The sequence below is a fragment of the Carettochelys insculpta genome, chromosome 6, assembly GCF_033958435.1.
Source record: "Carettochelys insculpta isolate YL-2023 chromosome 6, ASM3395843v1, whole genome shotgun sequence".
Taxonomy (NCBI): domain Eukaryota; kingdom Metazoa; phylum Chordata; order Testudines; family Carettochelyidae; genus Carettochelys; species Carettochelys insculpta.
Window position 1 is genome coordinate 126006309 of NC_134142.1, and position 65261 is coordinate 126071569.

The 65261-nt window shown below is 68.0% G+C and overlaps 5 protein-coding genes across 8 annotated transcripts; 2 read left to right on the forward strand and 3 right to left on the reverse strand.

Moving 5' to 3' along the window:
* Positions 1-6391: 6391 nt before the first annotated feature.
* THOC6 (THO complex subunit 6) lies at positions 6392-14297 on the reverse strand. 3 transcript variants are annotated; one of them, XM_074998425.1, is made up of 13 exons: positions 14211-14297; positions 12804-12919; positions 12624-12688; positions 12320-12423; positions 11341-11378; positions 10734-10782; positions 10574-10645; positions 10278-10380; positions 10087-10136; positions 9371-9433; positions 9012-9122; positions 8368-8496; positions 6392-7803 (listed from the first exon to the last, which is right to left on the reverse strand). In XM_074998425.1, exons 2-13 carry the CDS (start codon positions 12917-12919, stop codon positions 7720-7722), a joined length of 984 nt encoding a protein of 327 aa, XP_074854526.1. In that variant the 5' UTR covers positions 14211-14297; the 3' UTR covers positions 6392-7719. The 3 variants fall into 3 exon arrangements, with proteins under 3 accessions (XP_074854526.1, XP_074854525.1, XP_074854527.1); XM_074998424.1 differs by lacking the exon at positions 14211-14297 and adding an exon at positions 13819-13976; XM_074998426.1 differs by lacking the exon at positions 14211-14297 and adding an exon at positions 13675-13809.
* HCFC1R1 (host cell factor C1 regulator 1) lies at positions 13901-16530 on the forward strand. The gene is made up of 6 exons (XM_074998633.1): positions 13901-14008; positions 14117-14202; positions 15033-15092; positions 15549-15701; positions 15797-15946; positions 16039-16530. Exons 1-6 carry the CDS (start codon positions 13901-13903, stop codon positions 16187-16189), a joined length of 708 nt encoding a protein of 235 aa, XP_074854734.1. The 3' UTR covers positions 16190-16530.
* Positions 16531-16704: 174 nt separating this feature from the next.
* LOC142015060 (ras-related protein Rab-35-like) lies at positions 16705-23109 on the reverse strand. Its single transcript, XM_074998457.1, has 6 exons — positions 22802-23109; positions 21787-21837; positions 21480-21603; positions 18840-18964; positions 18433-18557; positions 16705-17637 (listed from the first exon to the last, which is right to left on the reverse strand). Exons 1-6 carry the CDS (start codon positions 22854-22856, stop codon positions 17512-17514), a joined length of 606 nt encoding a protein of 201 aa, XP_074854558.1. The 5' UTR covers positions 22857-23109; the 3' UTR covers positions 16705-17511.
* A 2886-nt stretch (positions 23110-25995) lies between these two features.
* On the reverse strand, positions 25996-31760 carry BICDL2 (BICD family like cargo adaptor 2). The gene is made up of 9 exons (XM_074998414.1): positions 31576-31760; positions 30144-30359; positions 29697-29813; positions 29364-29510; positions 29099-29281; positions 28605-28772; positions 27648-27778; positions 27129-27249; positions 25996-26837 (listed from the first exon to the last, which is right to left on the reverse strand). Exons 1-9 carry the CDS (start codon positions 31648-31650, stop codon positions 26658-26660), a joined length of 1338 nt encoding a protein of 445 aa, XP_074854515.1. The 5' UTR covers positions 31651-31760; the 3' UTR covers positions 25996-26657.
* A 2676-nt stretch (positions 31761-34436) lies between these two features.
* MMP25 (matrix metallopeptidase 25) lies at positions 34437-49143 on the forward strand. Of its 2 annotated transcripts, none has more exons than XR_012646083.1 (10): positions 34437-34565; positions 36873-37005; positions 41899-42034; positions 42946-43235; positions 43548-43721; positions 43919-44015; positions 44106-44188; positions 45054-45211; positions 47945-48205; positions 48732-48869. XR_012646083.1 is itself a non-coding variant. In XM_074998402.1 (10 exons), the coding sequence occupies exons 1-10, from the start codon at positions 34464-34466 to the stop codon at positions 48980-48982; spliced, it is 1680 nt and encodes a 559-aa protein (XP_074854503.1). In that variant the 5' UTR covers positions 34437-34463; the 3' UTR covers positions 48983-49143. The 2 variants fall into 2 exon arrangements, 1 of the variants encoding a protein (XP_074854503.1); XM_074998402.1 differs by having other exon boundaries at positions 45054-45206; positions 48732-49143.
* The last annotated feature ends 16118 nt before the right edge of the window (positions 49144-65261 follow it).

The window sequence follows — 65261 nt, forward strand, 5'->3', positions numbered from 1 at the left end:
CTACATCAATGTCATCATGTCACATGGCTCTTTCCAAACATTCAGTGCATGGTACAATTCTACAGCTTTTGGGAGCAGCACCCCTTGGTTACAGCAGTCAGCGTGAGTAACAGAACAAACCCATTGCAACTGCACATTTACGTTGCTCTTTGGTAGACCACAACTTTTGTGTAACCTCCTTGAGAATCTGGTATTTTGGGGATAAATGGCTGAGGCCTTTCTTAGCACCATCAAGTTCTAATCTTCTCTCTTGCCCCCTGGGGTGGAAATTTGATCTCTCTGGCTGTGCCCTCCCTTCTAACAAGAGCTGGGCCATTGATGATCTCAGGGAGACGGCCCCCTCCCAGCCAGTCTGGAAATTTGCAAACCAAACTGCTTTCTGAGAGTTGTTTTGTGAGTCGCAGACGCAGAATCCACATGAAGGAATCCCTGTTTATCCCTTACTGGCCCACCAGGCCCACAGCTCCTTTGTCCTTCCCCCTCCAACTACTGCCTCCCCATGGAATCAGAAGTTGAATCCAGTATGAGAATATAAGTGTTTCCACCATCTGGAGATGGGGAATTGCTGGTGCTCTCCTGCATCCTACAGAGATTGGCTGTGCTGCTGTTTTACTTGGTTCTCACAGGGCTGCTCACATTCCGATAGTTTTTACTTTACTTGCACCAGCTTCCAATTCCTGAGAAACTTTTACCCTGCCTGCTTTGGACCCTTCCAGAGCACAGCCAGTGGTTTCATACTCAGGCAGGTCCTGGCCATCAGGAGCTGAAACAAACTTCTCCCCAGGCAAAGGGCTGCTCTGGCTCTTACAGACATGCACCTTTCCTGTTCACTCTCCTTCACCTCACTCCCATTTTCTGCAGTCCCCACAGACGGGTCAGGAAAAGTTTCAGGGAAATTCTCTTCCTCAAGAGCTCCCCCAAACAATAACTCACCCCTGTCTGCCTCCACGGGGGCACTGCTCCCTTGAGCCACAACCAGCTCCTGGGGTTCACCTACACCCAGGATCACTTCTGGCCCATCAGGCAGATTCCCATGTAATCCCCCTCCAGGCAGACAGCCAGTACCACCGGACAGAAGGTCAGGGTCCCTTTCGTCCCTTCTGCTACCAGCTCCTTTATCTTCATCAGTCAGCGTAACTCCATTGCCCATCTGTTCTTGTGTCCTGGCTAGAGGATGACTCTGGTAGGACAGAGTCCTCTCACCCCTCCCAGTAACACCTCAGCATCAGGCAAAGAACAAGTACCAGAATCGTCTGGTCTCTGGGATTCCCTGATGATCCTAACTGGATTAGACCAAGTTAAAGCATCATCCCCCCTGAGAGACACAGAGGCAGGCCCACTTCCCATCTGGGCTTCAGCTGCCCTCAGATCCAGCTCTGGGATCTTGGCTCCATCTTGAGCCCCCACAGGCTCAGGCAAAGGATTCACTTCCCCAGAAGCAGAAGCACTTTTCTTGCACCAAGGACCAGTGTCCTTAGCAGGGACACCACTGCCCATCCCAGAGCCATTCCCTCTGCTCCAGCCCCCATGGCTGGATTCAGAGACACACCTGGAATGCTCTTTCCTGGTGGATCCTTCTCCAGCCACCCTAGGCTGAGGAATCCTCCTCAGACAATGGGCTAGTTTCCTCATTGGCACCTTTTCCAAACGCAGGCTCTGCTCTCTCCCCAGGCTGCTGCTGCTGTTCAACACAGACAGACAATGGGAGACACTCTCTCCTTTGTCCCAGCCCCCCGGCTGGTCTCCACACACACACAGAAGGTGAAGCAGCTTCTCTCACAGACAACTTGCCATTCCCAGTGGATCAGCTGCTTTCCTGCACAGACACACAGGCACCTTCCTTGGCCCAGGCCTGGAAAACTCTTCACAGGTCTGTCTTGGCCACTAGTAGATGATGGGTTGGAATCGCTCCTTCCCTCCTTGAGCTGTGGCAGGCCACTCGGTTCAGAGCTCCATGCAGTCCAGGGTTCCCTGCCCCGATCCGGGCTCACCTTTGCAGGATTTTTCTTAACCCTCAGCTCTGCCACTGCACATCCGCGCTGCCTTGTCCAGCTTCTTTAATCTCGATTCGGTTTCCAGATGCTGCCACTTCACAGCGGAGTTGCTCAGCGTGGTTGCAGGCTCTCAGGCTGATGCCCTCTGCACCCCACGCTTCCTGGAAGAATCCCTTCAGTGTGCCAGGCTCCTTGCGGGTCACAAGCTGCCCGGGGTTAGGCCGTAGGCCCCTCTGCCCTCTGGGACCGACTCCAACAGACTCCCAGCGGAACCCCTTCTTCAGTGTGACACCCGCTCTCAGGGACCATGAGCACCCTGTCTTGGGAAGAACTCATTCAGCGTCAGCCTCCTCAGGGGTCACTTGTTCCTGGGGGTTGGGCTCTCGGCCCCTCCACCTTCTGGGACCGACTCCAACTGACTCCCAGGAGTAACCCCTCCTCGGGTGTGACACCCCCTCTCGAGGACCACAACCGCAGTTGCTTGGGTTCGGCCGCAGGCCCCTCCGCCTTGGGGAGCTGCACCTCACTGCCTGTCAGCACACCAGGGTCTCGCAGGCCCCACTCCTTCCGGGGCCCCGGTCACTTACTGCTGGATGCTCCATCCTCGGGGTGCAGAACATCCCACTCCTGACACCAGTGTGATGGGGTTCTGGGGTCCCCCAAGCTCTGCACCCCGTCCGCAGGCAGGAGAGTCTCTCACTCAGCAGGAAAACAGCAGGTTTATTAGCCGACAGGACACAGCATCGTACAGAGGAGTCAGTACAGCCGGCAGAGACAGCCAGTCCCATCCATGTTGGGGAGAGGAGGCCCCGAGGGGCCCCCAGAGCTGGGGCCTGGCCCCCTCCTTTGTCTCTCTCTCTCTCCCAGCCCAGACTAACTGCTTCCAACTCCCAGTTCCAATTCAAACCCCTCAGGCTCCACCTCCTCCTTTGTCTGCAGTACAAAGGTGTTACCTGGTCATCAGGGTTACCCTCAGCAGGAGCCCCACACCCTCTGTGAGCCCCACACACACACAGGTATCCCCCACTCCATCACAGCTCTGCCGCGCTCCCGCTTCAAGCCGCATTTGCCGCTCCCCAGTGTTTGCAGCCGCGGGCCCGGGCGGCCTGGGGGTGATCAGGTCCCTCCGCGGGCACCGGAGAGCTCAGCCCGCGCCTGGCGGCCAAAGGAGCGAGCGGAGCCGGGGGCACCGTCGGCCGGGCTGGCTCAGAGCGGAGCGAGTCCAGCGGTGGTGGGGACGTGCCGCGGCCGGGCGAACCCCCGCTCCCGGCCGGCCGTAACTCGCGGGGAAGCGCCTGTGCCCGGGGCCCCGCCTGGCGGTCTCCGCTGAGCAGAGGGAGGCCGCTGGGCCTGGGCTGGCCTGGCTCGCCCGTTGCCGGCTGGGTCGAGGCAGACGCCGCGGAGCCCCTGTCGGCTACTGCGTGTCCGGATGGCGGGGAGCCGCGGGCGGGGCCAGCCTTGTGCCCTCCCTGGCAGCACTAGACGGTGCCTGGGGCCGGGGCTGGGCCGGGGCCGGGGTCGGGGCTGGGCCGGAGCTTGGCCGGCGCCGGCCTTCGGCATGTCTAGAGCTGGCGCGTTACAGGAGCATCCTCCGCGTCCGGGCACCTGCGTTCACCCGGGGCTCAGCTACCGACGCCCCGGTTCGCCCCAGGCTGGTTCCCGGCCGGCTGCCCGGGCTGCGGAGGGACCTGACCTGACCTGGCCGCTGCGGTGCTGGTGGGGCGAGGCCCGTCTCTCGCAGCGCAGCGCAGCGCAGGGCCGGCCCGGGCGGGGCAGGCGTGCGCGGGGGCAGAGGGCTCGGGCCGCCCCAGGGCTCCGGCTGTCGCTGCCTGTGCCCGTCGCACCGGCGGGAGGCGCAGCCCGGAGCGGTACCGCCGGCTCCGCTCCGCTCCGGCCTGGCCGCGCCCCAGGGCCCGGCAGACGTCCTGCGGCAGGCGCGGGAGCGGCCCCGGGAAGGCCCCGCGGAGGGAGGGAGGGCGCCGGCCTGGGCCGAGGCCCGCGTCTGCTTTGCCCGCCCGCGGCACCTGCCTGCGCTTGCACGTGCGTCCCACTGGGGCCGGGCCGGGCCGGGCCGGGCCACGCCGCCCACCTGGCCCCGGCGCCGGGGCAGCGAAGCAGCCGCCGTCCCCCAGCGCCGGACGCGGAGCCTGGAAGTCAGAGCGGAGGGATGAGCTGGCCCGGCCCGGCCCCTCCGCGCCCCAGGCCCTGAGCGGCAGCCGGAGGGAGCCGCTGGGGTCAGCGCCCAGCTGGGAGGCGCTGGGGGGCTGGGAGCCGCACGCCTGGGCTCTCTCCTGGCTTGCGGGGCCGGGGCCTGCCCCGAGGCAGAGGACTTGCTGCCTGGCAGCCTGGAGCCGTTCCCAGCCCCTGCGGCAGCCCTGGGCCGGCTCCCTCCCCAGGTGGGTCCCCGAGCGGCACAGGCTGAACAGCCGCTGGGCGAGCGCAGAGCCGACCCGTCCCCACTCGCCAGGCAGGACCGCAGCTCGGCCGGCCCCGCGGCAGCACCTGGCCTTGGGGCCTGGTCAGCTACGGAGAGGAGCCCCCGGCCGGGTCCCGATCCTGCCCCCAGCTGCTTGCTCGGCCTTGCCTGAGGCTGCAGGGCCCAGCGACGGGCGCCCCGCGACGAAGGGCTCACGGGAGGGTCTGAGTGCCCCGGTTTCGGCTGCGCGTTTCCTACTGTCCGGCACTTCACCCACCAGCCTGGTGTCCTCGGGGAGCCGGAGCGCGACGCGGGCAGCCCTGTGCTCGGGGGGGCGGGCGGTGACACTCGGGACACAGATCCCCGGCCCAGGCCTCTGCCGGAATTCGAGGCACAGCTCCGAAACCGGCCGGGCTGGCACAGCTCACCCGGCCCAGCGCCTGCCGGAGCAGCTGCTCCAACTCTGGGACACCCCAGCCAGAGCAGCGCTGCCTGACGGAAGCCTCTGCTCCAGGTGCCAACGACCCCAGGCCTGGTCATTACCCCAAGTCTGGTCCTGGACCCGACTGACACCCAAAGTCCTGAACCTGCCGAGCTGCACCGTGAGCTCCGCCACAAGGTCACCCAGAGCTGGGCATGAGCGGGCTCCTGTCTCACCCCTTCGAGGCCCATCATCCAGCCCAGAGCTCGTCCCCACCCACCGGCCTGTCTCCACAGACCGCCAGCCCGGCTCTGGAAACTGCTGTGAACTCTCCATCCCTCAGCGCAGCCCTCACCCGCTCCCGCCTGGTCCTGCCGGGGGCTCTGCTTGTCTCCTGCCCTCTGGACCCCTGGCTGCCATCACCATGTGGGACCCGCGACCACCGCACGCCCCAGGGACGGATGAGATCTCGCTCTAGGCAAGGCCTCCTGCCCCGCCTTATGTAACTGGGTCCCTGGTTTGCTCGCCCTGACATCTGTGAGCAGCTGATTTACTACTGTAACTGTGACACAGACATTCACCGCCCGGAAATAAGTAACTTCCAGGGGGATGCTGGTGGTTTCTCTCCGGCTCACTCGCTCTCAGGGGCGTTGCTTTGGCTTCCCCGTTCACTCTGCCACGTGGCTCCCGGTAGCTAAGCTAAAAGCTCCGTGTGGTGCTCAGAACTCCTGTGGGGTTTGCCCTCGAGTGGGTCACGCGGAGACGGTCGTGCTGTGACAGTGGGGATGGGGGGGTGCTGGACCAGGGGGCAGCTCGGAGCGCTGTTAACCCCGCCAGGGAGCCCAGGGGCACACAAGGGCCCAGCTCGCACTGCTGTGCAACCACCCACTGAGTGCCTCCATCTCCCCAGGCACAGCACCAGTGGGGGGGGCAGTTTCAGGTGATGACGCCTCACCCATAGGCAATGCCCCTCCTGGCCCTTTGTCACCTACCCAGGCCCCCAGATGCCACCTTCCCCCTTGGGAACCAGCCCAGGGGCGGGCGAGGAGCCTGGCTGGGGAGCAGGGGGGGTCTGGTCCAGCTGGAGAGGGAGGCAGGAGGCTCAGGGCCCGGCGCGGGGGCCCCTCTCCCCAGGATGGATGGCGACTGGCTCCTTTGCTGACAAGTCTGTTCCACCATGTCCCTGGCGCCTGATCCTCCAGCCGTGCTCCCTGCCGAGCGATGGTCACGTCTGCCTGCGGGTGGGGGGGCCCCTGCTCCAGGACAGCCCCAGGGCCAGGAAGTGACCCCTCTGCTCCCAGCCAGACCCCTGCTGCCCCCCACCCCCGCCAGTGCCAGCTCCGGCGTCGCCCTCTGGGCCCGGGCACAGCTCATCAGCCACCCAGAGATCGTCCCAGGTCAGGCGCCCTGGCCCCAGGGCAGCCCCTACGAGGCAAACCCACAGGGGCTGTGGGTCGCAAGCAAGGGGCAGTGGTAGGGCTGGGCTGGGCTAGCAGGGGATGTGGGTTGGCAGTGAGGGGCACTGACAGGGCGGAGCTGGCAGGGGCGTTGGGTCCAGCGACTGGGGCACTGGGGGGTGTCCCCTGGGTTTTATTAAAAAACAGAATAGAAAACAACAAAAGAAAGTAGGGAGGTGGGGGGTGGAGGTCAGAGCTCCAAGCAAAGCAGAGTGAGAACGCTCAGCAGCTGAAGAGACGTGGGGGGCGGGAGCCGGGGGTCAGGCTCTAGGCGAAGCAGAGTGAGAACGCTCGGCGGCTGAAGAGACGTGGGGGCGGGAGCCAGGGGTCAGGCTCTAGGCGAAGCAGAGTGAGAACGCTCGGCGGCTGAAGAGACGTGGGGGCAGGAGCCGGGGGTCAGGCTTTACGCGAAGCAGAGTGAGAACGCTCGGCAGCTGAAGAGACGTGGGGGGCGGGAGCCGGGGGTCGGGCTCTAGGCGAAGCAGAGTGAGAACGCTCGGCGGCTGAAGAGACATGGGGGCGGGAGCCAGGGGTCAGGCTCTAGGCGAAGCAGAGTGAGAACGCTCGGTGGCTGAAGAGACGTGGGGGCAGGAGCCGGGGGTCAGGCTCTACGCGAAGCAGAGGGAGAATGCTCGGCAGCTGAAGAGACGTGGGGGGCGGGAGCCGGGGGTCAGGCTCTAGGCGAAGAGAGGGAGAACGTTCGGCGGCTGAAGAGACATGGGGGCGGGAGCCGGGGGTCAGGCTCTAGGCGAAGCAGAGTGAGAATGCTCGGCAGCTGAAGAGACGTGGGGGCGGGAGCCGGGGGTCAGGCTCTAGGCGAAGCAGAGTGAGAACGCTCGGCGGCTGAAGAGACGTGGGGGGCGGGAGCCGGGGGGCGGGCTCTAGGCGAAGCAGAGTGAGAACGCTCGGCGGCTGAAGAGACGTGGGGGGCGGGAGCCAGGGGTCAGGCTCTACGCGAAGCAAAGGGAGAACGCTCGGCGGCTGAAGAGACGTGGGGGGCGGGAGCCGGGGGTCGGGCTCTAGGCAAAGAGAGGGAGAACGCTCGGCGGCTGAAGAGACGTGGGGGCGGGAGCAGGGGGTCGGGCTCTAGGCGAAGCAGAGTGAGAACGCTTGGCGGCTGAAGAGACGTGGGGGGCGGGAGCCGGGGGTCAGGCTCTAGGCGAAGCAGAGTGAGAACGCTCGGCGGCTGAAGAGACGTGGGGGGCGGGAGCCGGGGGTCAGGCTCTAGGCGAAGCAGAGGGAGAACGCTCGGCGGCTGAAGAGACGTGGGGGGCGGGAGCCGGGGGTCAGGCTCTAGGCGAAGCAGAGGGAGAACGCTCGGCGGCTGAAGAGACGTGGGGGGCGGGAGCCGGGGGTCAGGCTCTAGGCGAAGCAGAGGGAGAACGCTCGGCGGCTGAAGAGACGTGGGGGGCGGGAGCCGGGGGTCAGGCTCTAGGCGAAGCAGAGGGAGAACGCTCGGTAGCTGAAGTTGGTGAAGACGTCGACCTTGTGGCTGCTGCCGGCAGCTGTCAGCACCTGGGGGTCACAGCGAATGGGGTCAGTGGAGTGGGTCCCCTGGGCCCTCTTGGGGCTGGGTCAGCTAAATCTGAGCCCCTGCCCCGAGGTCCCCAATCCCCTGAGCAAATACCAGAGTCCAGCCCCCCTCGCCGCCAGCCCACTTGCCAGCCCCCCAGCCAGCCCCGCCCAGCCCCCCTCACCGCCAGCCCACTTGCCAGCCCCCCAGCCAGCCCCACCCAGCCCCCCTCACCGCCAGGCCCCCAGCCAGCCCCACCCAGCCCTCCTCATCGCCAGCCCACTTGCCAGCCCCTCAGCCAGCTCCAGCCAGCCCTCCTCGCCACCAGCCCACTTGCCAGCCCCCCAGCCAGCCCCGCCCAGCCCCCCTCGCCGCCAGCCCACTTGCCAGCGCCTCAGCCGGCTCCAGCCAGCCGCCCTCGCCACCAGCCCACTTGCCAGCCCCCCAGCCAGCCCCACCCAGCCCCCCTCGCCGCCAGCTCCCTCGCCAGCCCCCCACCCAGCCCCACCCAGCCCCCTCGCCAGGCCCCCAGCCAGCCCCTGCCAGCCCCACCCGGGGCGCCCCACCTTGTGCTCGGGGGAGCGCTCGTTGACGCACAGCGAGTGGACGGAGCGGGGAGTGCAGGGGATCTGGGCCCGGAGCTCCCCACTGATCTGCAGGTGGTTGATGGCTGGGCTGTGCCCCGCTGAGAGGATCTGGGGGCAGAGAGGGGCCGGGGTGAGCGTGACAGGACGGGCCGTGGGGAGAGCCAAGGGGCACTGGGCGCCCAGCAGCACAGCGGCAGGAAGGAGCCGGGCAATCACCAGAGAGAAGAGCCACGAGGGCGACAGGGATGACCTGGCAGAGAGCGAAGGAAAGAAAGAAAAGGGGACAGGGACGGAACGACCCAGACCGACCACCGGGCGGGGACAGTGAGGGCGGGGGGGCCGAGGGGCACAGGGGGAGAAGGGGGATGGGGAGGGCAGCGGGGCTGGTGCAGGCCGAGGGGTCCAGGGGGTGAAAGGGGATGGGGAGAGCTGGGGGTGCTGGCGCAGGCCGAGGGGTCCAGGGGGTGAAAGGGGATGGGGAGAGCTGGGGGTGCTGGCGCAGGCCGAGGGGTCCAGGGGGTGAAAGGGGATGGGGAGAGCGGGGGGTGCTGGCGCAGGCCAAGGGGTCCAGAGGATGAGGGGTATGGGGGGGTGAGGGGGGCTGGCACCAGGGGGACACTCACCAGGTCCTGGTAGAACATGACATGCTGCTGGCAGTGGGGCAGGGGGAAGATGGTGGTGGGGGTCACGGAACGCAGGTGCCAGAGGGTGAGCGCCGGACCCCCCCCGCACACCTGGGGAGAGACAGGGTCAGACTCCGCAGGGCCCCACAGCACAGCCCCCCACCCCTTTGGCTCAGCGCAGACAGCTGTCTCCTGGGACCCCCCGACCCACGGCGGCTGAGCCCAGTCCCACGCCCAGTGCAACCCCAGACCCCTGCAGAACCCCCAACCCCACACCCGGGGGCTGGTCTCTTGGCAGCTCCAGGCTGGGCGGGGGCACCCCAAAGCCGAGCCGCCAGCACCCCCTGCTGGGAACTCACCATCCAGTCACAGTCCGTGGCCAGGCAACGAACCCACTTCCCGTTCTGCGGCCGGCTGCACTCCTGGGGGGGCAGAGCCGTTATGGGGGAGCAATGAGGGTGGGGCGCTTCTGTCCCTGGCGGGGTAGCCTGGACTCCAGGGATCGCTCCCAGCTCTGGCGGCGGAATGGGGCCTAGTGGTTGGGGGAAGGGGGCCGGGAGCCAGTGTAACCCACATTCCCCAGTGTAGCTCACTGGCCTGTGCAGCGGCACCGGACCACTTCCATGGGGAACAGAATCGCCCCCTCCATGGCCTGAGCTGGGCACCAGCAGCCGCTGGCTCCGACGGTCACGGCCCCGGCGCTGGGCTCCCGGCTCCCGCCCACCTGTGCCACGTACGCACCCCCAGCGGCCGCCAGCTCCGACGGTCACGGCCCCGGCGCTGGGCTCCCGGCTCCCGCCCGCCTGTGCCACATACGCACCCCCAGCGGCCGCTGGCTCCAACGGTCACAGCCCCGGCGCTGGGCTCCCGGCTCCCGCCCGCCTGTGCCACGTACGCACCCCCAGCGGCCGCTGGCTCCGACTGTAGCAACTCCCGCGCTGGGCTCCAGAGGGCCCAGGCTCGAGTCTTGCTGTGGGCCGTTACACCAGGACTCCTGGGTTCTATCCCTGGCGCTAGGAGGGGAGCGGAGCCCAGTGGTCAGAGCTGGGTCAGCTGGGGGCGGGGTAACCTTTACCTCATATTTGTGCACTTCGATGACCTGGACCTGCGCCCCAGTGCGTAGATCTGCGACACAGAGAGGGGGTGTGAGGGCGGGGCCCCCCGCTGCAGCCGGACAGGCCTGGCCCCTCCCGGGCCAGCCCCACCCTGGAGCACGCAGAGGGAGCCAGGCTCAGCCCCCCAGTGGCTCGGGGGTGGGGGCCTCACCCCACATGCGCACGGTGCCATCCTCGCCGCCCGAGAGGCACTCCTGGGCCTGGTCCCGCAGTGCCAGGCAATGCACGTAGTCGCTGTGGCCCCGCAGCTCGTGCTGCCGAGAGAGAGCAGAGTGGGTGCGGGGCCGGGCAGACGGCCGGCGACCGGACAGGAAAGAGGCTCGGCCGGCCGGACGACGTCACCCTCCCGGGCCCCGGCTGCAGGCGAGGGGCTCCCTCAGGGGCCGTCCGCATGCCTGGGGCCTCACCCGGCCCCCTCCCCTCCCGGCCTGCAGGGCCCCCACTCACGGTGAAGGTGCCGGACTCCAGGTCCATGACATGCACAGCGCAGTCGCCCCCAGCCAGCAGCAGGCTGTTGTCCTGCAGGGAAAGGGTGGAGTGGAGCCAGCAGGTGAAGGATATCGGGGGGACTGAGGGACCCCCCTTCCCACAATGCACGGTGGCTCACCTTGGGGTTCAGCTGCAGGCTGTTGATCTCAGGCACCTCCAGGCTGCTCCTGCCACAGGAGAGAGACAGGGAGTGTGAGTGAAAGGGGCAGGCCAGGTCGCGCCAACCCTGGGGGCTCCCACGATGCACCGGGCCAGGTCGCGCCAACCCCGGGGGCTCCCAGGATGCACCAGGCCAGGTCGCGCCAACCCCGGGGGCTCCCAGGATGCACTGGGACAGGTCGCGCCAACCCCGGGGGCTCCCAGGATGCACCGGGACAGGTCGCGCCAACCCCGGGGGCTCCCAGGATGCACCGGGACAGGTCGCGCCAACCCCGGGGGCTCCCAGGATGCACCGGGACAGGTCGCGCCAACCCCGGGGGCTCCCAGGATGCACCGGGACAGGTCGCGCCAACCCTGGGGGCTCCCAGAATGCACCGGGACAGGTCGCTCCAACCCCAGAGGCTCCCAGGATGCACCGGGACAGGTCGCTCCAATCCCGGGGGCTCCCACAATGCACTGGGCCAGCTCGTGCCAACCCTGGGGGCTCCCATGATGCACTGGGACAGGTTGCACCAATCCCAGGGGCTCTGGGGATCTCCCATGATGCACCGGGCTGGGTCTCTCACCTGTAAGGGGGTCGGCGGCTCCAGGCTTCCTTGCAGCCCTATAAGGGAGAGACAATCATAGAATCACAGAATCCCAGCGCTGGAAGGGACCTCAGGAGGTCATCGAGTCCAGCCCCCTGCCCAAAGCAGGATCAGCCCCAAGTAAATTATCCCAGCCAGGACTACGTCAAGCTGGGATTTAAAACCCTCTAGGGATGGAGATTCCACCACCTCTCTTGTTAACGCATCCCAGTGCTTCACCACCCGCCTGGGGAAGGAGTTTTTCCTAATATCCAACCTCCACCTCCCCCTCTGCAGCTTCAGCCCATTGCTCCTTGTTCTGCCATCTGACACCACTGGGAGCAGTTTCTCTCCCTCCTCGTTAGAGCTCCCCTGCAGGAAGCTGAAGGCTGCTATTAAATCACCCCTCAGAGTCTTCTCTTCTGTCAACTAAACAACCCCAAATCCCTCAGCCTCTCCTCATAGGTCTTGTGCTCCAGCCCCCTAAGCAGTGTCGTTGCCCTCCACAAGACCCTCTCCAATGGGTGAACATCCTTTCTGTATCGGAGGGCCCAGAACTGGACACAATGCTCCAGATGGGGCCTCACCAGCGCCGAGTAGAGGGGAACAACCACTTCTCTAGACCTGCTGGAAATGCTCCTCCTAATGCACCACAATACACTGTTACCCTTCTTGGCTACAAGGGCGCACTGGGTACTCAGATCCAGCCTTGCACCCACCATAACCCCCAGGTCCTTTCCGCCGCGCTGCTGCTGAGCCAGTCGGTCCCCAGCCTGTAACAGCGCTTGGGATTCTTCCGCCCCAGGTGCAGGACTCTGCACTTCTCCTTGGTGAACCCAGCGGAGATGTGATCAGGAGGGACCCAGGAGCCTGGGGCATGAGAGGAGGCGCTGGGAGGAAAGACTCAGGAGCCTGGACAGGGGCAGTGAGAAAGACCCAGAAGTCCAGGTGAGGCAGGGAGGGCAGTGGCCCAGCTCACCTTTTTGATGATGTCGGCCCAGTTCCAAGCTCTGACCTCGCCGCTGCCGGCGCTCAGCAGCTGCCGCTCGGTGGAGACCATGGCGTAGACTGGGCTGTCGTGGGCTGCAGAGGGGAGCAGCACAGCGTCAGTGCTGGGGGACAGAAGCAGCCTGGGAGCTCCCCAGCTGCACTCGGTACATGACTACCCGCGGTGCATTCTGGGAGCCACCCAGCTGGGTGCAATGCATCTTGGGACCCCCTGGCCTGGCAAGCAATGCATGCTGGGAATCTCCCACATTTTCTCTGGCCCCGAGAGCACCCACCTGTGAAGGACACCACTGGCTTCTTGCTGTCCTCCTTGGCTTCAGAGCTGAGCGCCGCCGAGAGGCTGCAGGGAGCAGAGGGGTAAGCAGGGGGAGCAGCCCCGGGGGTACCACAATGGGAGCAGAGGGGTGTGGGGGGTAAGAAGAGCAGCCCAAAGGGGGTGATGGGGGCAGGGTTACCTGAACACAGCAATCTCCCCATAGTTGTTCCCAGCTGCCAGGTACTTGCCACAGGGCGAGATACTCTGGGAGAAGACGGTCATATGTAGCAGCTCCAGCGCACGCTGGATGTCCATCTGGGGAGGCCAGGGGCACAGGTGAGGGGGCAGGTACCAGGTAGGCTCCCACAATGCATCAGGCCAGGTTACTCCAACCCTGGGAGCTCCCACAATGCATCAAGCCAGGTCACGCCAACCCCAGAGGCTCCCACAATGCACCAGATTGGGTCGCGCCAACCCCAGGGGCTCCCATAATGCAATGGGCCAAGTTACACCAACTCCAATGGCTCCCACCTTGCACCAGGCCAGGTCGCGCCAACCCTGGAAGCTCCACAATGAACTGGACCAGGTCGCGCCAACCCCAATGGCTCCCACAATGCACCGGGTTGGGTCGCACCAACCCCCATGGCTCCCAGAATGCACCGGGTTGGGTCGCGCCAACCCCCATGGCTCCCACAATGCACCGGGTTGGGTCGCGCCAACCCCCATGGCTCCCAAAATGCACTGGACCAGGTCGTTCCAACGCCAATGGCTCCCCCAATGCACCGGGTTGGGTCGCGCCAACCCCCATGGCCCCCACAATGCATCGGGTTGGGTCGCGCCAACCCCCATGGCCCCCACAATGCACCGGGTTGGACCGCACCAACCCCAGTAGCCCCCACAATGCACCAGGTTGGGTCGCGCCAACCCCAATGGCCCCCACAATGCACCGGGTTGGGTCGCGCCAAGCCCCATGGCCCCCACAATGTACCGGGTTGGATTGCACCAACCCCCAGGGCTCCCACAACGCACCCGGTTGGGTCGCGCCAACCCCCAGGGCTCCCACAACGCACCTGGTTGGGTCGCGCCAACCCTCAGAGGGTTCCCAGAATGCACTTGGTTTTGGACCAGCCTGGTGCATGGCGGGAAACTCTTCCATTCCCCCTGCGCAGTGCATGCCGGGAGCCCCCGCCCCGTGCGGCCGCTGCCCTGTTTACCTGCCCGGGTGCCATGAGGGCGCTCCACTCAACGCGCCTCTGCGGCGCGCTCCTGTGACGTCAGGCACGCGCCAGGCGGCCCATGGACTACAGCTCCCAGGAGGCCGCGCGGCCCCGCCTGCTCTGGCTGCAACAGCAGCACGCGCGGGGCCCGATGGGAAGTGGAGGCCGTACGCGCCACCCTGGGCCGGCAAAGCACCTACGACTACACTTCCCGGCAGGCGCCGCGGCACAGGCCCCCACACACACACACACACACCACGTGACGGCCGAGCCAGCGCGCGCTCCCGGCAGCTAGGCCGCGGCGGCAAAGCCGCAGAACGCTGCAGTGGGGGAAGGGGCGCACGAAAAAGGATCCCGGTACGTGCGAAAAGTCTCCCGCAGGTCCGTACCGCGCATGCGTCGAGCCCTGGCTAGCTCCAACCCAGGCGCGAGCCCCACGGCGCAGCCCGCGCCCAGGTGCGAACGGCCGCGACCTGCCCCGTTCGCTGTGCGCATGCGCGCGGCCCGACCCGTGCCTTCCAACCTCAGCCCCGCCCCCTCCTTATAGCCACGCCCCTTTCTCAGGCCACGCCCCCTCTGTGCCGGGTGTTGCGTCTGTGTGCAAGGCATGCTGGGAGCCCCTGTGTCTTGGCATGACTTGTCCCAGTGCATGCTGGGAGCCTATCATCTAAACAGGGCCTGCCCCAGTGCATGCTGGGAGCCCCCCACCTTAGCAGGCCTGCCCCAGTGCATGCTGGGAGCCCCCCGCTCAGCACGTCGGGCCCCAGTGCAGCACACAGCTGAGCGAGAGCCGACTGTGGGCACCTTGGGTGTGGCGCAGGGCAGACGGGCCCCTTCGGTGGGTCGTTGTGTATCTAACTCTCCCCCTTATGTCCCCAGGAAATGACCCGAGGATGGGTGCCCCACCCTGGCAACTGGAGGCAGCGGTGACCCCCAGCCTCTCATGCTGGCCCTGCCCCTTTCCAGGGGGGGGCATTGGCAGGAGCCACCACCCCAGGCTGGGTGCCCTGCATGGCACAGCCCCGAGCCCTGAGTGGAGGCAGGAGGTGCCCAGCAGAATGCCCTGGGCCGCTCGGGACCAGGCGGTGGTGAGCTTCACCGGCACAGCGCTGCCAGGGTGAGCCTCCAGGGCTGGGAGCAGGGACTCCTGGGAATGAATGAATGTTGCGGGGCTGGACCTCCTCAGTACTGACTCTGCTTTCCGGTTCCAGCACCCGCCAGCCATCTCCCGCAGCCTCGCTGGCCCTCAAACGCCACCTGCCGGAGGAGCAGTGAGTACGGAGGGGAGGCCTGAGCATCCTCCTTATGTCGACCTTCAGCCCCCTGCCTATTCTAGCCCAGCCTGGCTACAGTGCATGCTGGGGGGCCGTGGCTTGGCAGGGCAGGGCAGGGCACTGCATCCTCTGAGTCCCAAATATTGGCATGATGGAGCAGAGCATGCTGGGAGACCAAGGGCTTGGGGTGATAGGGCAGCGCATGACAGGAGTCCCAGGGCGTGGCGTGGCGTGACACAAGCAGTGCACGCCGGGAGACCCAGGGCGTGGCGTGACGCAGCGCACGCTGCAATGGATTCTGGGAGCTCTCCAGCTTGGCTGGCCAGGAGGAAGTCTAGCAGACCTGTGTGCAATGCATGCTGGGAAGCCAGGAGCCCACCCCGTTGGTGTGAGTGAGTGTAGTGCATTGTGGGAAGCCCCCCAACCTCTTTCCCTTCCCTCCCCACCCCCCAGGCGGCCTGGCCCAAAGCAGTTCCTGTCGGAGGAGAAGATGGCTGCCCGCTTTAACACGCTGAGCCTGGAGAATGACCACCTGTACAGCACCAATGGCTTCCCCCCGGGCCTGGGGGGCGAGCGCCGCTGGGAGCACTGGCTGCCGGAGCAGAGGTACCAAACCCCCCCCCCAGCCCCCAGGCGCAGACCCCTTGCCCCACTGCCCCTCCCTAGAGGTGGCTGCAGCTCAGCTCTGCCTGTCCCCACAGGCTGCCCCCGGCTGGAGGGAGCGAGGACGCTGAGGGGAGCCGCGTGGTGTTGGAGGGAGAGTTCAGCATGGCCGACTGCTCCCCCCTCAGCCTGGGGGAGCTGGGCCCCCCTGGGGCCAGCCTCCTGCTACCCCCGCTCCTGCAGTGCCTGTGAGTATTGCACCCCGGGGGTGGGGACGGGGGGGGGGTCCGTCAGGGCCAACCTCCCTCACTAACTCCTCCCATCTCCTTCCCTGGCCCAGGAACCCCGCCACGGAGCTGGTGCTGTGGGCACCCCCCAGCAGCCCGGTCCCCAACTCTGTCCACAGCCTCAGGCTGCCCTCCTGGGCCCTGACCACCCCCCTGCCAGGGGCAGCCCCAAGAGATGGAGCTGTGATGGGAGAGAGAGACTGACCGAGGACCAGAGCCTGCCGCTGCGCACTTCCCTGCAGCAGTGCCCTGCCGCGCCGGCTGAACCTGACTCACCTTTGCATCCCGCTCCTGCCGCCAATAAAGGAGGAGAGAGCCTGCAGGCCGGGGTCGGGGATGTTTCTGGCCCTCCCCCCGCCATGGCCACTGGAGGGAGGGACACGCACACACAGCCTGAAGACAGGGGGAGCCGACAGCCTGTCCAAGCCCCGCAGCCAGCCCTGCCCTGGCCGTGCTAGAAGGGGACTTGCCCACTCACAGCCAGGAACTGGGCCCTGCCCCCAGCACGCGCACACGTGCACACGCACAACCACCCACCTGCTACAAGGCAGGGCCTCACAGACCACCCCCCCCACCGTCGTCACCACCAGCTAGTGATGGGGAAACTGAGCCCCCCCGCCCCCCACTATACCCGGCAGCCCCCAGCTCGGAGAACCCAGGCATCCGGGCTCAGTACTCAGGCACATCTTGTATCTAAATGGTCTTTATTGACGAAAAAGAGTCTCCGTGGCGGTGGCCTGGGGGGGGTTAGTGTCACGCGCGCCAAATTATTGCACAGTCAGTTCCTGGGGGAAACCCCCTTCCAGTGCTGGGGTGAGTGCCCTGGCTCCCCACGGCTGAGCCCCGCCTGGTCCTGGGGCGGAGCCATTAGGCCCACCCCAGAGTGGATGGCGGCAGCCGTTCCCAGCCAGGAGCTCCCCATTTGTTCCCAGTGGGGGGCTGCACCCCTGGCCTAGAGTCAGGGGAGGCTTTCGAGTGGGGGCCCCCTGCACCCCCATCCAAGGTGCCCCCTTCCCAGTGCTCCAGGGGTGGATTGCATAGTGCATGGGGCAAGGAGTGGTGGCTGGGGAGAACGGGGCTCCCCGCGGCACACTGCGGTGCAGGAGGGCAGGGCGAAGTCTGGCCCCCGGCGGGCACCCCACAAGGGAGGTAACGCCCCCCAGGCTCCACCCCCAGAACAGAGCAGCCCTGCTGGGTTGGGGGGCAGGGAGTGGTATTTTCCTTTCACAGTGGGGTGGAGGGATGGGGCCTGATCCTCCAGGGCCTGGACAGTGGGCTCTGTCCCGTCCTTCCAGCACCCCCCTCCCCCAGCCCCAAATACATGGCCATGGCAGGGCGGGGCTCCCTGCCCCATACACACAGTCCTTCCATGGGGCAGGGCAGTTCTCCCCCATACACACAGTCCGTGCCCGCCTCAGGGCGCCGTGGGGCCGGGCCATCCCTGTCACACACACAGTCCATGCCCGCCCCGGGGTGAGCTGGGCCTCGGCTGCCCCCGGGTGGGGTAGGGTGGGGGGACCCCGCCCTCAGCAGCACTTCTTCACCTGCGGCTTCTTCTTGGGCTTGTTAATCTTCACCACCTCCGGCTGCTGCAGCCGCGCCAGGTTCTCCTGCTTGGTGCGCAGCACCATGGCCGTCACCGCGTTGAACATCTGTGGGGCAGGGCAGGGCCGGGCCGGGCCAGGGGGTGTGAGCTGCTTGCCCCCGTTGCTGCCCCCGACCCCCAAGGGCTGCGAGCTTCCCCCCTGGCGGTGCCCCCGGTCCCCCACCCCCCCACGGCTGCAAACTTCCCCCCCAGCAGTGTCCTGGTTCCCCACCCCCCCAGGGCTGCGAGCTTCCCCCCCGGTGGTGCCCCCGGTCCCCCACCCCCCCACGGCTGCAAACTTCCCCTCTAGCGGTGCCCCCAGTCCCCCACCCCACAGCAGTGCCCCTGTCATGTTTCTCTCTGAGCTTCCCCCCCAGCAGTGCCCCCAGTCCCCCCACCCCAGGGCTGTGAGCTTCCACCCAGCAGTGCCCCTGGTCCCCCACTCCACAGCAGTGCCCCTGCCATGTTTCCCTCTGAGCTTCCCCACAGCAGTGCCCTGGTTCCCCACCCCTCCAGGGCTGTGAGCTTCCCCCCAGCAATGTCCTGGCTCCCCACCCCCCCCACCCCACACCATGGCTGTGAGCTTCCCCCCAGCGGTGCCCCGGTCCCCCACCCCACAGCAGTGCCCCTGCCATGTTTCCCTCTGAGTGCCCCCACAGCAGTTCCCTGGCCCAGGCCAGCTTCCCTGCAGCCTCTGCACCCCACATCCCACAGTGCTGCGAACTTCCTGTCAGCAGTGTCCCAGCCAGGAATCATTCCCATCCCCAAACACATGCAGGGCTGCGAGCTTCCCCCCCAACAGTGCCCCCAGGCTGGAGTCCCTCCCCCCCACAGCTGTGAACTTCCCCAGCAGTGCTGGTACCTCCTCCACGTTGAGGTTCTCCTTGGCACTGGTCTCAAAGAGCCGCACCCCCATCTGGTCGCTGAAGCGCCGGGCGTCGGCCGTCTCCACCTGCCTCCGGGCCGGGTCCTCGCACTTGTTCCCCACTGCCGGGGCAGGGGGGGTCAGACGGAAGCTGGGGCACAAGGGGGGCCCCAGAGTACCCCAGGGGAGGGGCAGGCATACAGCCACTAGCAGAGTGCAGGGCTGGGGGGCTGGCTGGGACCCCAGACCACCCAGCAGAGCCTGTGGGGGGGCACAAGGGGGGCCTGGACTCACCCAGAAGAGCCTGTAGGGATGTGGGGGGACACAAGGGGGGCCCAGACTCACCCAGCACCCAGCAGAGACTGAGGGGATGGGGGGACGTAAGGGGGGGGCCCCAGACTCACCCAGCACCTTGCAGACACTGTCACAGTTCTGTCCAATCTCATGCAGCCAGCGCTTGACGTTAACAAAGGACTCGGGGTTGGTCACATCATAGACGATGATGACGCCGTGGGTGTTGCGGTAATACCTGCCCCCAGCAGGAGGGGAGATGCACCATGGGACCAAGTCATCGGCCCACCCCACTGCCCTCCCAGCGCCAAGGACAGAATCCAGGAGTCCTGGCTCCCAGCCCCCCGACCTCTAACCACCAGCCCCCACTGCCCTCCCAGCGCCAAGGACAGAATCCAGGAGTCCGGGCTCCCAGCCCCCCCAGCTCTAACCACCAACCCCCACTGCCCTCCCAGCGCCAGGGAGAGAACCCAGGAGTCCTGCCTCCCAGCCCCCCGGCTCTAACCACCAACCCCCACTGCCCTCCCAGCACCGGGGAGAGAACCCAGGAGTCCTGCCTCCCAGCCCCCCGGCTCTAACCACCAGCCCCCACTGCCCTCCCAGCGCCAAGGACAGAATCCAGGAGTCCTGCCTCCCAGCCCCCCCACCTCTAACCACCAGCCCCCACTGCCCTCCCAGCGCCAAGGACAGAATCCAGGAGTCCGGGCTCCCAGCCCCCCCAGCTCTAACCACCAACCCCCACTGCCCTCCCAGCGCCAGGGAGAGAATCCAGGAGTCCGGGCTCCCAGCCCCCCCGGCTCTAACCACCAACCCCCACTGCCCTCCCAGCGCCAGGGAGAGAACCCAGGAGTCTGGGCTCCCAGCCCCCCCAGCTCTAACCACCAACCCCCACTGCCCTCCCAGCGCCAGGGAGAGAACCCAGGAGTCCGGGCTCCCAGCCCCAACCACCAACCCCCACTGCCCTCCCAGCGCCAGGGAGAGAACCCAGGAGTCCGGGCTCCCAGCCCCCCCACCTCTAACCACTAGCCCCCACTGCCCTCCCAGCGCCAGGGAGAGAACCCAGGAGTCCTGCCTCCCAGCCCCCCGGCTCTAACCACCAGCCCCCACTGCCCTCCCAGCGCCAAGGACAGAATCCAGGAGTCCGGGCTCCCAGCCCCCCCAGCTCTAACCACCAACCCCCACTGCCCTCCCAGCGCCAGGGAGAGAACCCAGGAGTCCTGCCTCCCAGCCCCCCGGCTCTAACCACCAACCCCCACTGCCCTCCCAGCACCGGGGAGAGAACCCAGGAGTCCTGCCTCCCAGCCCCCCGGCTCTAACCACCAACCCCCACTGCCCTCCCAGCGCCAAGGACAGAACCCAGGAGTCCTGCCTCCCAGCCCCCCCACCTCTAACCACCAGCCCCCACTGCCCTCCCAGCACCGGGGAGAGAACCCAGGAGTCCTGCCTCCCAGCCCCCCCACCTCTAACCACCAGCCCCCACTGCCCTCCCAGCGCCGGGGAGAGAACCCAGGAGTCCTGCCTCCCAGCCCCCCCACCTCTAACCACCAGCCCCCACTGCCCTCCCAGCACCGGGGGGAGAACCCAGGAGTCCTGCCTCCCAGCCCCCCCACCTCTAACCACCAGCCCCCACTGCCCTCCCAGCGCCAGGGAGAGAACCCAGGAGTCCTGCCTCCCAGCCCCCCGACCTCTAACCACCAGCCCCCACTGCCCTCCCAGCGCCGGGGAGAGAACCCAGGAGTCCTGCCTCCCAGCCCCCCCACCTCTAACCACCAGCCCCCACTGCCCTCCCAGCGCCGGGGAGAGAACCCAGGAGTCCTGCCTCCCAGCCCCCCCACCTCTAACCACCAGCCCCCACTGCCCTCCCAGCGCCGGGGGGAGAACCCAGGAGTCCTGCCTCCCAGCCCCCCCAGCTCTAACCACCAGCCCCCACTGCCCTCCCAGCGCCAGGGAGAGAACCCAGGAGTCCTGCCTCCCAGCCCCCCCACCTCTAACCACCAGCCCCCACTGCCCTCCCAGCGCCGGGGAGAGAACCCAGGAGTCCTGCCTCCCAGCCCCCCCACCTCTAACCACCAGCCCCCACTGCCCTCCCAGCGCCGGGGAGAGAACCCAGGAGTCCTGCCTCCCAGCCCCCCCACCTCTAACCACCAGCCCCCACTGCCCTCCCAGCACCGGGGAGAGAACCCAGGAGTCCTGCCTCCCAGCCCCCCAGCTCTAACCACCAACCCCCACTGCCCTCCCAGCGCCGGGGAGAGAACCCAGGAGTCCTGGCTCCCAGCCCCCCGACCTCTAACCACCAGCCCCCACTGCCCTCCCAGCACCGGGGAGAGAACCCAGGAGTCCTGGCTCCCAGCCCCCCGGCTCTAACCACCAACCCCCACTGCCCTCCCAGCGCCGGGGAGAGAACCCAGGAGTCCTGGCTCCCAGCCCCCCGGCTCTAACCACCAACCCCCACTGCCCTCCCAGCGCCGGGGAGAGAACCCAGGAGTCCTGCCTCCCAGCCCCCCGGCTCTAACCACCAACCCCCACTGCCCTCCCAGCACCGGGGAGAGAACCCAGGCATCCGGGCTGCCTGACCCCTCCTTCCTCACAAGACTCCACTGCCTCCTGGAGCCTGGAGAGAACCCAGGTGTCTGCCCTGCCACCCACCTGCCACTCCACCCATTAGACACACCACTCCCCTCGCTGGGGAGAGAACCCAGGAGTCCGGGCTCGCAGCCCCTGCCACCCCCACGGGGACCTGGGGTCCGGCTCACGTGGAGGTGATGGTGCGGAATCGCTCCTGCCCGGCCGTGTCCCAGATCTGCAGCTTCACCCGCTCGCCATTGATCACCAGGGTCCGGATTTTGAAATCCACCCCGATGGTGGTGATGTAGCTGCCTGCGGGGCGGCGCCGGAGGGAGGAGAAAAGGGAGGCACAGAAGTGATGCAGCTGAGGGGATCAGAGGGGAGCTCCCCCGGAGGGCCCAGCTATGAACCCCCAGCACCCCGACGGAAGGGGACCCCCAGGAGTCCCACAGCCCACGGGTGCGGAGCGGGGTTGGCAGGGCTGGGGGGACTTACCAGAGAAGGTGTTATCCGCAAACCTCAGGAGAAGGCTGCTCTTCCCCACCCCTGTGGGGAGAAGGGCAGGTTAGGGGGGAGCAGCCAGCCCCGCCCCCCCACAGGCCTCCGAGTGACCTACCACGCCCACAGCGCAAACAGACACCAGCCACTCCCTCCCAGAGCCAGCCGGGGTGTTTGCCCAGGGAGCGTCACCTCGCCCCTTTGCCTGCACAGAACCCAGGTGTCCTGGTGCCAGCCCCGGCTCTAACCACTGAACCACACTCCCTCCCAGAGCCAGGAAAGGACCCAGGCGTCCTGGTACCAGCCCCGGCTCTAACCACTGAACCGCACTCCCTCCCAGAGCCAGGAAAGGACCAGGCGTCCTGGCCGGGGGGCCCGCTCCTGCCCACGCTGGGTTGCACTGGGATAAACTGGACTGACGGGAACAGCTGCGACTCTCGCCCGACTCCGGCGCTCGGGCCCCCGCAGGGCAGGGAGGACAGGATGGGACCCAGGCATCCGGGGCGGCTCCGTTACCAGCCTCCCCCGAGGGCTGCCAGGGCCGGGGACGGCCCCGGCCCCAGCCGGGTCAGCCCAAGTCCAGCGGGCGGCCTGTGAGCCCCACAGCCCGCGGGGGGACACCAAGGCAGGGATGACCCAGGAATTGTCTGGGATCCCAGAGCGGGGGAAGAGAACCCAGGAGTCCGGGCTCCCAGCTCTAACCACTAGACCCCCCTCCCCTCGCAGCACCCAGGGGTCCCGGCTCCCAACCTTGCCTGCTCCAACCCACCGGCCCTGCCGGCGCCGGGAGCGGGGAACCCAGGAGTCCGGCTCCCCCGCTCTAAGCAGTAGGCCGCAGGCGGGGCTGGGAGAGGGGCCAGGCGGGGGGCGCAGTGGGGCGGAGCCGGGGGCAGGAAAGGGGCCTGGGGAAATAGAGGCGGAAGGGGAAAGGCCGGAGCCGGGGGGGGGGGACAAAGGGGGCGGGGGGCCAGGGACCCCCGGGGGCGGAGACCGCAGCGCCCCCCGGCCCTACCCGAGTCCCCGATGAGCAGCAGCTTGAAGAGATGGTCATAGTCCCGGCCAGCCATCCGGCCCGGCCCGGCTCGGGTCCTGGCCCGGCCCGGCTCGGCTCGGCTCGGCTCGGGTCCTGGCCCGGCCCGGCTCGGCCCGGCTCGGCTCGGGTTCTGGCCCACGCGGCCCCTGGTCCAGTCCGGTCCGGTTCGGCTCGGCTCGGCCCAGCCCGGCCCGTGGGCTGGGTGCGGGGGGCAGCGATGGCCGCGGGCGGGCCCAAGAGCCGCCGAGCTGGAACCTCCCTTCCTGCGGCCTCCGCCGGCCAGCTGGGCGTGGGCGGGGCCTCGGAGGGGCGGGGTCTTGGGACCCCCGCCCCGCCCCCGGCCGCCTGATAGCCCCGCCCCCAATTCCAACTCCTAGCACCCCTCCCCCACCCCTGCTTGCACCCCTTCCGCGAGCGCCCCAAATCCACCCCCCTGGCTGTGCCCCATAGGCTGTCCAGCCCACAGCCCACCCATTCTGCCCTGGACTCCTAGGAGAGGGGGTCCCCTTGCCGGACTCCCCACTTCATCCACCCCGGACCCCCGCTGACTCCCGTCCCCCCATGGGATGAGCCTGCAGAGGGGGGCTCCAGGCAGGCGCTGTCCATCTGGGCCACTTTCCTCCTCCGGAAAGGACATTCCAGCCTCCTCCCGCCGCCCCCCACAACGCTACAAGCACCCCATTGTTCTCCCAGCCGCCGGGGAGAGAACTGGATCCCAGCCACCCACCCCCACTCTAGCCACCAGACCTCACTCTCTTCCCACTGCTGGGAGAGAACCCAGGAGTCCTGCTCCCACCCGCCTCTAACCACTTGTCCCCACTGCAGCCAGGGAGAGAACCAAGAGTCCTGGCTCCCAGCCCCCCCCCCCCCCGCTTCCAACCACTGCCCCCCACTTCCTTCCAGGGCGAGGGAAAGACTCTGTCTCTGAGCACGGAGGCGCCAGCCCAGCCCTGAGCACACGCTGGGTAGCCGCTGGCTGGAAAACGCCCTGGCCACAAACGACAGAGCCCAGCAGCCTCTGAGTCACAGAGTTAATCATTGTTAGTGATGGATTCGGGGTCCTGGGTGACCGGGGAGTGGGCAAACCGTCCTGCCCCCTCCTGGAAGGGCTGGGCCCCGCCGGGGCATGAGAGAACACAGAAGGTCGGCTTCCTGCAGGGGAACACCAGGGAAAGCCGCAGAGTGAAGGGAGGCTGCATGCACAGGGCTGGGGGTGCTGGACTTGTTGTGCCTGGAAGCTGAGCGCTTGGGCAGCCGCCCTGGAGAGCATCAGGCGGTGCCCAGGTGGTGAGCAGAGCTCCCACAGCTGGCAGCGTATTCTTCTGCTGGTGTGCGCATCCGCACAGGCCTTGGTGCATGTAACAAAATTTAATACGCCCGTGGATGGAAAAAGTTATCAGGAACCCAGGTCGAGAGGGTTAGAGTGTGTTGGGGCAGGTGGGGGCTGGGCATCAGGGCTCCCACATTCTCTTGTCTGCCACTGTCTGACTTCGGTCAAGTCCTGTCACCTCTGGGTGCCCATGTGAAGCAGGGCTGAAGCTGTAACCCAGCTCGCAGTGTTGGGTAGAGGACGTGAATCAGCGTGAAAGTGCAAATCAGGGGGAAGTTGCTGGGAAGGGTCAGTCCTGAGGACAATTTCATGGCCTCCTTTCTCTGGTGTCCTGGCCAGCCCCCTAGTGTGCCTTGTATTGGGTCACCTAGAACCCCTCTACCAAACCTAGCACCACTCTTTTACAGATGCCATGTTCTCCACCACCTCTGCGTGCACAACACGTCAGCCCTGATTTCTCAGCTAACAAAACCGGCTGAACAGTGCACCTTGGGAGCTAGAGCTCCACAGGCTCCAGTGGGTTTATCTACAACCAGCCATGGAGTGATCTAGAACTGTCAATTAACAGCAAGGAAGTGCCCCCTTGAAGGGGCATTTGTGATCTAGAACACCAGACTGGATGTCTTTGTCAACTTGACACATCACTAGGAGTGAATAGCGTAAGCAAGCTCACAGCCAGGGTCATGAACCAGAACCGTTACAACCATGGATAATTCAACAGCCAGTCTAGAAAGGGACAGCCATGTGTTCTTGCACATCCCATAGCCTAACCTGGAACACTCAGATGGCTGATCAGCACCGCCCAGCTTGTCCAGCCCCAGTGAGGTGGGCCGGATAACCCTGTAGGATAACCTAGAACAGAAGTATGGAGTATCCCACGTGGAACACCACCTATCCAGACAGATGAGGCTAGCCAATGCAGATCACTCAGTGGGATAATCTAGAACCTTCATCCAGCCAACACACTGTGCAATAGGATAATCTAGCACAGGGCTCAGCAACCTGCAGCTCTTTAAGGATCTCTGTGTGGCTCCCGGCGCGATAATTGCGAAGTAAAACAAAACCCTCCTGCTTGTTTTTGAAAAAGGGTGAATATCGAAAAGCCCAGCCATGAAGAGCTCCTGTCTAAACAGCAAACGCTGTGTGATCTCAGAACACTGGCTACCTCCCCTTTTGATATGTGCCGTGCATTGTAGGATATGATCCGGTGTCTGTGTTTTGGCGGTGGTGCTAATAAAAAGGAAGCTGGCGGCGTTCCTGCTGGGAAGGGGAACTCGTGTTCTAAGAAAGAAAACAGAAATGAAAGGTGAAGGGCAATGGGCGTCATTGAGCTGGGGGTGGAACAGCTTCAAAAGGAGGAAAATCAGAATTTCAGACGGAACGGCCCCAACCCTTCGCTTTTGTATTGTGTTTGGCCACGCTCCCTCTATGGCTCCTTGGCAACGAGCAATTCGCCAACGCCAAATGCAACCTCGAGGGGCATTTTCTCAACCACACCCCTTTGCCAAACGGCGTCTGGCTGGAGAGGCCTGAGAAAAAAAGGGGGGGAGGAGCAGCTCCAAAGCAAAGTGAGAACACGGCTGCCGAGTGGGTGAGCTCACCAAGGAGCATCTCCGGGGCTGGTCTGGAGGCAGCTCAAGAACTGGTGAAAGGAGGAACGCGGCGCACAGAGGGCGGATAGAGAAGAGAGGCTTTATCGCAGCAGCGAGCAGCCCTCCAGTGATTTCAGAACCAAAACCGAAATGGTTCAGAATCCAGCATACTGCAGCCAGAGGGAAGGTTGGGGACTAGAAGTCAGGCACACAGTGGTACAGACACCCAACGAAAGTGTGAGGAAATAGAATCTGTAAAAAGTTTGTGAACACCCTGCAGGCAACATGTGTCACATTACAAATCATTGTGTGGGCCCCGGTCTTAAAAGGGGGTTACAAAGGGCTCAGTTTGACGTTATTTATTGAGGACTGTCTGGTACTCACGTGCCTCACGGCTCTCAAATTACTGAATTTTACCAAATTTGAAAAAAATGGCTCTTCTTGTTATTTGGTTGCCAACCCCTGGCCTAGCACCTGTGGGTAACTATGACAGCTTGCCCACCTGATAGGACCAGACAACCTAGATCAGCCAACTGCCAAAACTTTGTTTGGTCATTGAGCAGCATTAAACATAGGAAGTTCAACACCTGGAATGGCCCTGTTGATCCCCCTAGAACGTCAGCTTGGGTAAAGGGTTGGTGGAAATTTAGGAGAACAGAAACTCGGAGTAGCCTACCAGCAAATCCGCTGGGTGCACTCTCCAGCTGAGTGATCTAGAACAGCACACTTAGTGATCTAGAACAGCTTGGGGAGCGATGTAGCAGCTAGTTTCCCAAAGACTCATTTCACTGGCACCTTGGTGTCCAGCTGGCTTGGCCACTTCCTGGGGTGCCGGTGTCTTGTGTTTGATTACCCAACCTGGTCCCCTCTGCCTCCCCATCCCCGGGAATCTCCAGAAGCAGCCTCTGGTGTCTCAGCTTTTCCGGAAGAAGGACAGGAAGCTGGTACCACTGGGGGCGCTGTTCCCACGCCGAAAGAACGGCGAGGTCTTGGCTGGCGCTGCCGTTCTGGAGGGAGCTGGGGAGAACATGGATGTCTCTTCCTGCTGCCGCTGCAGCTTCAGCTGCTGCTTGATAATAAAATCCATGTCGTCCTGTGAGAAATGGGGGCACAGAGGTGAACACTGCCGCAGGCTGGGAGGGAACCCAGGAGTTCGGGGCATGGTCTTGCAGACTCTAGCAGCTGGGATAGGGAGGGGACCCAGGAGCCCAGGTCATTGCGCTGGGTGCTCCATCTATCGGGGATGGGACCCAGGAGCTGGGGTGACCCCAGCCACTGAATTAGGAAACCAGGAGTCCGGGTTAATGTCTTGGAGGCTCTTCCAGCTAAGAGAGGGACCCAGGAGTCCTGGGGGAACCTTCCGGCCCCCCACGTCCTGACCCACCTGCCAGCCCTCCAGCTCCTGGGACAGCGCCACCTTCTGGCGGATGGCAGAGAGCAGCTGTTGGCTCATGGCGTCCCGCTCCAGCGAGACCTGGGCCAGCTCCATCTCCATCTGGGCCTTCCTGGGGGTGAGACACAAGGGTCAGACACAGCCCCCTGGCCCCCTCCCCCGACCAGCCCTGCCTCCTCCCCTCCCCTCCCCCAGTCCCTGTCCTCCAGGCAGGCCCCCTCCAGCCCCCTCCCCTCTCTCTCCAGCCCCGTCTCTCTGCTGCCCCCCAAGCACCCCCACCTTCCCCACGCACATGCCCGTCCCTGCCCCCCATCTCTCCCCGCAGGGCCATGGCAGGGGCACATCCCACTTTTGAACACAAGGGGTCTCCCGTCCTCCACGCTCGGTGGCCCAGGGGCACAGGGAATGGGCCGGTCCCCTCTCGGCCGGTGGGCTGGCTCTGGGGGGGCTGGAACCGGGGCCTTGCCCCCAGGAGGTGCTGGGGAGGACGAGGCAGCGCCGGGGTCTCACTTCAGTATGGCCTCATCCCTGTCGGCCACGGCCACTTTGAGGGCCTCGTCCCGGTCGCTCTCCTGGAAGAGGCGTCGCTGGGTGGCCAGTTCCCCCCGCAGGGCGCACAGCTCCACGGTCTGCAGGGTCAGCTGGGGCAAAGAGAGGGGTGGAGCAGGCAGAGCGCCCCCGGCTGGGGAGAGCCCTGTGCCCCCCGCCCCCCGCTGGGGAGAGCCCTGTGCCCCCCACCCCCGGCTGGGGAGAGCCCTGTGCCCCCCCACTGCAGGCAGAGCAACCCCGGCTGGGGAGAGCCCTGTGCCCCCCACCCCCGGCTGGGGAGAGCCCTGTGCCCCCCCACTGCAGGCAGAGCGCCCCCGGCTGGGGAGAGCCCTGTGCCCCCCACCCCCGGCTGGGGAGAGCCCTGTGCCCCCCACTGCAGGCAGAGCAACCCCGGCTGGGGAGAGCCCTGTGCCCCTCCCCACTGCAGGCAGAGCAACCCCGGCTGGGGAGAGCCCAGTGCCCCCCCCCACTGCAGGCAGAGCAACCCCGGCTGGGGAGAGCCCTGTGCCCCCCACTGCAGGCAGAGCAACCCCGGCTGGGGAGAGCCCTGTGCCCCCCCACTGCAGGCAGAGCAACCCCGGCTGGGGAGAGCCCTGTGCCCCTCCCCACTGCAGGCAGAGCAACCCCGGCTGGGGAGAGCCCAGTGCCCCCCCCCACTGCAGGCAGAGCAACCCCGGCTGGGGAGAGCCCTGTGCCCCCCACTGCAGGCAGAGCAACCCCGGCTGGGGAGAGCCCTGTGCCCCCCACTGCAGGCAGAGCACCCCCTGCTGGGCAGAGCCCTGTGCCCCCCCCCCACTGCAGTCAGAGCAACCCCGGCTGGGGAGAGCCCTGTGCCCCCACCCCCCGCTGGGGAGAGCCCTGTGCCCCCCACTGCAGGCAGAGCAACCCTGGCTGGGGAGAGCCCCTGCAAACACTCACCTGGTCCTGGAGTTTCTGTATCTCCAGCTCTTTCTCCCTCAGCTGGTCTGGGCTGCGTTGACTCAGAATCAAGGCCCGTTTAGCACATTCACCCTCCACCTCCGAGGCCCGGGCTGGGGTCTTCGGACCCCCTGGGGCCGCCTCCTCCGACACTGTCCTGGCCAGGGTCTAGCCCAACACAAGAGCAACGGCTTTGGCCCTGCGATGCGGCTGCCTCTGGGGTGAGCGCGGCGCGGGGCACCGTTCCCAGCTGCTTCCCCCTCGCGCGGGGGAGAGAGCTGACGTGCCCCTGGGTGGCAGGGTGGGGCCAAGGGGGCTGGGGTTGGAGGGATTCAGGGCTGGGGTGGAGGACTGGAGCCTGGGGGCGTGGGCTGAGGCTCGGGGTGGGAACGGCCCCGCTCCCAAGGAAGGGGGCTCGAGGGCTCAGGCTAGTCTGACGGAGGGGAACAGACGCCCCCGCCCAGGGCAGGATGCCAGGGATCCCCTCCGCTCACCCTGGCGGGGCCTCCCCTCTGCTCCAGGCTGCCCCCGGCGCTCTGCTCCATCTCCGACTGCAGGGAGGCGGCCGAGGCCTCCGGCAGGCAGAGCCGCATCTCCTCTGTCATCTCCCTCACTCTGCTCTGCAGCCGCCGGTTCAAGACCCGCAGCTCCTCAGCCTCGGCCCGCAGCTGCTGGGCCTGGGGCCCAAGGGGAAAGCAGGGTTAGTCCAGCCCCCGCCTGCCTCCAGCCACCCCCTGCCCCCGCCTGGCACCGCCCCACCTGCAGCTCCTTCTCGTGCAGCTCCCGGCGCAGCAGCAGCAGGTTTTCATGCAGCGTCTCCAGCAGCCCCTGAACGGCCTCGTTCTCCTCCCGCAGCTGCTGGCTCCGGCGCTCCAGCTCCTGCGTCCGCTCCTGCAGCAGCAGGTTCTGCAGCCAGAGACGGGTCAGAGCCGGCGCCTCGGGGGCCAGGCCCTGCCCCCGCCACCCAGTACCTGCCCCAAGGCCGGAGCAGAGCAGGCGCCCCGGGAGGGGGGATGCCCCCGGGGGCCAGGCCCTGCCCCCACTGTGCAGCCGGAGCGGAGAGGACGCCCCCGGGGCAGGGGCCTTGCTCACCTCAGCCTGCAGGCTCTGGCTCTGGGCCACGTGCTCGGCGTTGCTCATGCTCAGCGCTCGATTCCCCACCCACAAGGCCAGCAGCTCGTCCTGCAGCCGCTGCTCCAGCTGGGAGGCCTGGGGGTGGCAAGCAGACAGATGGACAGACGGACGGGAAGAAGGAGGGTCCCTGGGACCCAGCGCTGGCCCTTTAAACCCACCCACTCAGGAGATTTCCCCAGGCCCAGCTCCAGCCCCTTCCACCAAGGGATCTAACCGGGCTCCCGAGCCACTCGGGGGATCTCAACCCTGTAGGCTCGTGGATTATGGAGGGGATGTCCAGGCAGCCAGTACCAGCCACCCCTCCGCTCCCAGGGGACCCAGGAGTCCTGGCTCCAAGCCCTGCCTCTCCCAGCTCTAACCACTAGGCCCCGCTCCCTCCCCGGGTAGCCAGGAGTTTGGGCTGACCTGGCTCAGCTGCTCAGCCAGGCGCTGGTTCTGCTCTGACAGCTGCTGCACGGCCTGGGAGCTCTCCCGGCTGGTGTCCTGCTGCTCCAGTCGCTGGTGGCCCAGCTGGGCTCGTAGGGCCGCCAAGTCGCTCTCCATCTCGGCTGCCCGTGTCTCCCACTCGGCCTGCCCGGCTTCCAGCCGCCGGCGCAGCCCGTACTTCTCCTGCTCCAGCCTCTGTGGGGCCGCGGGCGGGGAAGGAGGTCAGCCCTGGGCAGCCCCCCTGGCCAGCGCCCCCTCGAGGGGAGCAGCCCCCTGGCCCAGCCCCCACCCCCGGCAGACTGGGGTCACTCAGGGCCTGCTGTGTCCGGGCGGTGCCGCCAGCTGAACCTGTTGGGCTGGGTGCTGGGGGGTGTTGGCACAGCTGGGCGGGAGGGGTAATTATGGGGTCACAGGGACAGGTAGAGAACGCAGGCAGAGGCGGGTGAGGGGATGAGTCAGAGGGTGGGAGAAAGTCCCACGCCCCACAGACCAGTCGCCCCATGGCGCCAGCAACAGTGGGTGCTTGTAACAAGGGGGGGCAGGGCTGGCAGGCCAGATGCCTGGGTTCTCTCCTGGGCTCTAGGAGGGCAGTGGGGGCTGGTGGTTAGAGCAAGGGCTGGGAGCCAGAACTCCTGGGTTCTCTCCCAGGCCCTGGGAAGGCAGTAGGGGTTGGTGGTTAGAGCAGGGGGGCTGGGAGCCAGGACTCCTGGGTTCTTTCCCCAGGTCTGGGAGGGCAGTGGGGGCTGGTGGTTAGAGCAGGGGGGCTGGGAGCCAGGACTCCTGGGTTCTTTCCCCAGGTCTGGGAGGGCAGTAGGGCCCAGTGGTGGGAGCTGGCAGCCCAGAGGCCTGGGTCCTCTCCCCTGCCCTGGGAGGGGGTGCCATTGGGTGTGGGTTGCAGGGGAGGTGGAGGATCTGTGCAGACACAGGTGTTATTATGGCTGCTGTAATTCACACCCTTTTTCAGGGAGGGACAGAGAGATGAGATGCTGTCAGGAAAGGGAGCACTGGGCCCATCCAGGCCAGGACAGGCAGGGGACGGGGACAGACAGGGACAGGGACAGGGCTGGGGACAGGCCCAGAAGACAGGCAGGGGCTGCGGACAGGGCTGGGGACAGGCTCAGAGGACAGGCGGGGGCTGGGGACAGGCTCAGAGGACAGGCAGGGACAGGGGACAGGCTCAGAGGACAGGCAGGGGCTGCGGACAGGGCTGGGGACAGGCTCAGAGGACAGGCAGGGACAGGGGACGGGCTCAGAGGACAGGCAGGGGCTGGGGACGGGCTCAGAGGACAGGCAGGGGCTGCGGACAGGGCTGGGGACAGGCTCAGAGGACAGGCAGGGACAGGGGACGGGCTCAGAGGACAGGCAGGGGCTGGGGACAGGGACCTCAAGGGGCCTGGGACCCAGCTCTCACCTCCAGGGCCTCTGCGTGCTCCTGCGCCAGCGCCTGGCACCGGCCCCTCAGCTCCTCGTTCTGCTCCAGCAGCATCTTGCCCAGCTCGGCGGCCAGCAGCAGGTCCTGCTCCTTGCGCTGGAGCAGCACCCCCAGGTCGGCAGCGTCGGGGTCCCCCAGCCCCAGCCCGGGGGCCCCCCGGTGCTCCTCTGCAAAGGGGCAGAACTCCTCACCCAGAGCGGGGGGCGTCTGCAGTAAGGGGGGGGCCCGTACCTCCTCCTCCTTAGGGCACACTGGGGGGTTCAAGGGGGCAGCCATGCACGGGGGGGGGGGGGACGACGAACACCTGGGTCCTATCAGCCCGGGGGGGGGAGGGGGAACCGGACACCTGGGTTCTATCAGCCCGGGGGGAGGGGGGGACCAGACACCTGGGTCCTATGTGCACAGCAGGGGGTGGGGGCAGATGCCTGGGATCTATTGCCCCAGAAGGGGAGGGGGTGGTTCTGCCCACGGGAAGGGAGGGGAGATGGGAGGACGGTCGGGGGGAGCTTAGCCTGGAAGGGGTCAGGACGCCTGGGTTCTCTCCCCCTTGGGATCCCAGCCGCAGGTGCCCAGGTTTCTGTTCCTGTTTATTTCCTGATTCCCTCCCTCCTCCCCACGGGGCCGCCCAGGTGAGTGAGTCCAGCCTCCTCCTGCCGCGCCTCCACCTGCCCCCCCCGCTGCCCCACCTCCTCCTGCCCCTCCCCTTCCCCTGCCCCCCCGCTGCCCCACCTCCTTCCCCACTGCCTCCTGCCCCTCCCCTTCCCCTGCCCCCCCGCTGCCCCACCTCCTTCCCCACTGCCTCCTGCCCCTCCCCTTCCCCTGCCCCCCCACTGCCCCACCTCCTTCCCCACTGCCTCCTGCCCCTCCCCTCCCCTGCCCCCCCACTGCCCCACTTCTGCCAGCCTGGGTCCCCCCCCCACCTCACACCCCAATCCCCCACACTGCTCTCCCAGCCCCATGAGCAGCACCCCAGGCCCCTGACGCTGGCCCCTGCCATCTGCAGCGCTTCCCGTGCCCATCCCCCATCCATTAGTGGGTCCCCTGGGCCCCTCTCGCCGGCGTCCGGGAAGAGGCTGCGTTAGGGAGCGATCGATGGGAGCCGGCGGGGGGGGTCGGTCCTCAGCCCCTCGCCTGAGCTGTGCTTCAAACCCCTCCCCCTCCCCACCCCACCCCCCAAGCCATGTACCCCCCGCTGCTCCCCACCCCTCCTATGTATCCCCCCCTGCCCCTCCGCACCCCCATGTACCCCTCCACCACCCCACCTCACCCCAGCCATGTACCCCTCCCCTGCCCCTCCCCACCCCACCCCACCCATGTACCCCTCCCCTGCCCCTCCCCACCCCCTCCCATTTACCCCTTCCCTCCTCTCCCCCTATATACCCCTCCCCCTCCCGACCCCCTTTCCCTCCCATGTACCCAACCCCCTGCCGATCTCTTGCCCCCACCCACACAACCCTCCCGGCCCTGCGCTGAGCCCCAGGCAGAGGGCACCTGGGAACTCGCCCTGCTCCCCACTTCCTGTTTTTCCTCTTCGGGTGCTGCGGAACCTTCCTCTTGGGCAACCCCAGGCCAGGCTGGCCGCAGCCACAGAAACGGGGGGGCTGCGGATCAAGGGGGGCTGGAGGCATTGGCCTGGTTCTCTGCCCACCGCTGGGACGGCAGTGGGGGCTGGTGGTTAGAGCAGGGGGCGGGAGCCAGGTCTCCTGGGTTCTTTCCCAGCTGTGGGGGGCAGTGGCGGCTGGTGGTTAGAGGAGGGGGGCGGGAGCCAGGTCTCCTGGGTTCTTTCCCAGCTGTGGGGGGCAGTGGGGGCTGGTGGTTAGAGGAGGGGGCAGGCGCCAGGTCTCCTGGGTTCTTTCCCAGCTGTGGGGGGCAGTGGCGGCTGGTGGTTAGAGGAGGGGGCAGGCGCCAGGTCTCCTGGGTTCTTTCCCAGCTGTGGGGGGCAGTGGCGGCTGGTGGTTAGAGCAGGGGCGGGAGCCAGGGCCCCTGGGTTCTTTCCCAGCTGTGGGGGGCAGTGGGGGCTGGTGGTTAGAGCAGGGGGCAGGCGCCAGGTCTCCTGGGTTCTTTCCCAGCTGTGAGGGGCAGTGGCGGCTGGTGGTTAGAGCACGGGGGCGGGAGCCAGGGCCCCTGGGTTCTCTCCCAGCTGTGGGGGGCAGTGGCGGCTGGTGGTTAGAGCCCGGACACCTGGGTTCCCTGCCTGGCGTGGGGCAGGGCTGGGGGTCAGGGCTCCCCTCAGGCCCAGGCTACTTTTACCCCGGGTGAGCGCCTGGGGCTGCCTGGCTGAGGTTCGCAGCGTGTGACTGGGGGAGCCCTGCCCCACTTCCAGCGGAGTCAGCGCTGGGCACCCGGGGCCCTTCGCCCGGGGGGCGGGGCACATGGGGGCGCCCCCCAGCTGAGCGGCCGAAGGGGCGGGGCGGGGTAGGGTAGGGGCCCCCGCCTTTGATGTGCGGGGCCCCGCGTTGATTGCCGGGGGGCAGGGGGCTCCCCGCCCTGCGCCTCCTCTTCGCTGCGGGGCCCGGGGGGATCTGGGGGCTGTGGGCACCTCCAGCGGGATTGGGGTGATTTCGGGGGTGGGCAGGAGACGGGGCCGAGATATGGGGGGCCGATCCGGGGGGCCGGGCTATGGGGGGCTGGGGCCGATCCGGGGGGTGGGGCTGAGGGTGACTTGGGCGGGGGGGCCGTGGGGCAGCCGGGGGGCCGGGAGGGGGACGAAAGCGGCCGCCGGGGGCAGCGTTGGGGGTCCCGGCGGGGCGGAGGATCGGCGGGGCGGGGCGGGGCGGCGCGGGGGGCGCTGCCCGGTATATAGCCGCGGGACCGGCAGGTGGAGGCACCGTGTCTGAGCGCCCCGAGAGGTGGAGGACCCCCCCGCCATGCTGTGGGTCCCGGCCCTATGGGTGGGGCTCGGAGCCCTGCTCTGGCTGCCCCCGGGCCCCGCCGCCCCCCTCAGCACCCAGCGCTTCAGCAAGGGACTGGTAAGCGGGGGACCCTGCAGCGGGTGGGAGCCAGGACGCCTGGGTTCGCCGGAGGGAGGGTGTAGGATGTTTCTGGGGGGCAGGACGCCTGGGTTCGCTGGAGGGAGGGTGTAGGATGTTTCTGGGGGGAGGACGCCTGGGTTCGCTGGAAGGAGGGGTGTAGGATGTTTCTGGGGGGCAGGACGCCTGGGTTCGCTGGAGGGAGGGTGTAGGATGTTTCTGGGGGGCAGGACGCCTGGGTTCGCTGGACGGAGGGGTGTAGGATGTTTCGGGGGGGGGGCAGGACGCCTGGGTTCGCCGGAGGGAGGGGTGTAGGATGTTTCTGGGGGGCAGGACGCCTGGGTTCGCTGGAGGGAGGGTGTAGGATGTTTCTGGGGGGAGGACGCCTGGGTTCGCTGGACGGAGGGGTGTAGGATGTTTCGGGGGGGGGGCAGGACGCCTGGGTTCGCCGGAGGGAGGGGTGTAGGATGTTTCTGGGGGGGGCAGGACGCCTGGGTTCGCTGGAAGGAGGGGTGTAGGATGTTTCGGGGGGGGGCAGGACGCCTGGGTTCGCTGGAGGGAGGGGTGTAGGATGTTTCTGGGGGGCAGGACGCCTGGGTTCGCTGGAGGGAGGGTGTAGGATGTATCTGGGGGGGAGGACGCCTGGGTTCGCTCGAGGGAGGGGTGTAGGATGTTTCTGGGGGGCAGGACGCCTGGGTCCGCTGGATGGAGGGGTGTAGGATTTTTCGGGGGCGGGCAGGACGCCTGGGTTCACTGGAAGGAGGGGTGTAGGATGTTTCGAGGGGGGGCAGGACGCCTGGGTTCGCCGGAGGGAGGGGTGTAGGATGTATCTGGGGGGCAGGACCCCTGGGTTCGCTGGAAGGAGGGTGTAGGATGTTTCTGGGGGGCAGGACGCCTGGGTTCGCTGGAGGGAGGGTGTAGGATGTTTCTGGGGGGCAGGACGCCTGGGTTCGCTGGAGGGAGGGTGTAGGATGTTTCTGGGGGGCAGGACGCCTGGGTTCGCCGGAGGGAGGGGTGTAGGATGTTTCTGGGGGGCAGGACGCCTGGGTTCGCTGGAGGGAGGGGTGTAGGATGTTTCTGGGGGGGCAGGGCGCCTGGGTTCGCTGGAGGGAGGGTGTACGATGTATCTGGGGGGCAGGACCCCTGGGTTCGCCGTAGGGAGGGGTGTAGGATGTTTCGGGGGGGGGCAGGACGCCTGGGTTCGCCGGAGGGAGGGGAGTAGGATGTTTCGGGGGGGGGGCAGGACGCCTGGGTTCGCCGGAGGGGGGGGTGTAGGATGTTTCTGGGGGGCAGGACGCCTGGGTTCGCTGGAGGGAGGGTGTAGGATGTATCTGGGGGGCAGGACGCCTGGGTTCGCCGGAGGGAGGGGTGTAGGATGTTTCGGGGGGGGGCAGGACGCCTGTGTTCACCGGAGGGAGGGGTGTAGGATGTTTCTGGGGGGGCAGGACGCCTGGGTTTGCTGGAAGGAGGGATGTAGGATGTTTCTGGGGGCAGGACGCCTGGGTTCGCCGGAGGGGGGGGTGTAGGATGTTTCTGGGGGGCAGGACGCCTGGGTTCGCTGGAGGGAGGGGTGTAGGATGTTTCTGGGGGGCAGGACGCCTGGGTTCGCTGGACGGAGGGGTGTAGGATGTTTCGGGGGGGGCAGGACGCCTGGGTTCGCTGGAAGGAGGGGTGTAGGATGTTTCTGGGGGGCAGAACACCTGGGTTCGCTGGACGGAGGGGTGTAGGATGTTTCGGGGGGGGCAGGATGCCTGGGTTCGCTGGAAGGAGGGGTGTAGGATGTTTCGGGGGGGGCAGGACGCCTGGGTTCACCAGAGGGAGGGGTGTAGGATGTATCTGGGGGGCAGGACGCCTGGGTTCGCTGGAAGGAGGGTGTAGGATGTTTCGGGGGGGGCAGGACGCCTGGGTTCGCCGGAGGGAGGGGTGTAGGATGTTTCTGGGGGGCAGGACGCCTGGGTTCGCCGGAGGGAGGGGTGTAGGATGTTTCTGGGGGGCAGGACGCCTGGGTTCGCTGGAAGGAGGGGTGTAGGATGTTTCCGGGGGGGCTGGGAACTGCCGGGGGTTCAGGTTCTGCCCGCCGGGGGGCACAAGCCCATTAAGTCCTGGCCACTCCGTGTCCCCCAACCCTGCGGGGCAGAGCCCTCCGCTTGCCGGCCCAGCGCAGCTCTGCGGGGAGAGGAGACGGGAGGCGGGGGAGGGAGGCGGGGCGGTGCTGGTCTCTGCCTGCCGAACACTGGGGGCTGCGCTGGGGGGCGGAGGAGCCCCAGGACCCCCACCCCTCAGGCCCTTAACCCTTTCCACACCCAGGACTGGCTGACGCGCTTCGGGTACCTGCCCCCGCCGGACCCCCTGCAGGCCCAGCTCCAGAGCCAGGAGGGGCTGCGCGATGCCGTGAGGATGATGCAGAGATTCGCCGGGCTGCAGGAGACGGGGGTTCTGGGTAGGGGGCGCAGGACGCCTGGGTTCCCAGCCCAGCTCTGGGGGTGGGGGAGGGCTGGTGGTGGCAGCCCAGATGCCTAGGTTCCCGGCCCAGCTCTGGGAGGGCACAGGGATGGTGGTGGGAGCCCCGACGCCTGGGTTCCCGGCCCGGCTCTGGCGGGGGCTGGGGGTGGGAGCCCGGACGCCTGGGTTCCCAGCCCGGCTCTGGCGGGGGCTGGCGGTGGGAGCCCGGACGCCTGGGTTCCTGGCCCAGCTCCGGCGGGGGCTGGGAGTGGGAGCCCGGACGCCTGGGTTCCCGGCCCGGCTCCGGCGGGGGCTGGCGGTGGGAGCCCGGACGCCTGGGTTCCCGGCCCGGCTCTGGCGGGGGCTGGCGGTGGGAGCCCGGACGCCTCGGTTCCCTGCCCGGCTCTGGTGGGGGCTGGCGGTGGGAGCCCGGACGCCTGGGTTCCCGGCCCAGCTCTGGGAGGGCACAGGGATGGTGGTGGGAGCCCGGACGCCTGGGTTCCCAGCCCGGCTCTGGCGGGGGCTGGCGGTGGGAGCCCGGACGCCTGGGTTCCCGGCCCGGCTCTGGCGGGGGCTGGCGGTGGGAGCCCGGACGCCTGGGTTCCCGGCCCGGCTCTGGCGGGGGCTGGCGGTGGGAGCCCGGACGCCTGGGTTCCCGGCCCGGCTCTGGCGGGGGCTGGCGGTGGGAGCCCGGACGCCTGGGTTCCCGGCCCGGCTCTGGCTGGGGCTGGCGGTGGGAGCCCGGACGCCTGGGTTCCCGGCCCGGCTCTGGCTGGGGCTGGCGGTGGGAGCCCGGACGCCTGGGTTCCCGGCCCGGCTCTGGCGGGGGCTGGCGGTGGGAGCCCGGACGCCTGGGTTCCCGGCCCGGCTCTGGCGGGGGCTGGCGGTGGGAGCCCGGACGCCTGGGTTCCCGGCCCGGCTCTGGGGGTGGGGGAGGGCTGGTGGTGGCAGCCCAGATGCCTAGGTTCCCGGCCCAGCTCTGGGAGGGCACAGGGATGGTGGTGGGAGCCCCGACGCCTGGGTTCCCGGCCCGGCTCTGGCGGGGGCTGGGGGTGGGAGCCCGGACGCCTGGGTTCCCGGCCCGGCTCTGGCGGGGGCTGGCGGTGGGAGCCCGGACGCCTGGGTTCCCGGCCCGGCTCTGGCGGGGGCTGGCGGTGGGAGCCCGGACGCCTGGGTTCCCGGCCCGGCTCTGGGGGTGGGGGAGGGCTGGTGGTGGCAGCCCAGATGCCTAGGTTCCCGGCCCAGCTCTGGGAGGGCACAGGGATGGTGGTGGGAGCCCCGACGCCTGGGTTCCCGGCCCGGCTCTGGCGGGGGCTGGGGGTGGGAGCCCGGACGCCTGGGTTCCCGGCCCGGCTCTGGCGGGGGCTGGGGGTGGGAGCCCGGACGCCTGGGTTCCCAGCCCGGCTCTGGCGGGGGCTAGCGATGGGAGCCCGGACGCCTGGGTTCCTGGCCTGGCTGTGGCGGGGGCTGGGAGTGGGAGCCCGGACGCCTGGGTTCCCGGCCCGGCTCTGGCGGGGGCTGGCGGTGGGAGCCCGGACGCCTCGGTTCCCTGCCCGGCTCTGGCGGGGGCTGGCGGTGGGAGCCCGGACGCCTGGGTTCCCGGCCCGGCTCTGGCGGGGGCTGGCGGTGGGAGCCCGGACGCCTGGGTTCCCGGCCCGGCTCTGGCGGGGGCTGGCGGTGGGAGCCCGGACGCCTCGGTTCCCTGCCCGGCTCTGGTGGGGGCTGGCGGTGGGAGCCCGGACGCCTGGGTTCCCGGCCCAGCTCTGGGAGGGCACAGGGATGGTGGTGGGAGCCCGGACGCCTGGGTTCCCAGCCCGGCTCTGGCGGGGGCTGGCGGTGGGAGCCCGGACGCCTGGGTTCCCGGCCCGGCTCTGGCGGGGGCTGGCGGTGGGAGCCCGGACGCCTGGGTTCCCGGCCCGGCTCTGGCGGGGGCTGGCGGTGGGAGCCCGGACGCCTGGGTTCCCGGCCCGGCTCTGGCGGGGGCTGGCGGTGGGAGCCCGGACGCCTGGGTTCCCGGCCCGGCTCTGGCTGGGGCTGGCGGTGGGAGCCCGGACGCCTGGGTTCCCGGCCCGGCTCTGGCTGGGGCTGGCGGTGGGAGCCCGGACGCCTGGGTTCCCGGCCCGGCTCTGGCGGGGGCTGGCGGTGGGAGCCCGGACGCCTGGGTTCCTGGCCCAGCTCCAGCGGGGGCTGGGAGTGGGAGCCCGGACGCCTGGGTTCCCGGCCCGGCTCCGGCGGGGGCTGGCGGTGGGAGCCCGGACGCCTGGGTTCCCGGCCCGGCTCTGGCGGGGGCTGGCGGTGGGAGCCCGGACGCCTCGGTTCCCTGCCCGGCTCTGGTGGGGGCTGGCGGTGGGAGCCCGGACGCCTGGGTTCCCGGCCCAGCTCTGGGAGGGCACAGGGATGGTGGTGGGAGCCCGGACGCCTGGGTTCCCAGCCCGGCTCTGGCGGGGGCTGGCGGTGGGAGCCCGGACGCCTGGGTTCCCGGCCCGGCTCTGGCGGGGGCTGGCGGTGGGAGCCCGGACGCCTGGGTTCCTGGCCCAGCTCCGGCGGGGGCTGGGAGTGGGAGCCCGGACGCCTGGGTTCCCGGCCCGGCTCCGGCGGGGGCTGGCGGTGGGAGCCCGGACGCCTGGGTTCCCGGCCCGGCTCTGGCGGGGGCTGGCGGTGGGAGCCCGGACGCCTCGGTTCCCTGCCCGGCTCTGGTGGGGGCTGGCGGTGGGAGCCCGGACGCCTGGGTTCCCGGCCCAGCTCTGGGAGGGCACAGGGATGGTGGTGGGAGCCCGGACGCCTGGGTTCCCAGCCCGGCTCTGGCGGGGGCTGGCGGTGGGAGCCCGGACGCCTGGGTTCCCGGCCCGGCTCTGGCGGGGGCTGGCGGTGGGAGCCCGGACGCCTGGGTTCCCGGCCCGGCTCTGGCGGGGGCTGGCGGTGGGAGCCCGGACGCCTGGGTTCCCGGCCCGGCTCTGGCGGGGGCTGGCGGTGGGAGCCCGGACGCCTGGGTTCCCGGCCCGGCTCTGGCTGGGGCTGGCGGTGGGAGCCCGGACGCCTGGGTTCCCGGCCCGGCTCTGGCTGGGGCTGGCGGTGGGAGCCCGGACGCCTGGGTTCCCAGCCCGGCTCTGGCGGGGGCTGGCGGTGGGAGCCCGGACGCCTGGGTTCCCGGCCCGGCTCTGGCGGGGGCTGGCGGTGGGAGCCCGGACGCCTGGGTTCCCGGCCCGGCTCTGGGGGTGGGGGAGGGCTGGTGGTGGCAGCCCAGATGCCTAGGTTCCCGGCCCAGCTCTGGGAGGGCACAGGGATGGTGGTGGGAGCCCCGACGCCTGGGTTCCCGGCCCGGCTCTGGCGGGGGCTGGGGGTGGGAGCCCGGACGCCTGGGTTCCCGGCCCGGCTCTGGCGGGGGCTGGCGGTGGGAGCCCGGACGCCTGGGTTCCCGGCCCGGCTCTGGCGGGGGCTGGCGGTGGGAGCCCGGACGCCTGGGTTCCCGGCCCGGCTCTGGGGGTGGGGGAGGGCTGGTGGTGGCAGCCCAGATGCCTAGGTTCCCGGCCCAGCTCTGGGAGGGCACAGGGATGGTGGTGGGAGCCCCGACGCCTGGGTTCCCGGCCCGGCTCTGGCGGGGGCTGGGGGTGGGAGCCCGGACGCCTGGGTTCCCGGCCCGGCTCTGGCGGGGGCTGGGGGTGGGAGCCCGGACGCCTGGGTTCCCAGCCCGGCTCTGGCGGGGGCTAGCGATGGGAGCCCGGACGCCTGGGTTCCTGGCCTGGCTGTGGCGGGGGCTGGGAGTGGGAGCCCGGACGCCTGGGTTCCCGGCCCGGCTCTGGCGGGGGCTGGCGGTGGGAGCCCGGACGCCTCGGTTCCCTGCCCGGCTCTGGCGGGGGCTGGCGGTGGGAGCCCGGACGCCTGGGTTCCCGGCCCGGCTCTGGCGGGGGCTGGCGGTGGGAGCCCGGACGCCTGGGTTCCCTGCCCGGCTCTGGTGGGGGCTGGCGGTGGGAGCCCGGACGCCTGGGTTCCCGGCCCAGCTCTGGGAGGGCACAGGGATGGTGGTGGGAGCCCGGACGCCTGGGTTCCCAGCCCGGCTCTGGCGGGGGCTGGCGGTGGGAGCCCGGACGCCTGGGTTCCCGGCCCGGCTCTGGCGGGGGCTGGCGGTGGGAGCCCGGACGCCTGGGTTCCCGGCCCGGCTCTGGCGGGGGCTGGCGGTGGGAGCCCGGACGCCTGGGTTCCCGGCCCGGCTCTGGCGGGGGCTGGCGGTGGGAGCCCGGACGCCTGGGTTCCCGGCCCGGCTCTGGCGGGGGCTGGCGGTGGGAGCCCGGACGCCTGGGTTCCCGGCCCGGCTCTGGCGGGGGCTGGCGGTGGGAGCCCAGATGCCTGGGTTCCCGGCCCGGCTCTGGGAGGGCACAGGGCTGGCGGTGGGAGCCCGGACGCCTGGGTTCCCGGCCCGGCTCTGGCGGGGGCTGGCGGTGGGAGCCCGGACGCCTGGGTTCCCGGCCCGGCTCTGGCGGGGGCTGGCGGTGGGAGCCCGGACGCCTGGGTTCCCGGCCCGGCTCTGGCGGGGGCTGGCGGTGGGAGCCCGGACGCCTGGGTTCCCGGCCCGGCTCTGGCGGGGGCTGGCGGTGGGAGCCCGGACGCCTGGGTTCCCGGCCCGGCTCTGGCGGGGGCTGGCGGTGGGAGCCCGGACGCCTGGGTTCCCGGCCCGGCTCTGGCGGGGGCTGGCGGTGGGAGCCCAGATGCCTGGGTTCCCGGCCCGGCTCTGGGAGGGCACAGGGCTGGCGGTGGGAGCTCGGACGCCTGGGTTCCCAGCCCGGCTCTGGCGGGGGCTGGCAGTGGGAGCCCGGATGCCTGGGTTCCCGGCCCAGCTCTGGGAGGGCACAGGGATGGCGGTGGGAGCCCGGACGCCTGGGTTCTCTCCCTGCAGACGAGGAGACGCTGGGGATGATGACGCAGCCGCGCTGCTCCCTGCCTGACATTGTGGGCACCTCGGAGCTGATGCGCCGGCGGAAGCGCTACGCCCATAGTGGCAGCGTCTGGCCCAGGAAGGAGCTGACCTGGAGGTGAGCGCCGGACGCCTGGGTTCCTGCCTGGGATGGTGGATGGGGGAGGGACACCTGGGTCCCCCCCTACCGGGCAGGGCGCAGATGGGGGTGCGGGACGCCTGGGTCGCCCCCCCGGTACGGGGCGCAGATGGGGGTGCGGGACGCCTGGGTGCCCCCCCCCGGTGCGGGGTGCAGATGGGGGTGCGGGACGCCTGGGTCGCCCCCCCGGTGCGGGGTGCAGATGGGGGTGCGGGACGCCTGGGTGCCCCCCCCCCCGGTGCGGGGCGCAGATGGGGGTGCGGGACGCCTGGGTGCCCCCCCCCCCGGTGCGGGGCGCAGATGGGGGTGCGGGATGCCTGGGTCGCCCCTCCGGTGCGGGGCGCAGATGGGGGTGCGGGACGCCTGGGTCGCCCCCCCGGTGCGGGGCGCAGATGGGGGTGCGGGACGCCTGGGTCGCCCCCCTGGTGTGGGGCGCAGATGGGGGTGCAGGATGCCTGGGTCGCGCCCCCCGGTGCGGGGCGCAGATGGGGGTGCGGGACGCCTGGGTCGCCCCCCTGGTGCGGGGCGCAGATGGGGGTGCAGGATGCCTGGGTCGCGCCCCCCGGTGCGGGGCGCAGATGGGGGTGCGGGACGCCTGGGTGCCCGCCCCCCCCGGTGCGGGGCGCAGATGGGGGTGCGGGACGCCTGGGTCGCCCCTCCGGTGCGAGGCGCAGATGGGGGTGCGGGACGCCTGGGTGCCCGCCCCCCCCCGGTGCGGGGCGCAGATGGGGGTGCGGGACGCCTGGGTCGCCCCTCCGGTGCGGGGCGCAGATGGGGGTGCGGGACGCCTGGGTCGCCCCCCCCGGTGCGGGGCGCAGATGGGGGTGCTCGCTGGGAAGGGCTGTGGTGGTCTCACTGCCCCCGGGCTCACCGCTCTGGTCTCCCCGCAGCGTGCGCTCCTACCCCCAGGCCTCGCGCCTGTCGCGGGAGCACGTCCGCAGCCTCCTGTTCTACGCCCTGCAGGCCTGGAGCAACTCCTCAGCCCTGAGCTTCCACGAGGCGCCCGGCCCCGAGGCCGACATCCTCGTGGAGTTCAGCCGCTCCTTCCACCAGGACGGGTACCCCTTCGACGGGCCCGGCAGCACCCTGGCCCACGCCTTCTTCCCCGGCCCACACCCCATCGCCGGCGACACCCACTTCGACACCGAGGAGACCTGGGTCTACGACCCCCAGGCCCAGGGTCAGCGGGGGGCGGGGGCGGAGGGGCAGCAGAGGGCCCTGTGGGGTGGGGAGCGGGGTGGGAGGGAGCCGTGGGTGGGTCATTGTGTAGGGAGCAGCAGAGGGCACCGGGGGGCAGGTGGCCTGTTGGGGGACCAGGGGAGCCGGGGGGGCGGAGGGCCGTTGGGGGACTGGGGGGCCAGGGGGCGGAGGGCCATTGAGGGGCTGGGGGGCGGAGGGCCATTGGGGGACCAGGGGAGCTGGGGGGCAGAGGGCCATTGGGGGAGCGGGGGCCGGGCGACCGTCTCCCTTCCTCAGTCTCCCCCGCCCCCAGGTGCCGGCACGGACCTCTTCGCGGTGGCGGTGCACGAGTTCGGCCACGCCCTGGGGCTGGCCCACTCCTCCACCAAGGAGTCCATCATGATGCCCTATTACCAGGGCCCCGTGGGGCTGCCCCACCTCTACCAGCTGCCCCCTGATGATGCCCTGGGCATCCAGACCCTGTACGGTGAGCGGCCTCCCTCGGCCCAGCCCCGTCTGCTCTCTGCCCTCCTGTCCGTCCGTCCGTCCGTCCGTCTCTCCGTCCTGCCCCTCTGCTGTCTGTCCATCCTTCCTCTGCCCGGAGCCGTCTCACTCAGCCCTTCCCTGTCCATACGTCCATCTTTCCTGTCACCCATTCACTCCCCCTCTTCTCTCCTGCCCCAGGCCGGAAGCGACACCCCCCAGGTGACGACTCTCCGGCACGGCCCATTCCCACCCGGCTCCCCATCCCTGACCTGCCACCCCACCAGCCCACCTGGCAGTGAGTATCTGCCCCACGTCGCACCCCACCTCTCACCTGCCCCACCCACCGGGCTGCGCCCCCCACCACGTGGGTCTTTGTCCCCCACAGGCCCCGCGCGCCAGCCCCCGACCGCTGCCAGGCCCATTTTGATGCCATCGCCAACATCCGTGGGGAGGTTTTCTTCTTCAAGGGTGAGTTGCTGCCCAACGGCCTGACTTCTCCGGGAGAGCGGGGGACCTGCACTCACAGGGGCCCAGAGGAAATGGTGCAATCTTGTTGCACTCCCGGGCAAGCCGGTGTCCCGCTGGACACCAGCATGGCTGGGTTTGATGGAGTGGGGGGAGTGCAGGTGTGAGTCAGGCTGGGTGTCTGAGGCAAGCAGCAGCTCCCAGTGGCTAAGGATGACCCTGGGGCTACAACTGGCAGGTAACACCTCTGCCCTGAACAAAGAGGAGGGAGGAGCCAAGCTGGGTTTTGAATCAGGGGGCGGCAGTTGGAGGCAGGGGAAAGAGAGAGCTGGAAGGAGCCAGCCGGAGGAGGGGGAAAGCTACACCCGAGGCTGCCAGCGGACGGGGTGCAGTGCAGGGGGACCCCTGAACCCCATCACACTGGGATTTCCTGAGGCCAGGAGTTCCATGGGTTAACGGCGCGGCGTTCCCAGCCTGGCCCTGACCATGGGGGCCTGAGGCCCAGGGGCCGGCACAGCTGTCTGGGCATCGGGCACGCAGCTCCCTGGGTCCCAGCACGGCTTAGCCCAGTGGTTGTGGGGGGGGGCCAGGTTAGTGCCAGGGATTTCTGTGGGGCACAGGGCTCCTTCCTGTGGCAGGAAGTGCCGATTGGTCAAACTTGCGGTCAAGGCCACGTTGCAGCCGGTTGCAGAGAATTTCCTGTGCCAGGGGGCTGGGGCGGGGGGCAAGCAGCGTGACAGCGCCTCGCTGCGGCTGGCGGGGGTTGGCCCTGGACGGCTCTCCCACCAGTTAACTCCCAGGGGACATCCCATTCTCCTGGGGTGCGGGGGCTGCTGCGCCCCACGTTCACGTCCCCTCTCCCCACCAGAGAAGCACTTCTGGAGGCTGGAGGCGGCCCGGACCCTGGTCTCCCTGGAGCCGGCCCAGACACAGCGGTTCTGGCTGGGGCTGCCCCCGGACGTCGGGGCCATCGACGCCGTCTACGAGAGGAGTAACGACAGCAAGATCGTCTTCTTCACTGGTGAGGTGTGAGCCCCCCCCGCCTGTCCGTGCAGCCCGCCCCCGCCCCCGCCCCCGCCCCCGCCCCCGGGGTGCTCTGCCTGTTTCCTTTGGGTGCTGCAGAGCAGCCGGCTCAGGGTTTCTCGAGTCGAGCCCGGCTCCCGTGAGGGCCGAGGGGCGGCCTCAGGAGCGTTCTCAGGGGTCGCCCGTGGGGAGCCCCCATCCAGTGCGCAGGCAGCCCCTTCCCTGGCACCCCCCGCTGGCGGCTTTACCCACCGGCCCTGCCAGGCTCCGCTCTCAGCCCTGGCCCCCAGTGCTGCCGCCACCCCAAGCTTTCCTGTGGGGGCAGCCTGGGAGACCCTCCCCCACCCCAGCCCCTTCCTCTTTGCCCAGCAGCCCCCCCATCTCGCCCCTCTGTTGGGGCAGCTCCCCCCAGCCAGGCCATGGGCAGGAAGCTCCCTGCGCACCCCCCAGGGCAGGAGCTGCAGCCCCCTGTAGAGCCGCACGCCCAGCACCAGGTTCCCTCCAGCCGCTCGCATCTTCCTGCTGCCTGGGGGCCACTCAATGCGCTACTGGGGCCTGTGCCCTCCGCCCCCCCCGGGGGCCCTCCGGCAGAGCAGCGTCCCCGGGGCGGAGGGTGTGGGCAGCCGCCCGGCTCCCTGCCCGGCGCCCGCAGGCGGCAGCGTGTTCCCACGTTCCCCTGGAGCAGCTCGGGGGAGCCTGGCTCTGCCTCCTGCTCCGGGCAGCCCTGGGCGGCTTCACGCCACCATCGCAGGGGTCCCGGCGCTGCTCCCAGGCGTGACCTGCTCGGGGCAGCCCTGCGCACCAGGCTGCAGTCAGCGGGGCCGGGGGCTTGGCCAGGGCAGAGCTTGTCTGGCTCGCAGCTCCGTGGCTGCTGCTGGCCCCCGGGCTGGCCTACGCTCGGCCCCTTCCCAGCCCTCTGCTCCCCTCCCTCTCTGCAGAGCTTTCCTGCAACCTGCCCGCAGCTGCACCCGCTCCGGCTGAGGGCTTCCTGCTGCTGCCGCTGCTGGCACACCAGCAGCCCAGCTGTGCAGAGCCTCACCCCCGCTGCTTCCCCTTTCCTCTCCCACTTCCCGTCCCGCGGCAGCTCCTGCCGCATGCAGGGTGTGGCTCGCGCTTGGAGCTGTACATGTCGCCCGCACGAGAGTGCTGCTGCCCTGCACGGGGCTAAGCCGGGGACGTGGCCCTGGGATCGCTCAGCTGGCAGTGGGCAGCGCCCCACAGCAGCAGCCCGGCAAGCGCGCCGGTGCCAGCCTGGCGAACGCAGGGAGAAACAGCCGCCCTGGCCCCCCACACCCACCCTGCCACTCGGTGGGGGCCTCCCTCGGCCTGGGCCAGCCATGACCCCTCTCAGCGGGGGAAGTCACTGGCCTGGCGCAGCCGTTCCCTGGCACAGGCTGGCACAGGCAGAGCTGTCATTCCAGCGCCCAGCCCGTGGGGATGCCAGTCCCCCAGGCCAGGCTCTGTGCCGGGGTGCAGGGGAGCCTGGGCTACGTCTACACGTGCAGCCAACATCGAAATAGCTTATTTCGATGAATAACGTCTACACGTCCTCCAGGGCCGGCAACGTCGATGTTCAACTTCGACGTTGCTCAGCCCAACATCGAAATAGGCGCAGCGAGGGAACGTCTACACGTCAAAGTAGCACACATCGAAATAGGGATGCCAGGCACAGCTGCAGACAGGGTCACAGGGCGGACTCAACAGCAAGCCGCTCCCTTAAAGGGCCCCTCCCAGACACAGTTGCACTAAACAACACAAGATACACAGAGCTGACAACTGGTTGCAGACCCTGTGCCTGCAGCATAGATCCCCAGCTGCCGCAGAAGCAGCCAGAAGCCCTGGGCTAAGGGCTGCTGCCCACGGTGACCATAGAGCCCCGCAGGGGCTGGAGAGAGAGCATCTCTCAACCCCCCAGCTGATGGCCGCCATGGAGGACCCAGCAATTTCGACGTTGCGGGACGCGGATCATCTACACAGTCCCTACTTCGACGTTGAACGTCGAAGTAGGGCGCTATTCCTATCTCCTCATGAGGTTAGCGACTTCGACGTCTCGCCGCCTAACGTCGAAGTTAACTTCGAAATAGCGCCCGACGCGTGTAGACGCGACGGGCGCTATTTCGAAGTTGGTGCCGCTACTTCGAAGTAGCGTGCACGTGTAGACGCAGCTCTGGTGTCCCTGTGCCCCAGGCGCCGGAGACGGGATGAGCCAGCCCCTCGCGCCCACGCCGGCTCCTGCAGCCTTTCGCCCGGCCCGTTGTGTGCCGGTCCCACACCCACTCTGCTCGCCGGCCCAGGGCTGGGCTGGGTGTCCCCCCATCCATACATAGCGCCAGCAGCTCTCCCCACGGCGGGACAGCGCCACCCCCGCTGCCACAGAGCCCAGCACGGCCCCTGCCCCCGCTGGAGCCCCCTGCCTCACCCCACCGTGGGGCAGGGCCCAGGCTGCTGTCTGTGAGACGGAGCATCAGACACCCCCAGGCAGCCCCCTAATTCCCAGCCTGCCCCATGTAACACTGCCCCATAGCCCCCCCCCAGGCCCCCTAACCCCCAGCCTGCCCCATGTAACACTGTCCCGTGGCCAGCCCCAGCCTGCCCCCTAGCCCCCAGCCTGCCCCATGTAACACTGCCCCATAGCCACCCCCCGCCGGCCCCCAACTCCCAGCCTGCCCCCAGCACCCCGCTTGTCTCTGCAGCTCCCCCGCCCCGCGTCCTGACGCCTGCCCCTCCGTACTGCAGGGCAGCAGTTCTGGGTGTTCACGGACACGCGGGTGGACCCCGGCTTTCCCCGGCCCCTCACCGACCTGGGGCTGCCCTCGGGCACCAGGGTGGAGGCAGCCTTCGTCTGGGGTCACAACGGCAAGAGCTACCTCTTCGAGAGCAGCCGCTACTGGCGCTACGATGACCAGGCCGGCGCTGTGGAGCCTGGGTACCCCAGGCCCCTGACCCTCTGGAAGGGGGTGCCCCCCGGCCTGGACGACATCATCAGCTGGAATGATGGTAGGTGGTGTTCCTTTGGCATGGGGTTCCCCGGGTTAACGGCACCTGCTCATGGTGTTACTGGGATGGGGGTCCCTGGGTTAATGGAGCCCGCTCACAGTGTTACTGGGGTGGGGGGCCTCTGGGTTAACAGTGCCCCTCTGGCAGTGTTTCCAGGGGCAGGGGGCTCCCCAGGTTAACTGCACCCGCTCACGCTGTTACTGGGTTGGGGGTCCCCAGGTTAACGGTGCCCCTCTGGCTCTGTTTCCAGGGGCGGGGGGTTCCCTGGGTTAACAGAGCCCCTCGTGCAGAGTTTCCAGGGGCGGGGGGTTCCCTGGGTTAACAGAGCCCCTCTTGTGGCGTTTCTGCAGGGAGTTCCTCAGGGTAACTGCTCCTCTGCAAACATGGACCCTGGTGTCTCACCCCCTTTGTGGCACCGAGTGGTATTTGTGGCCACACTCAGCTAACTTCCCCCTGCAGCGAGTTTCCTGTTCTCAGAGCACTCGCTCTCTCTCTCTCTCTCTCTGTCTTCCCCACCCCCCTGCAGGAAGCACCTACTTCTTCAAGGGTGCCCAGTACTGGCGCTTCCTGGGGGGCAGCGTGGAGGCTGAGAGTGGGTACCCCAAGTCGACTGCCCAGGACTGGATGTACTGCCCAGGCCCCTCCACCACAGCTCCAGGGCCCCGGGGAGGGTGGGGAGAGCCTGAGGGCGGCCAGTGTCTCTGCAGTGGGGCCCTGCCGGCCCCTCCACCCCACCTCCTGCCTTGGACCCTGGCCCTGGCATGGGCCCTGTGGTGACGCCTGCCACTCTGCGCCGATGCACTTTAAGACCCCCAGATCCCACCGCTGGCACCAGAAGGCAGCTGTGTGCAGAGGCGGCACTTGGGTGCAGTGTCCCACTCCCACCAGCAGAGGGCTCCGGGGTGGAGGGGCTGGCTGAGCTCTCTCCCTGCTTGGCTGGTGGCTGTCATGGGGGGCTGGGGGGAGGCTGGGGGGCAGTAGGGTGGACAGGGGTTGTGGGAGCCAGGGAAATGATCCACCTCAGAATGTTCTAATAAAACCCCTGGAAAGCTCTGTGTGCTCGCTTGGGGGGGGGGCTCTGTGTGTGTGTGTGTGTGTGTGTGTGTGTGTGCGCGACAGGCCAAGCAGCTCCCACCAGCTGGGGCAACCCCCTGGGGCTGGAACTGCAGCTGGCAGGTGACACGTCTGTCTGGGCACAGGGCAGGGAGGAGTCTGGCTGGGCTGAATTGGAGGTGGCAGTTAGTGGGGGCGGGGGGAGCTGGCAGGCAGTTAGCTGGACTAGAGGAGAGGAATAAAGGGGGGGAGCCAAGGCCCTGACTTGGGGGGCTCCCCTCCCTTCCACTCCCCAGGACGGGTTGCAATGACTGTCTTTGCCGGCTGTACTGACACCTCTGTGCTGAGCTGTGTCTGTTGCCTTATAAACTTCCTGTTCTACCTGCTGAGTGAGTCACTCCTGCCTGCGACCGGGGGGCAGAGCTTGGGGACCCCTGAACCCCATGACAGCTGGTGGCAGCGGTGGGATGCAGAGCACTGGCGGAGGGATTTCTGGCAGCGACTGACTGGACACAGCAGAAGGAAGGAGACCACAAGAGCCAGAGGTGCTGGAGGTAGAACAAAGCAGTTCCTGGGAGTCGTGGGGCGCTGCAGCTTCGGCCAGTGAGTCGGCACCCGGGGAGCGGCGGGGAGATGGATCACACCCAGCTCCCGAAGGCAGACCTCGTGGGGCCGTGCAGAGGGGTCTGACCGTGGGGAAGGCGACCAAGGCCCAGCTGATTGCCCGGCTGGAAGAGAATGACCCATCCAGGGGGCCAGATCCCGTCCCAGCAGGAAGCAGCCGGTCACCTCCTGGGAGCGTTTCGCACTCTCAGGCAGGAGCGGGGGCTGGACTCCACCAGACAGACGTGGTGCCCACCAGGCCGCACCCCACTAGCAGTGCTCCGTCCCAGGCAGAGTCCCCCCAACAGAGCTGCGACGGCTGGAGACTGAGGTGCAATTAAAGGAACTGGAAGACCAAGAGAGGCAGCAGGAGCGTGAGCGGCACGAGGGACCATGGCAGAGATGAGACGCGGACTGCGGTGAGCGGGGAGAGGGCCAGGAGACCTGGGACCAGCAGTCACTGGCAGTCACTGGGCCCCATGTAAGGACGTGGGGGACCCGGACGGTTTCTCACCTCCTTCCAGCGGGTCGGCGAGGTGCACCGGGTCCCCCCAGCCGAATGGCTCCGGCAGCTCACCCCCTGGCTGGACCAGAAGGCCACAGAGCTGCTCAGCCAGCTGGAGGGGCTGCAGCCCTGTGACTACGAACGGGTCAGACAGGCCCTGCTGCAGACTTTCAGGCTGACCTCTGGGACGCACAGGAAGAAGTTCCAGGAGGTGCAGAAGAGGCCAGAGGAGACCTGCTTAGACCTGGCCTCCCGCCTGTGCAATACGACCGCAAGTGGGCGTTCGGGACGGGGGCCCAGACCGCAGACGACCTGGTTAAGCCGATGGCCCTGGAACGGTTCTACCGAGTGTCTGCCCGACCTGAGCATGTGGCGCGAGGCCCGGAAGCCGGAGGACGCACTCGGCAGGGGAGCGGGCTGATGAGTTCACTGCCAGCCGGGCAGGTGTGACGGAATCCCGGCGAGACCGACGCCCAGCGGGAGTCACCTTCGGGGCGAGCCCAGGAAGCACAGGCCGTCCATGTGCCCCCCAGAGGGCCAGCCAGGGCCTGGGTGGAGCAGCCGGCCTGAGGCCACATCGCTATGAGCAGAAGGGGCCCAGACAGGCCCAGCAGGCAGGGGCCTCAGGGGGTGCAGTCCCAGCGGCCAGAGGGGCCAGCTGCCCAGGCAGGTGGGGCGGACGATGTGTCCTCAGCTTGGGAGGAGCTGGGCCTACTGAGCGGCTCCTTGGGGGCCCAAGGGCGCAGGGCTTGGTTTACCGGGTGGGGGCAGGGCTGCCTCTGCGGAGCGAGTGTCTCATACCCCAGCAGGTGGATGGCGGGAAGGCCAGGGGTGCTGGCACACGGGCACAGACATGATGCCTGCCCCGGGGTGGTGGCACCCACTAACTGATGCCCAATTCCCACCTAACTGTAGAGACAGGGCCCCCTTTCAAGGTGCCCATGGTGAGGGAGTGGCTGAAATGGGGGGCAAGGAGGGCCCCCAGGGGCTGGGTGTGCACAGCCATTGGCCTGCTGAGGTGCTAATGGGGGGTGACCTGGAGCACTGGCCGGGTGAATGTCCTTGGGCCCTGGGCTTGACCCGCAGCCAAAGGAGCCGAGGCGTGCGCCCCCCAGGTCCAAGCAGGGTAACCAGCCAGAGCCACAGGGGCCAACCTTAGGGCCCCCTGACTCCCACGAGCGGGGACCTCCCAGGTCGGGGGTCTTGGAGCCAGGCAGGGAGGTTTGTGCCCCACTTTAGCTCCATCGCAGCCCCCCTCACGGAGCTGCGTAAAAAGGGAAACCCTGACAAGGTGGTCTGGACAGAGCAGTGCCAGGAGGCCCTCTGCGCGCTGAAGGAGGCTCTGGTCAGGGCCCCAGTGCTGGCAAATCCAGACTTCAACAAAACCTTCCTGGTGTTCACCGACGCCTCAGACGTGGGGCTGGGGGCGGTGCTAATGCAGGTGACTGACAAAGGGGAGAAACACCCCATCGTGTACCTGAGTAAGAAGCTGCTGCCCCGGGAGCAGAACTACGCGGCCATAGAGAAGGAATGTCTGGCCATGGGGTGGGCGCTGGGGAAGCTGCAGCCGTACCTGTTTGGACGGCGTTTCACCGTGTACACCGATCACTCACCCCTGACCTGGCTGCATCACATGAAAGGGGCCAACGCGAAGCTCCTGCGGTGGAGTCTGCTGCTGCAGGACTACGACATGGAGGTGGTCCACGTCAAGGGGAGCAACAACACCATAGCCGATGCCCTGTCACGCAGGGAGGGCCCCGAACTGCCCCAGTCACTGGCTAAGTGACCCTGCTCAGCTTGGGGGGTGTTACCCCCTGGTGCCCCGGCAGCGTCCCCACCTGGCACTGGGCGGCCCTAGAGCACAGCGCTGGGAGGAGCCCCGCAGGCGACACCTTTGTGCCCTGGGGAACAGGAGGGGGGGGGGGCGCGGCCGGGGTGAGTTGGACCCGGGGGAGGGGAGCAGTTAGCCTGGGCTGCGGGAGCGACACAAAGGGGGGCCCAGGCTTGGGGGCCCAGGACGGGTTGGACGGACGGTCTCTGCCTGCTGCACTGACACCTCTGTACCGCGCCGTGTCCCTGTCGCCCAATAAACCTTCTCGCCCCCCTGCTCGGCGAGTCCCTCCTGGCTGCGGCTGGGGCAGAGCTCGCCCCTCCCCCAACATCCCCAAGGGGTTCCCCAACCCCCAGTCCCTGCTGGCTGCAGCTGGGGCAGAGCTCGCCCCTCCCCCACATCCCCAAGGGGTTCCCCAACCCCCAGTCCCTGCTGGCTGCAGCTGGGGCAGAGCGCGCCCCCCCCACACATCCCCAAGGGGTTCCCCAACCCCCAGTCCCTGCTGGCTGCAGCTGGGGCAGAGCTCACCCCCCCCACACATCCCCAAGGGGTTCCCCAACCCCCAGTCCCTGCTGGCTGCAGCTGGGGCAGAGCTCGCCCCTCCCCCACATCCCCAAGGGGTTCCCCAACCCCCAGTCCCTGCTGGCTGCAGCTGGGGCAGAGCTCGCCCCTCCCCCACATCCCCAAGGGGTTCACCAACCCCCAGTCCCTCCTGGCTGCAGCTGGGGCAGAGCTCGCCCCTCCCCCACATCCCCAAGGGGTTCACCAACCCCCAGTCCCTCCTGGCTGCAGCTGGGGAACAGCTCGCCCCCCCCCCTCCACACACATCCCCAAGGGGTTCACCAACCCCCAGTCCCTGCTGGCTGCAGCTGGGGCAGAGCTCGCCCCTCCCCCACATCCCCAAGGGGTTCACCAACCCCCAGTCCCTCCTGGCTGCAGCTGGGGCAGAGCTCGCCCCTCCCCCACATCCCCAAGGGGTTCACCAACCCCCAGACCCTCCTGGCTGCAGCTGGGGAACAGCTCGCCCCCCCGCCCTCCACACACATCCCCAAGGGGTTTGCCAATCCCCAGTCCCTCCTGGCTGCGGCTGGGGCAGAACTTACCCCCCCACATCCCCAAGGGGTTCACCAACCCCCCAGTCCCTTCTGGCTGTGGCTGGGGGCAGAGCTCGGCCCCCCCACACACATCCCCAAGGGGTTCGCCAATCCCCAGTCCCTCCTGGCTGCAGCTGGGGGCAGAGCTCGGCCCCCACCCATCCCCAAGGGGTTCAGCGACCCCCCAGTCCCTCCTGGCTGCGGCGGGGGGCAGAGCTCAGCCCCTGCCCACACATCCTCAAGGGGTTCGCCAATCCCCAGTTCCTCCTGGCTGCAGCTGGGGCAGAGCTTGGGGCCCCCTGAACCCCATTACACTGGGCCACCCGGTTACACCCGTCAGACGCCCCAAGGACCACCGGGCGGGGAGGCCCAGCTGTTGGGGGGCTCCCTAGCTCACAAGGTTGGCCCCTGTGGCTCTGGCTGGGTCCCCTGCCCTGGTTACACCCACCAGCACACCCCCAGGGGCACACGGGGCCCCCTGTGCAGCATGTGGCTCCCGCCGGCGGCTAAAGACAAGCAGGGACCTCCCACAAGCCGGCCACATCCCCCCATTTACTGCTACAACCCCCGCCCTCGCAATGAACCCTTCCCCCCTCTACTCACCCTGACACCCCCCCGCCCCACAATGGGCCCTCCCCTCCTCCACTCCCCCTGACACCCCCCCTGCCCCTGCAATGGGCCCTCCCCTCCTCCACTCACCCTGACACCCCCCCCCGGCCCCGCAATGGGCCCTCCCCTCCTCCACTCCCCCGACACCCCCCCTGGCCCCGCAATGGGCCCTCCCCCCCTCCACTCACCCTGACACGCCCCCGGCCCCGCAATGGGCCCCTCCCCCCCTCCACTCACCCTGACACCCCCTCCCAGGTCACAGCCCCCCCCGCCCCGTGTGCTTGCCCGGCCTGTGGCTGACGAGCCCCCCAGACGCTCAGCCTGTCTGGGAGGGGATCCCGCCCCCCCGGGGCGCGCGGGGCGCCAGGCAAGCGGGCGCGGGGGTGCTGCTGCAGGTTTATTGGGGCCGCGGCGCGCGCAGGCTGCGGGGTCAGGGCGCCGGCGGGGGGCTCAGGCCAGGCGCCGGGGGTCAGCCCAGTGCATGGCGATGCCGGTGAGCGAGGCCCCGCTGTAGTGGCCGCTGAGGAAGTTGAGCACCTCGGCGTGCTCCTCGGGCAGCGCGTTGAAGCTGGAGCCGTAGGGCTGCCCGAAGAAGAAGACGCGGCCCCGGCTGGTGACCAGGACGAGCTGGTAGACGTAGGTGTAGTGCTTCCCCGAGACCTGCGTGATGCGCTCGCCCCGCAGCAGGGCCACCTCGTGGGCGATGCCCCTGGCCGCGCCGTACAGCGGCCCCCAGCGCCAGCCGAACTTCACCTGGATGCTGCGAGACGGGGCATAGGAGCGCCCTGAGCCCTGCGTGGAGCCCCCTGGGCCGCCGACCCCCCGCTGCCCCCATAGTGCCCCCCAAACCACCCCCGCTGCCCTCCCAGTGCCCACCAAACCGCCCCCTGCTGCTGCCCCAGTGCCCCCCAAACCGCCGACCCCAGTGCCCCCCACACCACCCCCCTGCTGCCCCCCCAAACCACCAACCACCCGCTGCCCCCCTAACTGCCCCCTGAGTGCACCCCAAACCACCAACTGCCAGTGACCCCCAAACCACCAACCCCTCTGCTGGCCCCCCACTGCTCCCCCAGTGCCCCCCAACCGCCGACCCCCCCAGTGCCCCCCAACCACCCCCACTGCCCCCCAAACTGCAGCTGCCCCCCAAACCGCTGAGCACCAGTGCCCCCCACACCACTGTCCCCCCAGTGCCCCCAAACCACCGACCCCCCTGCTGCCCCCCCAAACTGCTGACCCCCCAGTGCCCCCAAACTGCCAACCCCCTGCTGCCCCCCAACCACCACCCCCTGCCCCCTAAATCGCTGACCCCCTGGTGCCCCCCCAAACCACTGCCCCTCCCGAGACGCCCGCCTCCCCCAACCCGGACGGCCACGCACCCGCTGAGGTAGCTGTTGCAATACTCCCAGATCCGCAGGGCAGTGATGGGGCCCGAGCGATGTACCCCCGAGTAGGAGAACGGGGTCCCCGAGGCGGAGCCGAACTCCCCCGAGAAGGAGCTTCGCTTGTGGCCTGCGGGTAGAGGGCGGGGAAACCGGCTCAGAGCCACGGGCGGCCCCAGGCTGCGGGTCAGGAGTGAGGGGACTGGCAGAGCGGCGGGGCAGGGCTTTGGGGCAGGGCTGGGGGTCAGGTATGAGGGCACTGACACGGCTGGGGGTTGGGCGGGAGGGCACTGGCCGGGCTGTGGGGCAGGTGGGAGGGCACCGGCAGAGCTGTGAGGCAGGGCTGGGGGTTGGGCGGGAGGGCACTGGCAGGGCTGTGGGGCAGGGCTGGGGGGCAGGTGGGAGGGCACCAGCAGGGCTGTGGGGCAGGGCTCTGGGGCAGGTGGGAGGGCACCGGCAGAGCTGTGGGGCAGGGCTGGGGGGCAGGTGGGAGGGCACCGGCAGGGCTGTGGGGCAGGGCTGGGGGTTGGGCGGGAGGGCACCGGCAGGGCTGTGGGGCAGCGCTGGGGGGCAGGTGGGAGGGCACCAGCAGAGCTGTGGGGCAGGGCTGGGGGTTGGGCAGGAGGGCACGGGCAGGGCTGTGGGGCAGGTGGGAGGGCACCAGCAGAGCTGTGAGGCAGGGCTGGGGGTTGGGCGGGAGGGCACTGGCAGGGCTGTGGGGCAGGTGGGAGGGCACCAGCAGAGCTGTGGGGCACAGCTGGGGGTTGGGCGGGAGGGCACGGGCAGGGCTGTGGGGCAGGTGGGAGGGCACCAGCAGAGCTGTGGGGCACAGCTGGGGGTTGGGCGGGAGGGCACCGGCAGCGCTGGGGGGGCAGGTGGGAGGGCACCGGCAGGGCTGTGGGGCAGGGCTGGGGGGCAGGTGGGAGGGCACCAGCAGAGCTGTGGGGCAGGGCTGGGGGTTGGGCGGGAGGGCACTGGCAGGGCTGTGGGGCAGGTGGGAGGGCACCGGCAGAGCTGTGGGGCACAGCTGGGGGTTGGGCGGGAGGGCATGGGCAGGGCTGTGGGGCAGGTGGGAGGGCACCGGCAGAGCTGTGGGGCACAGCTGGGGGTTGGGCGGGAGGGCACGGGCAGGGCTGTGGGGCAGGGCTGGGGGGCAGGTGGGAGGGCACCAGCAGGGCTGTGGGGCAGGGCTGGGGGGCAGGTGGGAGGGCACCAGCAGAGCTGTGGGGCAGGGCTGGGGGGCAGGTGGGAGGGCACGGGCAGGGCTGTGGGGCAGGGCTGGGGGGCAGGTGGGAGGGCACCAGCAGGGTTTGTTTTACTCACCTGCACCCTCCGCGGCCGAGGTCGCCAGCAGGAGGAGGCCGATGCCGAGGACTTGCAGAGGCAGCATCCTGTGTGGGACACACACCAGGGTCAGCCCCCCTCAGCCAGCCCCACTCCCTCCCGGCGCGCAGCCCCCCGGCACCAGCACCTGGGCTGGGAAGGGGCTGGTTTCCCGGGCGGGCGCCAGCCCCAGGCTCGGCCGAGCGCGGCTGCAGGGACGGCTGGGGCCCTCGCACGCCTGAGCAGGAGGGAACTCCCGGGGCAGCCAAGGGGAGCTGCCGGTGCCACATGGCCACTTGCCGGAGCCAGGAGAGCGAGCAGCAGGCGGGGGGGACCCACCCAGGCGCTGCCGAGCCCCAGGCAGGGACCTCCCGCCACCTGCTGCATTCACAGGGACAAGCAGAGGCTGGCGTGCCCGGCTCGGCCCTGCTTGGCTCGGCTCGGCTCAGCCCCGCTTGGCTCAGCTTGGCTCAGCTCAGCTCGGCCCTGCTCGGCTCGGCACAGCTCGGCTCGGGACACGCCGCAGAGCCTGGCCCGGCGGGGATGCAGGCAGGAGCCGGCGCACTCACGCTAGGTGGAAGAGGGCAGTGCAGATGCCAGGAGGAGCTGCCAGGTGTGAATGTGCCGGGCGTGAGCTGCACCACCAGGTCTCCCGGTTATCACCCACCGGCCCTGGCCCCACCCTGCCCCTGCCCCCGCCCCCGCCCCCCCCCGCCCCCCCACGACCCCCTTGCCGCAATGCCGGCTGCTTGCGCCAGACCCTTATCAGCACCTCCTGCTGCCCCAGCCGGCCCTGCGGTCCAACTGCCACCGAGCACGGCCCCGTTCGGGTGGGCACTGGCCTCCCTGCCCCATGAGACCCCCAGCCCCCGGGGCCCTGGGTTGCTGCCCGGCCTCTTGCACCCCAGCCGCCCCCAGGCCTCGGCTGACCGGCTGCGTGGCCTCGTCCTTCCTGGAGGCTGCAGGTTGGGCCCCAGAGAACCAGGCAGAGCCTCGGTCGTCACAGGGGGGTTCACGATGTCCGGCCGTGCTCGTCTCAGGGAGCGGGGGACCCCGGCCCTGCCCCCCACCCGCAGGCAGACGAGCCTCTCGCTCGGCAGGGAGCACAGCTGGGGATCAGGCGACAGGGACACGGTGCCACAGGCTTGTCAGCGCAGGGACCAGAAGCCGCCGGTACCATCCAGCGCGGAGAGAGGGGCCTCGAGCCTTCCCCCTCCCTCTCCAGCCAGACCAGACCCCCCACTGCCCAGCCCGGTTCCCATTCCCACCAGCCAGGCCCCTCCGCCCACCCCTGGGCTGGTTTTGGGGGAACAAAGGGGTCCCCGGTGGCCTGGCCTACGTCCCACTGAGACGCCCTTGCCACTGTCGCTGACGCCAGGCCTAGGGAAACTGAGGCACCCACCTGGGATTACCACAGGGAAACACGCGGAGCGGAGCCAGGGGACTAACCCCTCCGTGCCTCTGCACAGCTCGTTACTCCCGTGGACCGTTCTCCCTCCCGCCCGCCCCCGTTCTACCGCCTGCGAGGGCCGCCCGGCTTTCCTGCCTCTGGTTCCGCCGGGGGCACATCTCTGCGTTCGTCCCCCCACCATCCACCACAGCACCAGGGCCCCACCGCCCGCACACCACCGCACAGATGGTGGTGGTCACAGGCGCCCCTCCCCACACTGGAAACCCTCCAGCCCGCGCTACCCCCCCCACGGCGCCAGGGCCCAGGCAGGCCTGTCCCGCGATCCTCGGTCTGTGCAGGGCCAGGAGGCCCTCTGTGTCCGTGCCCGGCCCCCCGACACCCCCGGGATCTCCGCAGGCGCTCCCCCCCCCGGGGCTGCGCGGAACCAGCCCGACAGCGCCGGGCGCGCCTGGAAGTTACTGGCCGCAGGAGAGACCTGCCGAGGGCAGTGACAGACGGCCCCGGCTCCTGCCCCCAGGCCAGCTAACGCCTCTCTAGCCCTGAGACCTCCCACAGCTGGCAATCCCTGGGGGGCAGCCAGGCCTGGCCGCAGACAGCCCCCTGACCCGACACACATCCTCACCCCGCCACGGACACACCGACCCTGCTCTGGCCACACCTCTGCCCTAGTGACTCCATCCCGGGAGCGACCCACAGCAGCCTCGCCACCAAGGCTCCTTCTCCTGCAGGTATGTGCCAGCAGCGCCCCTCTGGCCTGGGCATCGGGCGCACCGGCCTGGCCCCACGCACCTGAGGAAAGGGGGCAGGTCACACCCCAGGCCCGGTCACGGGGCACAGCCGGCGGGCGTTTCCGACTTGAGCGTGGCCGGCCTCGAGTGCAAACCTGCGCGGCCAGGCTGCAGCGCTGGCACCGGGGCGAGTTTGACGGCAGCACCGGGATGGCTCTGCTGGCACACGGGCCCTTTTCCCAGTGAGCTTTCTCCCGTTCTTCTGCACAGCCCCGACGGCGCTCGCTGGGCTGTAACCGCCCAGCCCTGCACCCCCTGTCTCGTCTCCTCTCCCTCCGTCGTGTCGCACGACCCCTTCTGTCCCCCAGAACGTGTTGGTGTTTGCGGTGCCGGCGACCTGCTTGGAACACACTGTGACCCCGGACAGTCCCTGGCGGCCCTGGCTCTCAGCGGGGTTTTACCGCCACCGCCAGGGTGCTGGAATTCATGTGCAGGTTTGACACGCATGCGGGGCGTGAGCGAGAGCCCAGCATTCCCGCCTGCGACAAAAGCCAGGCCCTGCCACTGGCGGTCACAGGAATGGCCCCGTGCCACCCACCAAGCTGAACGTAGGCCGTCCTCTCGGGGACCCCCCGCCCCACATCAAACCCTGGACTCGTAGGGCCTGCTCCAGGCTCTTGCCCGCTAGCCATGGCCGTTTCTTCGCCAAGGTGCTCCAGGCCGGCCCGGGCACACTGGGGGACCTTTTTCACCTGCCTATGGGCCCCCCCGTGGGCAGAGCATTGGGAGGGACCGGGGCGTTATTGCAGAACTCGCGGGGGAACCTTACACAACCTGGCTGGAGTCGAGCCCCAACCCCCCCAGCGCTGCACGCACCCAGCCTCCGGGGTGTGAAACGGCAGCACCGGGGGGTTCCCTTCCTGCCCAGCCGATGCTATCAGCCAACGGCCGCCTGCTGCCAACCGCCTGGGGCTGGGGGGGGGGGCACGTGCAGGCCCCTGGCCTCCCTTAGCCTCCCTGGGACTGATACCTCTGGGCTGCGACGGCTGGACCCCCCCAGGACTCAGCCCAGTGCGGACGAACCCCCTGCCCAGCGGCTCCGGGGCTGCCGTCCGCACGCCCGCAGCCCCCGACCAGCCCAGCTGGCAGCGGGGCCGCCCCCCAGCCCAGCCCCATGAGGGAGAGTATGAGGCACCCAACGTGCACAGGCTGAGCCTGTCGGGGACAAGCTCCCATGTCACTGGGCATGTTCCTCGCACATGGGCTCCCCTGCCCTGGCATCTCTCTCCTGGTGCTCCAGGCAGAACTGCCCTGGCCCTCAGAGCCTCTGATGGGGCTGGGGCCAGGCTCTCTGGCAGCCGAGCACGGGGCCAGGGGCCAGCCAGCAGCGTGCAGCCTCAGTGCGTGTAACGGATGGAACCCTTCTGCCGGACGGAGTCAGCACCAGCCAGGCCCGGGCTCCGCATCTCGGGGTTCCTCTTCATCCAGCGCACACACAAGCGGCTCCAGCCCCCACCCACTAGCCTGGGAAATTCACCCCCCCGGCCGCTTCGGAGCGGCAAAACTTCCCCACTCGCCAGCACGGAGGCTGCATGGGTAAAAGGGACGTTTAATGAAAGAGGCAGAGAAGTCAATTGGCCTAATGTGCTGGAGTGGGGGATACCTGGGGGGGGGGCTCACAGAGGGTGGGGGGCTCCTGCTGGGGGTAACCTGGTAACCAGGTGACACCTTTGGGCTGCAGACAAAGGGGGAGGTGGAGCCTGAGGGGTGTGAATTGGAACTGGGAGTTGGAAGCAGTGAGTCTGGGCTGGGAGAGAGAGAGACAAAGGAGGGGGCCAGGCCCCGGCTCTGGGGGCCCCTCGGGGCCTCCTCTCCCCACATGGATGGGACTGGCTGTCTCTGCCGGCTGCACTGACTCCTCTGTACGACGCTGTGTCCTGTCGGCTAATAAACCCTCTGTTCTCCTGCCAGTGAGAGTCACTCCTGCCTGCGGACGGGGGCAGAGCCTGGGGGACGCTGAACCCCATCACAGTCAGCCCCAGCCGGGATGAAGGGGCTACACCCACAGCAACGCAGCAGCCCTGCCCCTCTCCGAAGGCTAAGCACACGCGTTATTAGGTGATGAGCTTCGTGGGCCAGACCCACGTCTCCAGGCTGCAGCCCTGCCGGCTTCTGTCCATGTGTGAGCAGTTTGCGCCTGGGCGGCCTAGTGGCGAGGCCCCCTGGCCAGGCCTGTTGGGTGGGTCCACAGCCCCCACCAAGCATCGTGGGTTGAGTTTGGGGCATGGCCCTGAGAATCTAGTTTCCCCTTCTGGCAGGAGAGGGGTTCCCCGCGGGGGTGGGCTCCTGCTCCCCTCACCACCGGGGCAAGGGTCTGGGTCTGCATCCTCCAGCGGCTAACAGGGGGCAGCTCTGGCCTAGGGCCTCCTGCCCCAGAGCCAGCTCCTGCCTCTTGGCTGGTCAGCCCCAAAGTGAGTCGGCCTCCCTCCCTTTACACCCCTCCAGGCCTGACCCTGGCCAGGTGAACCGGGCTGGGGCTGATTGGGCCAACAGGCCTTGTTTAGCCCCTGCCCTGCCTGGCCTCCGATGTGATGGAGTAGGGGGAGTGCAGGTGTGAGACTCAGGCTGGATGTGAGAGACAAGCAGAGCAGCGCCCAGTGGCTAAGGATGACCCTGGGGCTACAACTGGCAGGTAACACCTCTGCCCTGAACAAAGAGGAGGGAGGAGCCGAGCTGGGTTTTTGAATGGGGGGCGGCAGTTAGAGGCCAGGGAAAGGGAGAGCTGGAAGGCAGCCAGCCGGAGGAGGGGGAAAGCTACACCCCAGAGGGGCACCCCTCAGGGTCTTCTCCCCAGGACAGGTTGGAAGGACTGTCTCTGGCTGCTGTACTGTCGCTTCTGTGAGAAACTGGGCATCTGTTGCCTAATAAACCTCCTGTTGTACCTGTTGAGTGAGAGTCACTCCTGCCAGCGGACGGGGTGCAGTGCAGGGGGACCCCTGAACCCCATCACACCTCCCTTTTGCCCTACTACACCTCCTAGCAGCTCCCTCGGCTGCTCTTTGCAGCGCTGCGTTTCTGCTGCCTGGCTGTGGTAGAACACGGCCTCGCCGGGCGATCTCTCCGCACCATGCACAGGTGCTGAGACGGGAGTCCGCAGCCCAGGGGCTCGGGAGCTGTCAGGGGAGGGAGCCCAGGGGGCAGGTGGGGCGGCCCAGCAAGGGACCATGGGAAGAAGAAAAGGGCTTTGTCCCTGGGCAGAGAAGAGAAGAGCCAACGACACAGGCTGCGTCCGAAGCAGTGTCCACCTTGGATCCCTTGTCCTTTGGTCTCCAGGGGGACCCAGCGGCCGGATCTGCAACGCTCCAGGGACTGAATCTGGGTAACCTGAAAGCAAAGTACAAATAACATCTCTGGCTGCACCAGTCGCTGTAAAGTGTTGCTTTAACCACCCTTCTCTCTAACCCTGTGCCTTCCCTTTTACTAATTGTAATGGGTTCGGGGTCCCCAGGCTCTTCCCCCATCCACAGGCAGGAGTGACTCTCACTCAGCAGGAGAACAGCGGGTTTATGAGCCGACAGGAGTCAGTGCAGCCGGCAGAGACAGCCAGTCCCATCCATGTGGGGAGAGGAGACCTTGAGGGGCCCCCAGAGCCGGGGCCTGGCCCCCTCCTTTGTCTCTCTCTCTCCCAGCCCAGACTCACTGCTTCCAACTCCCAGTTCCAATTCAAACCCCTCAGGCTCCACCTCCTCCTTTGTCTGCAGCCCAGAGGTGTCACCTGGGCGCCAGGTCACCCGCAGCAGGAGCCCCCCACCCTCTGTGAGACACACACGTACACACATGTATGCCCCACTCCATCACATCTCTCCCCCCTTCCAGACCGAACTGAGCGGGGTCACTCAGCTGGTGACCTGGGGAAATTCAGGGCCCTCCCCTCGTGACAGGGCATCGGCTGCACCCTCGGTGCTCCCCTTGATGTTACCACCTCCAGGTCATAATCCTACTGGGGGGGGCTCCAGGTCAGGAGCCTGGTCTTGGCCCCTTTCATGTGATGCACCTGGGCAAGTCCCGTTGGGTCCCTCGGGTTGGTTGGTCTCCCTGCTTCGGTCTCTGCTCCATCAGCCACGTTCTCAAGTCAGGCAGGCGGAGCCCATACAGCTGCTGCAGCACCAGCAGATCAAACAGTTCTTCTCTGGTCTGGGCCCTGCCCCATCTGCCCACCAGTCCATACGGCTGCTCCAGCACATGTCTGGAATTCAGTTACAGCCCAGTAAAGGAAGGTACTAATGCTTCCACCCTCGGCATTTAGCCAGACCACCACAATGGTTGTGTGCCTCAGTTTCCCCTTCCACGCCACACAATAGGTTTGGAAGGTTCCTCCTCATGTGAGAGGTTGCAGGACTAGTTACAGGGAACTGCGGTGACATGTCAGAATTACAAACTCCTTCAACTCATGCTTCTACATCCATGGCATCATGTTACATGGCTCTGTCCAAACATTCAGTACATGGTCCAATTCTACAGCGTTTGGTAGCAGCATCCACTGGTCACAGCAGTCAGTGTCAGACCACAACCTTTGTGTAACGTCCTTGAGAATCTGGTATTTTGGGGCTAAATGGCTGAGGCCTTTCTTTGCACCATCAAGTGCTAATCCTCCCTTGCCCCGTGGGGTGGAAATCTGAGCTCTCTGGCTGTGCCCTCCCTTCTAGCAGTAGCTGGGCCGTTAGTGATCCTCAGGAAGACCCCTCCTCCCAGCCAGGCTGGACATTTGCAAACCAAACTGCTTTCTGTTCTCTCTGCTTTAAATATCGAGTCAGTTCTGGTCTGGCTCTGGGCTGAAGAAGTGGGTCTGTCCCACGAAAGCTCCTCACCTAATACATTATTTTGTTAGTCTTTCAGGTGCTACTGGACGGCTTTGTTGTTCTGACAGTACGTAGCCTAGCCCAGCAATCTCTGTTACTGCTCTCTGAAAGTTGCTTTGTGAGTGCCAGACGCAGAATCCACATGAAGGAATCCCTGTTGACTAACAGATACTTTGGAGCATAAACTTTCACTCAGCCGGTGACCTGGGGAAGTTCGGGGCCCTCCCCGCGTGATCGGGCACCGGCTGCACCCTCGGTGCTCCCCTCGATGTTACCACCTCCAGGTTGTAATTCTGCCAGGGGAGGCTCCATGTCAGGAGCTCGGCATTGGCCCCTTCTATGTGATGCACCTGCTGAAGTGGGTCTTTGCCCACGAAAACTCACGCTCCAAAATATCTGTCTGTCTATGAGGTGCCACCGGACTTCTTGTTCTACAGACAAGCAACTTTCCTGATCCCTCTCCTTTACCGGGCTCTCATCCCCTGCACTTACCACAGGCTGCTCAGGGACATTCCCGGGGGAGCCCCTTCCTCAGGAGTTCCCCCAGACAAAAGTCCACCTCCATCAGCTGTACAGGGGCTGGCTGCCTTGAGCCACAACCAATGCCTTCTGCTTCAGCGGCGCTCAGAGCCAACTCTGGGATCTTGGCCCCATCTCGAACCCCACAGGCTCAGACAAAGGAGTCACTTCCCCAGAAGCAGAAGCACCTTTCTTGCACCAAGGACCAGCGTCCTTATCAGGGACACCACTGCCCATCCCCGAGCCATTCCCTCCATTCCAGCCCCCATGGCTGGATTCAGAGTCACACCTGGAATGCTCTTTCCTGGGGGTTCCCTCTCCAGCCACCCCAGGCTGGGGAATCCTCCTCAGACAATGGGCTAGTTTCCTCCTTGGCACCTTTTCCAAACGCAGGCTCTGCTCTCTCCCCAGGCTGCTGCTGCTGTTCAACACAGACAATCAAAAGACATCCAAAGCTGTAAGTGGCCTAGATTTTAAGCAAAGATTCCCTGGGTTGATTTCTCTAGCTGTGTCTAGAACCCCAGTGTGACGGAATTCGGGGTCGCCAGCTCCGTACCCCATCCGCAGGCAGGAGCGACTCTCACTCGGCAGGAGAACAGCAGGTTTATTAGCCGACAGGACACAGCGTCGTACAGAGGAGTCAGTGCAGCCGGCACAGACAGCCAGTCCCATCCATGTGAGGAGAGGAGACACTGAGGGGCCCCCAGAGCCGGGGCCTGCCCCCCTCCTTTGTCTCTCTCTCTCCCAGCCCAGACTCACTGCTCCCAACTCCCAGTTCCAATTCAAACCCCTCAGGCTCCACCTCCCCCTTTGTCTGCAGCCCAGAGGTGCCACCTGGGCGCCAGGTTACCCCCAGCAGGAGCCCCTCACCCTCTGTGAGCCCCACACGTATCCCCCACTATGTCACCCCCACATCCCAGCCTCCGGCCTTGGCTGCCCAAGAGTCTCGGCCTGGCCGAGGGGGTCAGACACCCATCACATGGCACGTCCCATCCCCAGGGTCGCAGAGTCCCACTCTGCCCCCAGGCGGACGGCTCTGCTCCCCTGGCGCCGCAGACCCCCTCAGCTCGCAGCGCCCCGAGCCTGCCCTGCACTGCGCCGGCTGCACCCAGCTGCCCGTCTGCCCCCCGCCTCCGGCTGCC

Coding starts and splice junctions, on each gene's coding strand:
- THOC6 (XM_074998424.1), bottom strand. Junction 10,646..10,733: donor GCCTGCAGCTGAACCCCAAG/GTGAGCCACCGT, acceptor CTTTCCCTGCAG/GACAACAGCCTGCTGCTGGC. Junction 9,434..10,086: donor TCGAAGTGCACAAATATGAG/GTAAAGGTTACC, acceptor CTGCCCCCCCAG/GAGTGCAGCCGGCCGCAGAA.
- HCFC1R1 (XM_074998633.1), top strand. CDS start 13,901: ATGGACTACAGCTCCCAGGAGGCCGCGCGGCCCCGCCTGCTCTGGCTG. Junction 14,009..14,116: donor GTACGCGCCACCCTGGGCCG/GCAAAGCACCTA, acceptor CCCGGCAGCTAG/GCCGCGGCGGCAAAGCCGCA. Junction 15,947..16,038: donor CCCCCGCTCCTGCAGTGCCT/GTGAGTATTGCA, acceptor TCCCTGGCCCAG/GAACCCCGCCACGGAGCTGG.
- LOC142015060 (XM_074998457.1), bottom strand. CDS start 22,856: ATGGCTGGCCGGGACTATGACCATCTCTTCAAGCTGCTGCTCATCGGG. Junction 18,558..18,839: donor CAGTGTCTGCAAGGTGCTGG/GTGAGTCTGGGG, acceptor CTGCCCCGGCAG/TGGGGAACAAGTGCGAGGAC. Junction 17,638..18,432: donor AGAACCTCAACGTGGAGGAG/GTACCAGCACTG, acceptor CCTGCCCCACAG/ATGTTCAACGCGGTGACGGC.
- BICDL2 (XM_074998414.1), bottom strand. CDS start 31,650: ATGCTGCTGGAGCAGAACGAGGAGCTGAGGGGCCGGTGCCAGGCGCTG. Junction 30,360..31,575: donor AGCACGCAGAGGCCCTGGAG/GTGAGAGCTGGG, acceptor GCGGCCCCACAG/AGGCTGGAGCAGGAGAAGTA. Junction 27,779..28,604: donor TACAGAAACTCCAGGACCAG/GTGAGTGTTTGC, acceptor TCTTTGCCCCAG/CTGACCCTGCAGACCGTGGA.
- MMP25 (XM_074998402.1), top strand. CDS start 34,464: ATGCTGTGGGTCCCGGCCCTATGGGTGGGGCTCGGAGCCCTGCTCTGG. Junction 43,236..43,547: donor CTACGACCCCCAGGCCCAGG/GTCAGCGGGGGG, acceptor CCCCGCCCCCAG/GTGCCGGCACGGACCTCTTC. Junction 44,189..45,053: donor GGAGGTTTTCTTCTTCAAGG/GTGAGTTGCTGC, acceptor TCTCCCCACCAG/AGAAGCACTTCTGGAGGCTG.